The 72,089-nt window shown below is 31.3% G+C and overlaps 1 protein-coding gene, 1 long non-coding RNA gene and 2 pseudogenes across 2 annotated transcripts; 3 read left to right on the forward strand and 1 right to left on the reverse strand.

The window, feature by feature from the left end:
• The first annotated feature begins 995 nt into the window (after nucleotides 1–995).
• Nucleotides 996–2,657, forward strand: LOC124956169 (piggyBac transposable element-derived protein 4-like). Its single transcript, XM_047511639.1, has 4 exons — nucleotides 996–1,068; nucleotides 1,459–1,581; nucleotides 1,765–2,302; nucleotides 2,384–2,657. The coding sequence occupies exons 1-4, from the start codon at nucleotides 996–998 to the stop codon at nucleotides 2,655–2,657; spliced, it is 1,008 nt and encodes a 335-aa protein (XP_047367595.1).
• A 2,720-nt stretch (nucleotides 2,658–5,377) lies between these two features.
• On the forward strand, nucleotides 5,378–6,052 carry LOC124956170 (annotated as a pseudogene).
• Nucleotides 6,053–15,778: 9,726 nt separating this feature from the next.
• LOC124956171 lies at nucleotides 15,779–17,310 on the reverse strand (annotated as a pseudogene).
• Nucleotides 17,311–24,004: 6,694 nt separating this feature from the next.
• LOC124956044 lies at nucleotides 24,005–26,604 on the forward strand. The gene is made up of 4 exons (XR_007103067.1): nucleotides 24,005–24,157; nucleotides 25,077–25,165; nucleotides 26,259–26,355; nucleotides 26,441–26,604. It is a non-coding gene; the product is annotated as an uncharacterized LOC124956044 (long non-coding RNA).
• Nucleotides 26,605–72,089: the final 45,485 nt, after the last annotated feature.

Here is a 72,089-nt window from a genome sequence, read left to right on the forward strand (position 1 = left end):
AATCTATAACGCACACGGGCTTCTGCACTCTGCTTTCCTCCATATTTCGATGTTGTTGCAAAGTCTGCAGTGTGCATACTCGAAATCATATAAACTTCTCTTTTATCTACCCACTTCATCACCAACAAACTTTTTGAAAATCGAAAATATGCCTCCTTTTTTTAATTTTTCTTCAATCTTCGGCATTCCTTTCCGTCGTTTTTTCACGGTCCCGCATACATTAGTATAATTATTGTGTAATACGGTAAATAACGCGGGACTTGAATAAAAGTTATCAACGTATAGTGTATGTCCTTTCCCTATGTACGGTTTCAAGAGCGACAAAACTATTTCCCCAGATTTTCCAATTCCCGTGTTTTCAATTTATGTAATTGTTGACATTCCGGAATAAACTATGTCTTGTACATATCCCGTTTTACAATCGCAAAGCATATATGATTTGATACCAAAGCGGTTTCTTTTTGTCGGAATATATTGCTTGAAAGACAAGCGACCTTTATATAATAATAAACTTTCATCAATGCAAAGTTTTTGGAAAGGGTGAAATGTGTCCTTGAACGATTTTCGTAGCATATTAATTACATCTTTTATTTTACTTAGGCGATCCTCAGTGCGCCCAAGTTCATGTGAAAAATGTATCATCCGTAGCAACGAAAGATAACGGTCTCTAACTATTACCTCACCAAAAATATTACTTCATAAATATTTATCCCTACTCCAGTACTTTTGAATTGTTAATTTTTTGTTTCGTGACATTAATAATGATAAAGCAAAGAAGCAGTACATTTCGTCTACTGTCGTTTTTTGTTGGGTATTTACGTTATTATTAGTCTTCTGAGCTCAATAGTAATTTGTTTCAGATACAGTATATTCTACGAGCTCTTGCGTAATGAACAGCTCAAAGTAGTCTATAATTTTGTGGGATCTGCGTATTTTTTTTGTTATTTCCGACATCTGTGAGGAAAATTGATGGATTTTTGGTTTAAAATTATTGGATGTCCACGATATGTTGTAATAGGTGTCCTGAAGTTCATCGTCAATCAACCGTTTCTGACTCCGACGTGCTCAGTATGTTTCTCTGTCTTCTTTTGCATAGATGAAAATTATTTTCATTTTCCCGAATTGAATCATTTTCCGAATCGGTAATTCCGTTTTGAAACAAAATACTTTTTTTATTTCTTGTACACATTCTTAAACTGTTCCTAAATAAAATTTTAAACAATGCCTAACCTAAAATTTTTCATTCTTAAAAAAAGAATTATACCTTGAGCTGATCTATTCTTAATTCTTATAGAACACGATGTGTATTCGTAGAAAAATTAATATAATCCGATATATATTTTGGATGCGGTTTTGATGTAACACTAAAGAGTAGGTGTAGTATGTGATTAATCCAATATATCAATAAAACAGTTCAAAACGTTCTAACGATAACGAAGAATTTGTCATTCACCACAGATGGTACCTGTATACACATCATGTTGATGCCGGATATATCCAGCGCCGTACGCACAAGTCGCCGTACACACAGGTCGCCGTGTGGATCCCGGATATATCCGGCGTCGAAATGTCAGTCTGAGAGTATGAAAGTGACAGCAGCAGTGAAATAAGGTTTCCTAAAAAACGGCGTAGAGTGGATATATTTTTATCATTTGAGAAAGAGGAGGAGGAGATTGTTGGAGAATGACATGACCCGAGGGGCAATCAGTCTAAGATTGTACCATTTACACATCCTTCTGGGTTTGTAAGTGAAAACGCATATAGGATCAGATATACGCGTAGAAACCAGCTATCTATTATTTGTGCCGGATGAATTGTTCGAGAAAATTGCCGAACAAACAAACTTATATGCAGCAAAGCAATTAGAAGGTGGACACGTGCATCGTTTGACAATGTGGACAGAAACAAATAAGTCTGAAATGAAGAGATTTTTTGGACTAATTCTATGGATGGAATTAGTAAAACTATCAGCTATACACCAATATTGGTCCAATGATCCCTATTATATGCAAATGTTCCCGAAAAAAGTGATGTCAAGGAACAGATTTGAACTGTTACTAAGAATGCTACATTTTCTAGAGAACCAAAACAGTAATGGTTCCAATCGTTTATTCAAAATACAACCAATTATAGACACTATGGAAACTAATTATCAAAAATATTACAATCCATCCGAGGATATATGTAGTGATGAATCCTTGGTTCCCTTTCGTGGCCGCATTATATTCAGGCAATATTTGAAACAAAAGCGCCACAAATATGGAATCAAAATATTTAAATTGTACTGTGGATCGGGATATACGTATGTTCTCCGTGTATACGCAGGGAAAAATTTAGAAAGAGAAAACACTACGCTCACTAACATCGTAATGTCTCTTTGCAGAGATCTATTCTATAAGGGACACACGTTATACACTGATAACTGGTACACGAGCCTAGAATTAGCGGAAAAACTGATCCACAAAAACACCCATTTAGTGGGAACATTCCGTTCAAATAGACGAGGAAATTCGCAACAAGTTATATCAACAAAATTAAAACGAGGAAAAATCATAGCGAAAGAAAATAATCAAGTAATAACCATTTTGAAGTGGATGGATAAGAAGGACATCCTAGTTCTATCGACAAGGCACTCGTCAGAAATAGTGAATGTTTAATGCCGATCAGGAAACAAGTTCAAGCCACAAATTATTGTAGATTACAACAGAGGAAAGGCAGCTGTCGATTTATCCGACCAAATGAACTCCTACAACAATCCGTTACACAAATCCACAAAATGGCATAGAAAACTAGCCTTCGAACTATTATTGAATACTATGGTTGTAAATAGTTACATTCTATACAAAGATATTACGAAGTAGAAAATCAGCAGTACAGAATTCCGGAAGAAATTAGCAGTATATCTTACAAATTGTGAAAAAGAAGACATTCCATCGGACAATATTGCAAGAAGGTCTAAAAAATAACACCAACTCCAAAGAAAACCTGGAAATGTTTCTAAGTACGAAGATATTGTAAATCATGTTACGATAAAAATGTAACAATAGATAGTAAAGAAATTGCCAGGAAAGAAACTAAGTGAGTTGTGATATTTTGTAATACCTCTAAAGGAGAACCGTTTTTATGTTTATCGTGCTTCAATGAAATCCACTAATCTTGTAATGTGTCAAACTTAAGTAAATTGTGAATAAATTTTCTGCAATTCCATAAAACAATGTAAATTTTATATAGTTCTATATCATGTTATACGCTGTTAGCCAGCGGTGGTTGACGCGGCCTAAATGTAATTTCAGTGTCAGGCACTACTGGCTGACGCGGCCTAAACAGGAAGTCCAGTGTCAGCCACCGATGGCTGACGTGGCGCTCAACGTGTTAAACCAGACTGCTCTCCACTATAATCATCTGTATAATTTATAATAAATGGTTCAAAATTTATTATTGCTGTATTTACCATCGTCTTGCTTTTATATATTTATTAAGTTTTTCCATTAACAGAGTGTTATCGTCACTAAACTAAACTGTACATCGCTGTCACTGTTACTGATTTCACTATTACTAATAATTCCATCAAAATTGTCGACCCATAATTACTATACGCAAATCCAAATGAAAACTGATGAAATATATGCGAGAATCATCGAACAAAAGAACATTGCATTTCAAACATTGAAAAAGTGGTACTCGAAATATCTCGTCCAAAGCGTATGCCTAATAACATCGCATAGTCAAATATCTCGTTCAGAGCGTGTCATAAGAGACATTGAGTCGCGAGATTTCTCGTCTACGATTGTAAAGTGGTTATCGAAATTTTATTGCAGAAAACTAATAATAATAACAAATAGTATCAAGTTATTAATTAATGATTTTTAAGTTTTATGTAATAATTGTCGATATAGAAATTTGTTTAAAATGTTTGCAAATACATATATGCGAGAACACGACACACACACACACACACACACACACACATAGATAGACAGACAAAGAAATATAAAGAACTTTGTAGAATAGTTAAATAATACGAAGAATGAAAATTTTTGCGTACTTTCGATACCATTTGATTGAGATTATATACTGTAGCGAGCATATAAATAAGAAAAATGTTTTTACAAACTTAAACAATCTGTCCTTGCATAAAAAATAATAATACATATAAAATTTTCGGAATGTATACATTCTAAGCTACAATTTGATATAGAATACATCTAAAGTTGCTGTTTGACTTCTACGACGGTAAGTAGTGCGTAACAGCACATTTTTTTCGCGAAGCGAGCACATAAATAAAAAAATGTCTTATTACTATTAGTTGTAAGAAATACTTCGTACTGTGAATGTCTCCAATTCGTTCAAGTGGAAATAATTAATTTGCATTTGTTTATTTTTCATTTCCTGCTTTATAATTATGGATGAATAGCTCGTTGCACTTAACATGCGACGAAAAATTCTGCAATTGCATAAACAAAATTTAAAATTTTGTGACATTTCAAATCGTTTGGATATTCCTATTACTGCTTATCACCAAGTTTAGAAGCAAAAAGATGACAATGACTACTATTCTAACAAGGTGCAAGCCCTTAGACCAAGGAAAACAACGCCTCGCATTAATCGTTTAATTCATCGGCTCTCAGAAAAGTATCGTTTCAAAACTGCAGTCGAAATTCATTCTGACATTTTAGCATATACTACATGCAAAAATTAGTTCTCACACTGTACACTGTTTTCACATTGTTCGAATGAGTTTGGGTCAAAAGTATGTGTTACCCGTAAAAAACCACTTATAAGTTTAAAAAATCAGAAAAGAAGGTTACACTTCGTTAAAAAGTACATTGACTGGACACCAGAGCAATGGTACATAATCATTTTTGCTGATGAATAAAATTTTAATCAATTCGGTTGGGATGGGAAAACATGTTCGGCGAAAAATAGGCGAACAACTCAATGAAAGATGCCTATAACTAATCGTTAAAGGAATCGGTAATTCCGTAATGGTTTGAAACGGGATGACTATGAATAGTCATAGTCCAATTTGTCGAATAGAAACAATTATAAATCATATTGATTATTTCAACTGATAAGGCGTCGTATATTTTTATTCCCTCATAAAACACTTTTTGCGCAGTCTTTGTTTTACAATATTGTACAGCAATGTCTCCAGCTTGTCATGTGTATCTTCTTCCGTTTTCATTACCTACTATGGGTGTCCCATAAGTTTTTTCCGCGCCACGCTATGTATGACGTCGAGCCAGCTATGTTAGTAAATATGTAGGTTTATCTGTTGTCCGTTTATGGCATCAATTTCATTCGTTTCACAGCTCTTTCAAAATTTGTTTCGTCGGTGACAAAGTCTTTTTCGAAATCTTTTTCTACGTCGTTCAATATGGATAGCCAAAAGAAGCATTTGCGGCATGTTATGCTTCATTGCTTTAAAAAAGATAATAATGCAAAGGATACTGCAGACGAGATTTGCACCGTTTGTGGGAGTGGTACTATAACTATTAGAACCTTCCGCAATTGATTTAAGAAATTTAGAGCTGGCAATTTTGATTTGATAGATGAAGATCGCAGCGGCTGCCCAGCAACGACGGATATGGACTTCATCAAGAGTATGCTCGCTGAAAATCTGTGATATAGCGTACGCGAGATAATGGATGCCACTAACATTCCCAAGACAACGGTACATAATCATTTAATCAAAATAGGATATGTGAATCGGTATGAAGTTTGAGTTCCACGCCAATTGACGGAGATCGATCTTATGAACTGCATCTCTACGTGCGATTTGCTTCTTCAGCAACATGTAAAAAATCCTTTTTTAAAGAGGCTTGTCACTGGAGACGAGACTTGGATTATATATCAAAATGTGCATCGAAAACGCACTTGGTCTAAGAAAGATCGACCTTCAACTGTTGCGAAGCCTGGATTTCATCCGAAGAAAGTTCTTTTGTGCATTTGGTGGGACTGGAAAGTGTACTACAAGCTCCTTCCACAAGATGAAACGATCAATTCTGCAAAATATTGCAATCAACTCGATAAATTGAAAGCCAATAAATGAAACGGATAACTGAAAAACGGCCAAAATTGGTGAACCAACGAGGTGTTGTTTTTCATCACGACAACGCAAGATCGCATGTTGCGCTGGCCGTAAGGCAAAAACTCTTACAGTTTGATTGGGATGTTCTATCTCATCCTCCGTACTCCTCAAATCTTGCCCCATCCGATTATTACTTGTTTCTCTCGTTAAAAAATTATCTCCGTAATAAATGTCACAAATTCGAAAGCGAAATAAAAACGCACCTCGATGAATATTTTGCAAGTAAGTCTCAACTTTGGAAAGAGGTATAATGAGGCTTACTGAAAGACGGAAGAAGGTAATAGAGTAAAACGGTTCGTATATAACACAGTAAATCAAACTTAAACAACAAATATCGTCTATTGATTTCGCATAAGAAAAAAGGAAAAAACTTATGTGGCACCCTATATTTCTAATTTATTATTTAATTGTCTAGTTAATAAATTCCTTATTATCTTAAAAAAAATATATATATATATATTATATATATACATTATATATAAACTGCAACGTTTGCAACATATGTTCCACTTTGGTGTTGCATTCCAACACAACTCTCATTGCCAGATTTTGTGCTATTTGCAACTTATCCAATTGTGTCTCTTCCATATCCATTAGCAATGCTGCACAATATTCGAAATGCGGCGTTGTGATGGATTTATATATAGTACATCTTGCATATACTCTTATATAATTGCCTATTTGTAAAACTAATTTTCTTTTTAAATATATAATCACAATGATCCTTAAATCTAAGCTTACCATCTATAATGATGGTAAGCTTACTCCTAAATATTTTATTTTCTCTATATGTTCTATCTCGATTTCATCTATGAATTTCAAAATAGTGTTCCCTTTAAATTCTTTTCTTACACTCCTAACTATTATGTATTTTGTCTTTTCTGAGTTCATTTTTAATTTATTCACATTCTCCAACTATGTTAAACACCTTGTTTATTTCCAACTCTAATTGCATACTACTTTCTCTAGTGATATATATTAATATATCGTCCGTAAACATTTTTATATTACATCTTTCGGGGCATATTGTAATTATATCATTTATATACAGAATAAGCAATAAGGGTCCCAATACAAATCCTTATGTCACTTTGTGTTCAGTGATAATTCAGACAACTTATTGTAGAAACAAACCTGCTCTAAGATCTAAACCATTCTAGAACAATCCCTTTCATTCCTTATTGATACAGTTTTTCTATTAACCTTTTTCTGTACACTATTTTAAATGTTCGCTTAATATCTATAAAAACTACCATTTTACCCTCGCTAATTACTAATTTCCATTCGTTAATATCTGTTTATATTGCCGTTTTGCCGGAATATTGTTTTCTAAAATCTGATTGGTGTTCCGTTATATCTTTAAGTTCCAAATATCTTTCAACTTGTTTTTTAACACGTTGAGTGCCGCGTCAGTCACCGGTGACTGACACTGAACTTTCTGTATAGGCCGCATCAGTCACTGGTGATTGACAGTGTAAAATATGATATAAAACTAAAAAATTTATATCATTTTAAGTAATTACTGAACATTTATTTAAAATACATCATTTTTATTTATTACAGGATTATATTATTAATGCATTTTAATGGATTTTATTGAAACAGAGTAAACATAAAAACGGTTATCCTTCGCAGGTATCACAAAATGTGACAACTTGTTTAGTCATTTTTCTGACCATTGCTCTACCATATTGTGTCGCATTTTTGTCATAACATGATTTACAATATTTTCGCACTGCAGAGACTTCTCAAGGTTTTTTTTTCATGTTGGTGTCGGTGTTTTTTAGAAGCTGTTGCAATACTGCCAGATGGAGGTGTCTTCTTCTCGGCAACTTATAAGGTGTACTGCTAATGTTTTCTAGAATTCAGTAATACTGATATTCTTCTTCGTGATATCTTTATATAATATATAACTATTTAGAACTGTAGTTCTAATATACAATAACAGTTTAAATGCTAGCTTTCCGTACCATTTCAGGGACCTGCATAGTGGATTATTGTAGGCATTCGTTTGATCGGATAAGTCGACAGCTGCCTTTCCTCTATTATAGTGCTCGTTGTTTCCTCCTTGATTTGAACGGAATGTTCCTATTAAGTGAATATTTTTATTGATTAATTTTTCTGTTGATTCCAAGCTTGTATGCCAGTTCTCAGTGTATAGCGTGTGTCCCTTATCGAATAAATCTCTGCGAAGAGACATTACGATGTTAGTGGGCGTAGTGTTTTCTCTTTCTAAATTTTTCCCTGCGTATACACGAAGAGCATACGTATAACCGGATTCACAGTACAACTTAAATATTTTGATTCTATATTTATGGCTCTTTTGTTTTAAATATTGGCTAAATATAATGCGGCCATGAAACGGAGTCAAGGATTCATCAATATATATGTCCTTAGTTGGATTGTAGTATTTTCGAAAATTTACTTCTAAAGTGTCTATAACTGTTTGTATTTTGAACAAACGATTGAAACCATTACAGTTTCTGTATCTACAAAATGTAGCATCCTCAATAACAGTTCAAATCTGTTTCTGGACATAATTTTTTTCGGAAACGTTTGCATATACACAGGATCATTCGACCAATATAGATATATGGCTGGTAGTTTCACTAATCCCATTCATAGAATTAGCCAAAAAATCTCTTTATTTCACTTTTATTTGTCATTGACCACTTTGCCAAGCGCCGCGTGCATCCACCTTTTAACTGCTGTGATACAAATACGTTTGTTTGTTCGGCAATTTCCTTGAACAATTTATCCAGCACAAGTAATTCATAGCAGTAATTCAATAGAAGTAATTCATATAATCTTTATATATCTTTTCTTTTAATTGTATTGCAACACACCAACAATTCGTCATCAATCTTTTTTTCATTATTATTTCATATTCAACATCGTTTTTTATATATAAAATTATTCCCCCTGTATTTCTATTTTCTGAGTCACATCTAATCACACTAAAATGGCACATTCACCTCATTATCTTCAATTTCAACAATCAATCTAGTTTCAGATAGTGCTATAATTTCTCACTCTTTTGTTATTCTTTAGGCTTTATTACAATTATGTTTTCCTTCTTCTTCTCTTTTACTGTTTCAGAATAACTGCGCTGGGCTGACATTGCATTCCACATCTTTATTATTTCTTCTATTTCTGTCTTAAAGTCCTCCAATTCCTCTGTAACAATACTTGATTGATTTTTATTTCGTTTTTATTGATCATCTCCTCCTTAATTTTTCTGCAATCTATCTTAGTCTCCGTTCCAGTATCTTCTATATGTATTTCCTTTTTAATTGGCATTCTCCGTTCTTTATCTATTCCAACTTCTTCTATACTAATATTTTTTATAATAAATATTATATATATACCCGAACAACTGATAAATTCATTTACTAAATTGTAGACTTTACGAAGTTTATGGCAACTTTGATGGAAAAGTTTCTCACATGATATACAATTAATCAGCTATTATTTCTTTTTTCTTTTTTGCATTGTTTACATATATTCTTCCTGTTTCGCAAGAAATCCATTTCATTTAATCAATATTTATGACCTTATCAATTTAATCACCATAATTGCCGACACCAGCATCAGCGTCGCGCGATGAATCTGTAAGACAAATTTTCAAATTTTAAATACCCAACTAAAAATTTTGTTTATTCTGCACTAAACACTTATGTTTATCACTATAAAACATCCACAAAGCTTCTTCACCATTAGTTTTTTATACGTAATGCTTCTAAAAACTCAGATCAGTATTTTCCATTTAAAAATCACCTTAATTATGGAATATCTTTCTGCTTGTACTACACAACCGCTAACCATCATTAGAACGAAAGAAAGAAAGAGAGAGAGAGAGAGAGAGAGAGAGAGAAAACAAGAAAAAAGAGTATAAAAAAATTGAACAAGTTGAAAAAGGAAATAGAAAGAGAAAAAAGAATAAAAAAAGAAATAAAACAATTATAATTATAAATAAGTATAATGACGTACTAAATAATAAAATAAAATAAAATAAAGTAAAATATGGATAGAATAAAATAACAATATCAAAAAATAATTTGAATAACTGAATGATGAACATCAATTATGGAAATATACTTCTCTTTTTTATTACAATAATAAAAACTTATAAGTGTATCCAAAGTGCCATAAACCCCGATACATATACATATATATGTATATAAAGCCCAATATATATACATATATGTAGGTATTGTACAATATACGAGCATTGAACATTAAATAATAAATATTAAATATTAAATATAAAAGATAAAAAAATTCAAGAGAATGAGAGAGTCCATTATTTCTCTCTCTCCCCCCCTCCCCCCTTCCTCCCCCCTCCCCGTTATCGACAATAAGACAATTTCGTTATAAGTAATTCTTTCTGTTCTAACCACGATGATTTCGATCGTAACTAACCATTTTACACAAAAAAAAAATTATCACATAAAGTATTCATATAAGAGCAATTTACTTCCTACAGTTTACAAATATTTTCCTTTAAAAGTAATAAAATTTCTAAGGTAACTTAAAACTACGATAGAAGTAAACCAGTAAGGAACCAAGTAACCAAACAATTAAATAACCATATAACCAAGTAACTGAACAACCAAGATAACAAACAAGCAAGCAACCAAGCAAACAAGTGAGCGAACAAGCAAGCAGTAGTAAGCAGTCACGAAATTCAACCCATAATATTTCTCCCTTGTTCCAGCGTAATAGCAATAGTGTTAATAGATCTATCTTACAAGTGACCTTGTAGCTAAGATGAACGAGGAACACAAAATGTACGTGAATCTAAAGAAAAAGAAAGAAAGAAAGAATGAAAGAGAGAGAATGAGAAGGAAGCTAAAAGAGCTGCAAGGATTGTTCTGGCTGGTACGCAAGAGCCAAAGAAAATGCGGGACGTAATACCAAATTACACGATGCTGAACATGCCGCTAGTAGGAACTCAGAAACAATTAGTTTTCAAATGGTTGCACGTTAACACTGCATGCATGGAAAGAACAGAGATAATGAAAATAGTAAAAAATAAAAATGGCAAAAAAATTGCACCAAAGAATAGGAGTGCAATATTTTTATTTCAAACAAGGAATCTCATATAGTATATAACTACGTAAGATTTCATCAAAACTATTGATCAGGAAGAAGAAAAAGAAAAAGAAGAGAAAGGAAAGAGTTAATTGACAGTGACAATGACGATGGTGAGCAGTGGTGGTGGCTGTAGTCGAAAAAATGGCAACGCGTAGTGCAGGGCCTAGGAGACCAAACGCAAGAATTAGAAGACGCGCAAAGGAAATTACTTAATTTTGAATCTCAACAAACAAGCATTATGCGCACGCGAAGACGCGATGAGGCGCGAATCGGAACGAACGAAAATAGAAACGGATCCTCTCATCTTCATGACGCAGGAAATTCTTGTCATGAGGAACGAGACTCGCTCAAAATCCGATCAATATTCAATCAACGAAGCGTTAGAGATGATACCGCGTTTTGACGGGAAAAATATGCCTCTTATGTCATTCATCAAGGAATGCAAAAGAGCTCATCAAATGATACCGGTTTATCCAGAGTTGTTCACCAAAGCTGCTATCCGAAAAATACACGATACGTCGTAGCGCGCTATAGAAAAACTAGAATTTCGTAACATGAATACGCTATGTAATCGACTTCGACAAATGCTACGACAAATTTTCGACTACGACTAGGATCCGTACACTCGCAGGAGTTCTACAGCTTAGGAATATTCTAATACGCGAAAACGAACATATGATAGATTATATCGGTAGAGTAAGGGATCTACACGAAACATAGACTTAAAATCATTAAATGCGGAACAAATCAAAACAGATCATAAGAGAATCACTAGAGTTATTCCATCTACTGGGAGACAAACTCACCTATACCAATACGATAACGCATAAGATAGAAACGGTAGATTCGACGCCAGTCTCCGTTAGACAGTATCGATTCCCTCCCGTTCACAAAGAAGAAATAAACAAACAGATAAGCGAACTCTTAGGGAATGAAGTCATTCAGCACTCGACGTCACTCTACAATTCTCCTCTGTAGATCGTTCCAAAGAAAGCAGGCGCCGATGGAAAGAAACGATGGCGATTAGTAATCGACTACAGAATGTTAAATGAACAAACAGCCAAAGATAGCTATCCTTTACCCAACATCATGGAAATATTAGATCAGTTAGGAAGCGCAAAATACTTCAGCACGTTTGATTTGGAATCCGAATTCCATCAGATCGCAATGAGGTAAGGAAGATGCTCCGAAAACGGCTTTCTCGACTCCTTACGGTTATTATGAATTTACACGAATGCCTTTCGGTTTAAAGAACGCTCCTTCCATATTCCAAAGACTAATGAACTCAATTCTCACGGGACTGCAAGGAAATGAGCTCTTTGTTTACTTAGACGACATAGTTATGTACTCCAGCTCTTTATCAGAACACATTATTAAATATTGAAAATTATGCGATCGACTGAAAACCGCAGTATTAAAGCTACAACCCGAGAAGTGCAACTTTCTCAGGAAAGAAGTAACGTACTTAGGGCATATAAGTTCGGACGATGTGAAACCCGATTCAGGAAAGATAAGAGCAGTAAAAGAATTCCCTGTACCACGCTCAGCTAAGAACATTAAGTAGTTTTTTAATTGAAGATGATCTATTACGAGACCGTGTCAATAATAATGCCGTAGATAAATTCTGCTGTTAGTAAAAAGCAATCACTAAATAAATATTAGTTTGTACTTTTCTATAATGGTTTAAAAAAAAAATAGAGAATTAATTTAATAAAAATAATAAAAACAAGTTATCATTTAATCATTCAGTTAAATGTTATACATAATAAGTCAGAATAAATATAATAAACATTAATAAGGACATTAACAATAACAATAATGGCAATAATTAAATTAAGTTCATGATTTTTGTTAAGATAAAATGTTATGCAAACTAATTCTTTATGTTGTTTGAAATAAATAAATAAAGTTATGTTCCTTTATTAGAATAATTACTAGTTATGAGAATGAAACAAATTAAATCCACCCTTAGTTACGTCATTGAACGCTACGAAATTCGACGAATAAATTCCAAGAACGATTATTGTCGTAAATATTATTACCACTTTTATTCAGTAATTAACCACCTAACAAATTTTGCCAATAGTATGCTAATTAACTGCAATCATTGTCGTGAGATTATTATTTTTCATTATATTTTAAGATGATCATTGTCATAAGTATTTTAATGTTTTAAAATTATTTTATGTTCGATATATATCGAAAATATCGATTCCAAAAATTTTAAAAAATTGAAGTCACAAAGAATATATTATGATAAATAATGCTATAGTATTAAAAACACGTGTCGAACATATCATTTCATAAAATCCTAACAAATAAAACTGTGAAAAACCTATTATAATAAATCACGCCGTAACGTTCATGCTATTTATCGAATGTATCGATTTTGAAACTTTTACCGAAGTAAACCTATAGGAAACATATTATAATAAATTCCTGATATTTATAGAATATTCCTGATATATATAGAATAGTCAAATCCGAGAACTCTAACAAGTGAAGCTACAGGAAAGGTATTACAAGTCGCACCGTAACGACTTCGACGTATCTTCGATGTAATTTTTGCCAACAACATTATAAAAAAGCGTATAACAATACAAATTATGAATTTTTTAATGAATAAAACCTATAAAAAAGATAGTGCAATAAATCGCACTGTAGCGACTTCGATATATCGAACATCTTAATTCTAAGAACTGAGTGAGCGAAAAATGAGCAAGGGTATGAATCATACGCATGCTGCATGTTAGAATGTATCACGAAACGATACTTATCGTTTTGATTCTAAGAAGCATTAACAAGCATCAGTATACTTCTAAAAGACGCAACAAAATTGCTAATACGGGACAAGCCTATTAATTTTATTTAAAAATAAAATAATTCTTTGAAACACCAGATAATTGTGTTAGATTCAAAATAATACATTTTTTTTATAATAACAAACTATTAAATTCAAGCGTTATTGTTCTATTTTATAGTAGCACCAATGAACTAATTATTGATTTTATTATATTTTCATTTGGAATATTTCTATAGCGCAATATAAAAATGTATTCATGACTCTATTTCTTAGAAGCATGGGAATTCAATATAATTTTCAAGGATAATGCGAAACTCATTACTTTATTAGAAGATGCGTGCATAGACACACGTCCAGGAATGTAACTGCGTTGCGATTTTTTGCCCTTGGCAGAACGAGCGCACGAGCGAACTCGCGCTTGTAAAATATATGTCATGACACGCCCGTGCAAAGGAGTTAAACGCCTAAAGTTTATCGATATAAAAATTCGATCTCCGGAGCAGCGAAGCGGTAGAGTATCAAAAGAAGAGTATTAGTTAATAGATTTCGAGAGACATAGACAGGCAGTATTACAATTTCGTCAGTTTTTTCAATTCCTAATGTTGCGCCGTGAGGACGCAACTACGAGAGCGTTTTTAGATACACGTCTCGCACCTGACCAGCGATGATAGTTGATTTGCACGGAAAATATCCCCCGTCTCTTCCTTGTCATCTGAGCTATAGACATATTGGTTGCGATGAATAAGATCGACGGCACTAGGCTAGGATATCTTTGAAGGCCGTCAGCAAAATACCGCTCGCCGCATTCCCGCAAATTAATAAGAGAACGCGTGTTCTTTTAAAGGATCCCGTGAGATTCGCAAGGTAGATATCAAATATTGTGCGCGTTGAAGTTATCACCGTATATTTTAATGAAATAAGTTACAATTGTTTTTGTGTTTCGTGTAATGTGTAGTTCGTTGTACTGGCTGTTTCTGAATAAGACTTGAGAGCTTAGAAGTGGTAAGTCTGAAAGATGTAACTTGACTGACTTTTTTGGCGTATTTAGAACTATCCACGAAGACTGTAATGAGATTAGAAAAGGAAATAAAAATTGGTCGGGGATAGTTCATTGAAATGTTTAAACATAATTTATTCTAGTGCTCGTGTAGATTAGAGAATGTCAATCGATATTTCGAAGCTATAAGCCAGATAATCCTTGCCTTATCGCGCCTAGGTGTCTATTTTCACTATTTACTGGCCATGTGTTTTTTATCTATGCATTTTGTTATCTAATATCCAATAGGTTTCCAAGAGGGAATATTTCTAATGGTGATATATGATCCTTAAGAGAAAGTACCGTGAACAATGCCACATCTTCAAATAAATGAAATTAAATATTTAAAAATACAATAATTTAATACTTATAAATAATAAAAAAAATTATTATAATAATAGCATATTAATGTTTTTTCGCTACAGTCAAATTTTTTTGTTGTATTTCGAAATATGGATAACATAGCTATATCTTAGAAAATGTGAAATGTTTATGTAGAATAAAATCTAAACAAATTCTAAAAAATAAAAAAAATATAAAATTCTATCTTTATATGTAACAATAAAGTATTATAAAGTTATATCTTTATATATAACAATAATATTATATAAGATAAACTGTATCCGTAAACTTGACGACATCTATTTATAACTTCCGTGTCAATTTCTTCGTACAAAGCATAATTTATCTACAGATAGATATATCATTTCCATGGTTCTCCTATAAAAAATTTATTTAATGGAAAGGAACTTCAATTTGACTTCAGAATTGTTAAAATATAAATATTTATCAGCTTAGTAAAAGGGACATTTGCTATAGCTCGTTCATATGCTCTTACAACATCATGATATCCTTCAGATTCTACTAATCTCAGATAATCAAAGCATCATAGTTAGAAGGATTTTCCTTGCTCATATTGATATTTTTTTTTGGTAACTATTACATCTTCAATGCCTATTTAAAAACTTTATGAAATTCGTGTTATTTTTTTATAAATTTATGCAAATTAATATTAATACTTTAAACTTTTTAATTCATATTTCATATTAAATAAATCTTAATCTTTATAGTATGAATTACTTGCAAAATCACCATATTTCTTTTCGTATATGGTATATGCATTATATATTTATTTAGTTCTTTCTTTTGAAATATTGTTCAAAGCATACTTAGAAATTATTTTTGCTCTATAGTGGTATCAGAGAAATATTAAAATTATACTTATTATAACAGAGATACTGAATATATTGTTATCTTAAAATAATACTTCTTTCTGTCCTTCTTCAAATCTTGGGAATGCTGTAAATAGCTTTTCATTTAAACTCTCATTTCCGAAAAAGTTTATAACATCTTCATAAACTTTGCGTCCTCCATTTATTACAAAACTATATATCTCCCTATACAATTATATATCTCTATCTTACCCTTTGTATTTCTTTATATCGTAATTCAAATTTAATATATGTTTGCCATGCTTGTTAGTCAGATTCCCATTCTATCCATCGCTCAAAAACTTGATGTGTTTCTATAATAAATCTTTATAAAATCAAGTTACATAATAAAAAATAATCCCTAATTCTATAGCAAATCTTACCAGTAATATTTTCTAACATTTCTTCCATATATGTGTATTTGTATCAAAATTGATTTGTTCTAGATAAAATTGTGACATACTTTATTTACTTATTGCGCATTTCTATTTCAATATAATATAGCCATAATGTAATGTTTCTATGATCAACATCTAGCGCACGTTCATATACAGATTTAAAATAAATTGGACATATAAAACCTTGAAATATTTCTAATATAAGTAAGACTATAAAATGTACTATTTTTTCTATTTAAAGTACCTTGCTCTCTCTATTGTTTGACTTTCTTCCCATCGGGCATATTTCATCCGATTTGTTATAACCATATAATTCTTACATATATTATCGTCATAAATATATCATTTTTTATATTAATAATCAACCAATTTATGAGGATCTTATATTTTCTGCTTAGGTGGCTAAAAGGGAATACTTACAAGTGAATTGTTCTCTATGTAAAATTATAGATAGATTTAACATTATTGCATCAAGATTTTTTTCTTTGCTTCTCTTAATAGCTGTTTTGCTATGATTTAAATTTTCTCGGGTGTTTTGTTTTTCACCAAAAAAAAATTTTAATTATGATTAAATATTACAATTATAAGTTGTGTAATTTATAATTATAAAATAAAATATACTAATATAATCATTTTACCTTAGCCACTTTGGGCATTTTTTGTGATTTTTCCATGACGATGGTTAATCGTTATTCTAACCAACTTCGTCTACGCTCACGTGAAAACATTCTCGCAACTGGTTCGTTCTACGCCGTACATATCGCATATGATCTTTTAGCTATTAAATGCCATTATAATGGCTTTCGCATGTTATCTTTTTGAAAGGTACGCCACTATAGTAGCATTCGCGCAAGTCATTTTTTCGAAGGATAAGAAGTCGCTATAATTATATTCATGGATATCATATTAATTTATGGTGTACTTTTTGAATTCTTTACATAAAAATGTATAAGCAAATTATTCATGTACAGTCCTATTCCGATCTAATGTTCGATTTAATAATAAGAAATGTCATCTATAGTTTCCGCTCCGAAACTTTGCACATCAAATAACAATAGTAGTATTTTTATTTAGCTTTGTTCGATATACATTAGGTATAATCAGACTGTGACTTCCAGTAGTTACGGCAGTGACTTCTAGAAGAGTCCAAGAAAGAATAAATGATTTCTTTTGTGTTCTCGGCATCTTTGTCGTTTACTTTGTTTTCGGCGTCTTTGTCGTTTCTCACTTTATTTAGTTAGTTTCCCACGTGTTCGTTTGGTGGCGCCGAGGCGTATTAATTATGTGTATTGCTGGAGGATGCGTCACAGTCGCAACGAGACCGCCACAATTGCGATTACAGCGCCAAAGCATTGGGTAAATACAACGTCATAGTCGTTTTTATAAAATAAAATAAATTATAAATTGACCTTTGGTATTACCAATACTTAAACTATTAGTTGAATTTAACGTTTTAAGCCTGTTAACTACCTTTTGCACTAAGTGTGTGTGATCTCAGCGATAGGTATGGGCAAAATGAACTAGGAAACAAGCAACGGTATCTGTCCCCATCGTCCATCTATTGTATCAAGTAAGTTATTTCCTTCTCACGCGTACATAATAATTGGTTTCATTGGATTATAGTAAATTGTGTTAGTAAGTAAACTGTGAACTTACACTTTTCATGTTCTTATATGTATACCTTTCTTTGATGGGACCGTTTATCTCGCAGTGGTTCGTATTAGATACGATGTCATCGTATCTTTTTCAAATTATTTCATGATAGATACATAGAAAATAATAAATATAATTAACATATAAGAATTAGTATACAAATCTGCGATAAAAAATAAGAATTTATCGAATTTTTTCTAAAAAATAATTAATGAATACTTATATATTATATTATTTTTATGCAAATTAAAACATGATTTCATTTTCACACTATCTATCAGGTAGAACTCCCAACACTATTTTTTACGTGTTTTTCCTGTAAGATTAGTCCATTCTATTCTGCTTCAACTATCACTACTACTACTGATAATAATAACGATATAATGTAATATAATATAATATAATATAATATAATATAATATAATATAATATAATATAATATAATATAATATAATATAATGTAATTAAATATAATATAATAATACTAATAATACAGACTTTTAATGCCGTTCAATGACACCAAAGTAGTGTTGTGCGCAAAATAGCGGCCAATGGCCGGCGACACCAAAGTGGTGTGCGCGAAATAGCGGCCAACGCCTAGCGAAACCACAGTGGTGTGTGCATAGTATCGCTCAGTGGCCGGTGACAGCACTTTAGTATCTTTTGCATTCTGTTGGTGTTTAGTTAAGGTAACAATAAGTTACATACGTCAACAAGTTTTTTGTTTTTGTAAGTATTTGTGCGACAAGCCAAGTAATCCGAATTAGCACTGCCGGTGGCTAGTGCAACAACTAGCTGGATTCAAGAGGTAAAGAAAGATCTAGAAAGAAATAATATAAGTGAAGAAGAAACTATAGACAGAGAGATTTTTAGAAAGAGGATATTAAGAATGGAAGGATTCCAAGGAAGATTGAAAAAGAAACCTGGTGCGAAGTGGTCTGAGGACAGAAAGAAACAGCATAGTGAAAAGATGAAGGAATATTGGAGGGAACGGAAGAGAAAACAGCTAAGTGTGAAGAAGTGAAGTTGGCACGTGGTCCCTAGCAGGCCTCATCGAAAGAAGAAGAAGAATACTAATAATAATAATAATAAAAATAAACTTAAGTATTATTTATATACATCTAGATATTATATAATACATTTTATATTATAACAATAAAGACAATCAGTTTCGACTGATCGTGGTGAAGAAATAATATGGAAACAAATACATAACGACCATAAGATAGTAAGACAATGATAGCGGATGAAAACCTTTTCATGATATGTTGTTTTCTTCTCCACTGCGTTGTCGTCGCTGCGGCGGCAATTATAAACAGCTTTATATTTTTATACATATATGGAGATATTTCGGCATCTGCTTATTCTAAAATCAATCTGGTGAAATGTTCCTGGAGTAGCTGGTAACTCATTGTAAAAACAACTTAGAGTTACTAAACGGTCTTATTAAAAATTGCTTAGAGTGCAAAGGGTTAGTCGTATCTATCGTTGGGTAGTCATGCGTTGAAATTATCAAGGACACGATTTGTTGAGAGTTCGCGCATAAAATCACCACATAAAATGATGCTTTTTACTCCTTTTGTTACCATAAATTATCATTAGCATATGTGTCATGTATATAATATATTTTTGTATTTTTGTATATAATATATTTTTCTATTTTTTCTTATTACTATTCTTATTATTATATAATTATATTACATATTATTATTATAGTAATAGTAGTACTAATAGCAATAATATAAAGGGAACTCCTACAGAGGGAACCGTAACAAAATAGCACTGGGAAAAAAATCTCGTAATGTGGAAACGAACTCGTGTTTTGATCTTTTTTAAAAATAAAATATAATATATATGTTCACTATAATATATATACTTCTTACGCATGTCATCCAACAAAATTATACTGCTGTGTCCTATTTAGCAGAGATCACCGTCAGACATTCAACCATCAGTGGAGGAAATAAATATAAGAGATTGAATAGCAACACTGTACTAAATTATAAAATGAAGAGAAAAAGAGTAAATTAATTCATTATTTTCGTTTATATTGATACAATAAAAAAATAATTGGAATCATTTCTAGCCTCGAAGCTAACATTTCTTTAATTATCAATCTGGATGCTTGTCAATGTGTTATACATTGCTTATAGAATGTTTGTCTTTTTAATCTATAAAATCTATAAGGAATTATAAATTTTTCCAAAATTTAACAATATTTTAGAAACTCGAATATTACTCGAAAGCTTATTAAAATGACGGATTGAATTACCATAGCTTCTCTGTGAAACACATTTCTTTGCGTTTGAAAATATTTAGAAAATTTGATCATCGGCTATTCACGCACACAGACGAGCTACTTCACGGATATAAACATATTACATTCAATCGTGTATATAATGATCAGTAGAAGGGATACAAGTTTCTCTTCCGCCGCAAATTTCTAGTACTAAACTTTTTCATCGCGAAAAATATCGAAAATATCATTTACTTCATCAACAGAAGTAATTTTTGACCAATTTTAATGAAGGAAGTCTTATTTTAAACATGAATCTACTATAATTCTTCAACGAATTTTTGGAAAATCTTTTGATTTGTTTATAAACTATTCTTGAAAAAATACTATTTTTAACACGATTTTTTTTTTAATAAAATAAAGCTTTTTTAAAAATTCAGAAAAATTAAGTCCTAGATTAATCCTTCGTCTTTAAAATGCAACCTTATTCATCGGTCAAGATTTACGCTTGTTCTCATGGTAGATCATTATAAAACCATGTTTAATGAACATGCTTAAAGTAAAAAAATGTATATCTATTTTATTAAAAATGCTTTTTTATGAAAAGAGAAATATTTTTATACAAAATATCTATTAATAACCGTAAAAATCTGTAAGTTAGATTCAAATACATGTCAATTAATAGTAAATGTAGATTATGTTAATATATTTGGCAAAAGAAACTAGGCATTGTTATTTATAGCATATGTAAAATCACACTAGGATAGATTAACTTACAATTAAAATGTTCACTCTCCTTGTCTAGTCAAAAGCGATGTGTATATTTATTTGTTAAATAATACTTTTGAAACAAAATAAAGAGTTGAAAATTGTATATTATTATATGTTTTATATTATTGGTTACATTTGTTGTAGATGATGGTCATACCTTAATAAACAATAAACACAAATTTATGAGTGTTTTAAATGAAATTAAAAAATTTAAATACAAATACCAGTAATTCTGAAGACAATAAGTGTATTACATACATTTTATTACAAAACATAAAATATTACTACTCTTTGTTTTTATATCACTATCATCATATATTATCATAAACAAAGTTGTTAAGTTAAGCTGTTATGGAAAATCTCAGTTGCATGAAAGTTATAAACAATTGCTTTTTATTAATCATCTAGAAAGTAGAGTTTTGTCTGAGCTGGAAAGATTAGGTTTTGGACTTCAAAGTTTACATATCATATGTTCCACATATTTCATATATGTGTTCTAAGATTGTAGATCATTATTATCATTACTATAATTTTTATTTATTATAAATAAAAACATAATAAAATGTAAATATGATATATAAGTTACAAATTTATGTTCGTTATCATGAAAAAACGTGAGCTTTCCCAACAGATGGGTGTGTCTTTGGACCAGATATCCTATGATTCTAATATAAGTATGTAAATGTTTAAAACATATTCCATTGCATAGAGTAATCTAATTAGTACTTTTATATAAATATTTAATATTGTTTTGAAATATCATCATGAATTTCACTTAAAATAAATTAGATTTTTGTTACTTTGCGACTTATGCTACTGTTGTCTGTAAAGTTTCAAATTTTCTATAAGGAAATGTTAAAAGATATAAAATTGCAAGGTCAATACTTTGGCCCTTATATCAAAACCAGAAAAGTCGTTTCATTGGTAAGAAAAGAAAAACAATTTCTTCCATAGCCGCATATTTTCTTATTAACCTATATCCTTCCCTTTTTTAAATACAATCTTTTTTCCATTTTTAATTTAATGCCACGTTCAGAATCATTAATTTTTCCGTATTAATGATGAATATTTTATAAAATTATATATCAATTTCATATATTAGTGCGCTGCGAATTCTTATACTGTCGTATTTTTATACTTTGAAAATTACGTTCTTGAAGATGTTTTGATAATATATAATCATAGGATAACTCTTTAACAATTTGTTACATAAAATGACAAATTAACTTTGTGTTCTTTAACAGAAAAATATATATAAATAAATAATCCTGTAAAAATGCAGAATTTTTGAAGATGTATGTATATAGAGTGATTGATGAATAAAAACTTCATAATTTGACAATAAAAATATCTCATCTATGAAATTACATAAGAAAACTACAAAATAATCAGAATGATTGAAATAACACGAAATATAATTATAAAATATTAAAATGTTTTTGATGTGTCAATTGTTAAGACAATATGGACAAATGACAAAATATTTCACATTTTCTATGTATTAACCAAGGGTGGTATTGCGAGTTAATAGATTTAAGATTTAATAGTTAAAAATTCTACCCGATTAATCGTAATTTTTTAAATTTATGCAGGATATTTCAAAAGCGTAATACTGAAAATAAAATAAGATATAAAGTTTTTTACGAAGTTTCAAATATTGCTCTATGTACAGATCACATACATTACAAGCAAAAGAAGTGAAATGCGCTATGTTTGCAGGCTATGTGGAGTTTCGTTTTATTTACTAAATATCATATTTTAAAAAGATTTTAGTACGCACAATTTATATCAAAAACGCGTATAATTTTAAAATATTTGTTGAAAACAAATATTAATATGATGATGTTAGAGATTTAAAAATTTTTTATGCGAAAAAAGATGGTTAGTAATAAGATGTCTGATCCGTAATATGTTAAAATGATTTAATATTATGACATATTGTGTTTTCAATTTCTGATGAACAAATTATAGTATAAAGTGTAATTGAAAATTTTAAACATTTTATTGTTACAAATATTTCTATAATACCATTTAGAATAGAATAAAATAGTTAGCTAGTGTATAATATTAATTCTTCATTCATTCATATAGTTAATGTTTTATAGTATTAGATAGCATCACGTAGAGTTTATGTGAGAATATGTATTTTATTTTCTCCTTCGATTGCCGATAAATGATGCTTTACCGATTTCTTTCTCCTTTAAGTTCATCTTTCACCTTCACCGTAGATTGTAAATAAAAATTTTTATTTTCTCACAACGTTCAAAAAAATTGGTCTATTCGATCTTGAGTTGCCTTTGTATCATTTCTTGTTGACAAGTCTAAATTTTTTCTTACACTTGTGTACATGTACGTATATAAGTGTGTGTGTGTGTGTGTATAGAATGATACATATACATTTTCATATATTAGGTGGACCGGAAAGTAATGTCGTTTCTGCGCATGTCGATATTTGATAGTGATTAAAAATCAAAACTTGTTAATAATTTATTTGTTTGAATTTAATTTAAGAAAGTGACATTACTTTCCGATCTCCCTAATATATATAATAAAGAGCATGTAAATCGACCGAATAGAACACGCGCGCCTGCGTGTACGTGCAGACATGCGTGCGACACGTGATGTTGGTGCGCATGTGCGGCCAATCAGTTGGGGTCTTTGGATTTTCTCATCTTCTGTTTATGCTTATTTCAGTTCTGAAAGTCCAAAATAAGTGTAGGCAATGCGGTCGTCAGTTACTATTAGTTGTAAGGGCGAAGAAGATGGTGGAAGAAAAAAGAAGTAATTTCTTGATGTAATCTTGAATAAAGAACAAGTGTTTCATTTTTTGTTTTTTTTTTTTTCATACATAGTAAAAGCAAGTAAGTATATATGTATAAAAATACTGGTCTAAGAAAGTAGATTAGTTATTTTTTTTGGGTAGAACATATAAATTTATTAAAACTTTCTTTTTGCATATTTTTTGCTATTAATTTTCTGCAACGTTATATAACTTTAAAATTATATTTATCGCTCATCTGTATTTTGAAAATTTCATTTATATGTATATGAATGATAAATAAATTTCATTTATTTTATCAGTAAAAAAGAAATTTATATGTAAAGATTTTCACACGTTTAATAAATATATATTATACTTAGTATATACATAATAATATAATTGTATATATATATATATATATATATATATATATATATATATATTAATTATATATAGATAATAATATAGTTGTAGAAGTAATATTATAACTTTCACTTACATAATTCTGTTTGTATATACGAAAAAGATATTAACTTGTAGAGGATGAAATTAAAGAAAAAGGGTCACAGTAAAAAAATTAAATGTCGAACAAATGCATTGTGTATAATAAAGGTTTTGTGTAAATGTCTTTATTCTATCTGATTATTTTTTTAGAGAGACACCGTTATTTATTAGTATATTATTAGTTCTTCACGAAAAGCATCACTTTCATTTAGAAACCGATTAAACATTTCTGATGGTACTTAACTTTCTGATTATACCGAATTCTATTTTATTTCAATTATATAATATTTTAACTATTATATAAGTTTATATTTTATACAATTTAACTATATTATACTATTATAACTATATTATTAAACCCTTACAGATAACAATGAATAATAGAGATAAATATTGTTTTTTCAGAATATTTATACGAAATATTCAAATTTATTACATAGATAAATTTACTTATTATTCGATTTATTATTTGCTTGTACATTAGTATAAAAAATATAAAAGGCGGTGTTCCATAGATAGGTCTTCGTCATTCTTGTTGCCGGTTTCGCTGAGATCAGTTGGGATCAGCATGTGGTGACGAAGTTTTATCATCTCGTAATTATAGGTAATAAAAATTTTTTTTTCTAAGTTACTAATTCGTCCAATGTACATAATCGATCACCAAATATGAGATATTTACAACATAGTGTTCGCAAATCAAGAAAATGTTGCATTTCTGAAATGTTGGCGAAAATAAAATTACTGTCTACATATGTCCACCGCCGTGCTATTGCGTCATATTTTTTCTCGAATTTCTGGCCTTTATTTTCGTGATATGTTTGCTGCTCTTGTTTTAAAATAACTTAGTCCGTACTCTTTTCAACGAGTCGAATAGAAATAAACGGAACATTCGCTTGTTAAATACATGATAGATGCGAAGGACATCAGCTATTGGCTTTCAAATTACTGTTGATAATTAATTGGAAAATTCAGTAGCGAAAATGGGTCTTTATTAGCTAATTTCGAATCTTGGGTTTATAAAATGGATAATGGATTACTGACAGATTGTTGAAGTGGAGTCTGAAAATTGTAAATACGGTTCTGTTCCGATCACGTATGTTTATTTCTACTGATGACTCGTTGAAAGGAATATAATAATTTATTACTTATTAATCCTATTATATGTTATACTCAACTTTTATCTAAATCGTATATATTCGTGTACATACATATAAACTTAATATATCGTATATGTAATATATATATACATGTGTCTACATTTCTGATAGATACTATACATGAATACTAATACTATATATGTGCGTACATATATCTCACGTATACGTTGTATGTATGACTCGTCATGAATAAATATATCATTTATTTATTACAGATACGCACATATATTATGTAGAATTCTCAAAATTAAGGTATTTCTTTGTCTCATCAGCGAGCGAGTGACCTATTTCGTCGGGAATTGTTAATATCAAGCACATGGTATAATACATAAATAAGACATCGAATGCAACCTTATTTATAATATAAATTAAGGATAAATATATGTAAATAGATCGGAAGAAAATGTTAGGATTTGAAAAAAAAGAAAGGACATTCTTGTGTTGTTGTCAAAAGAGTATTATATTATTGTTTATGTTATAATACATACTACATATACTGCCTGCTATATATTATATGTAACATACATACATATTTTACAGATATAATACATACAATTCTACGAGTCGACGAAGTTGGAAATACAAAGCACAGTGAAAGTCATGTGTTATATTTTGCTGTTTTTCTTATGTAATCGAGGTAAGCTATGTGTGCTGTTAAAAACAAGGTCAAATATGTTTTGATGTATGAGGGCACGTTAAATAAATCTTCTATTACGTCCTAGGAAATGATATCAGTAATTGTTCTCGGAAATTTGTTTTCGTGAACAAACTTACGAGAGATTTGTAGCAGGGATGGTGATCTCTCTTTCTCAGAATGATATGATACCTACTCGCAATAACATTCTCGGCTATTCTTCTGTTGTTTAAGTATTTGCGTGTCAATTATTCCAGCGAAAATTTAACTATATTTTATTTTAGAATAATTAATAATTATCATAATTATTAATAATTATGCTATATATTTTTATTATAAAATAATTAGTATCGTGAACATTATTAATATTTTTTACATAATATTGTGATTCATAGGTGCTATTATTTTTTAATTCTTTTTGTTATCGTTACAATGTTTTTGTTTATTTCATTGTTACTTTTTGTTAGTAAGAATTTAAGTAATCTTTTATTTTTTGACTTTATACTTTTAACAATTTTTTTGTATTGTACAATGATATTGATATTGTTTTTATTTTTAGATTATGATTGCAGTTGTTCGTGCAGCCATAGATGAATCGATCTTTGGTTCGATAAAATAAAGAAAGAATTGTTGTTAATGTTTTTCGGTTAATTTAAATTTGTTTGCGTTTTATAAAAACTTTTAGGAATATCTGTATGGATAATTTGAGTTCAAAGCAGTCATAGAATCAATATTTGTTCGTATAAAATTTTCTTTTTCTTTTTTTCTACAATCAGATATACTGTAGATACTTATATATAAAACAAGCAGTAGATATTCGCGAATTAAATTCATTGTTTGCCTCTTAATTATTAAATAATTATTGCGCATTTGAGTCAGTGCATCATGGAAGATGATCAAGGACCTATTACACTTCTGTAGAAGAATATTGGTAAATAAATGTTTAAATTTAATAGCTAATATAATTCTACATTTTCTTTTATTACGATAAATTTAATAAAAATTGTGTTTAATCCTTTTTCAGATTTGCATTGTCATTAAGTCAATGTATTACAAATTCAGTCTAATTAATTTTCCATCTACGTCGATTTATTTCATTTTGGACTTATTACGGAACAGCTTACATAAATTTTCAACGGGGCGAGTGTTTTGGAGCTACTGTGAATCTTAAGCAGTAAGTGAACAAATTTACGTTCCTCCAGTATATATTATGTCGAGGATGAAATATTCGGCTTGACATGAGTTACTAGTTGTAATTTTTTCTATTAATTGTTGACGAATAGCTATTAATAATTAACTTTTTGGATTTACTCTTGAATGGTACAGTTTTAATTGTTTTTTTATTGGCCATAGTCTAGTTTCATTAGCTTAGGATAGTATTTTCTTGTTTTATTAATGAGTCATTTAATTAATACGAGTCATGCAACAACTCTTTGCAGTGTGATTTAAGTGCGATTGATTGTCACAATTGGTGACGAAGGCGCTTACACGTTGGCTTCTGCAGCTTTTTGACTATGCGTGCTTGAACATGTGCCAATTATGTGAATGTTAACGAAATTAATTATTATAAAAACCATAAAATCTGATTAATTTGAATAAATATGTTTTTGCACATGCATTTAAACGTTATATTATAATCAAACATTATAACACAAAAAGTAAGCCTTTCGAGATCTTCTTTAGATGCAATAATCGAGAACAATTCATCCAGTAAAATGAAATAATTTTTGGCCTAGAAGTACTAGTAACATTCTACTTCAATTTGTGAAGATATGCTTATTTTTAATTTCTAACGTTTAGAAAAAATTAATAATTGTCTGATATCTTTCAATGCAGTATGGTGTATCTAGCACAATTTGGCATCTTTTGTATTTCCATGTTGTTTCAATGCATTTGTTATATTTTTCACTAATTTTATAAGCTCTTATTTATTTTTTGATATTGTTAAATTGTTTTTTATTGTCTTGTTTTTTTTTTATTGTTTTTTTATATACTTTGAAAAATGAGCCCAATGTTGCATATATAATTTTTGTGATGTTTATTGCTATTCGAGAAGTTATTCTGAATCGTTTTTCGTAATCCACTAATTTTGCAGTTTTTAATAATAATTCTATAATATTTATTCTATATTCAGTGTAACTTTGTTTTTTTTCTATATTAATTGTTTCGTATAGTATATATCTATTAAAAAGTGCCTTGTCGAATGTATATAAGAAAAATTTTCTATATATTTTCATATATTATCTCATAATACGAAAAGAAATTAGCGATTAATTTCAATCTTGCTTTTATTATATTGAGTGACATACTTTGGTTTCAAAATACGATTGAATTGAATTTATTCTTGCCTACAATCAGTTATTTCTGCTGTTTTGTACTTTGTAGTACATGTAGAAATGGCATAAACGTTTCATTTATTTTTTTATTTCAGTTATATTTTCCCGTTTTTAATTTTGTACCGACAAAATTTCGGTATATTGGTTTTATTAGAAAGCATAATTCCAGTGGCATGTGTTTTATTTTTAATTATTGTTAAAAACAGTTTAGGCAACGCATATTAATTTTCAACATATAAAATAATTTATTGAAAATTGATTGTGACAATTCCATAATTTTTAGGTGCGCTATTATTAAAATTTATTTTGTCATTACCTATATATATCTTAAAATGATAGCAATAACTTGACGCTGATTCATATCATTTATAAATTATTATGCCAAATCTTTGTAGGTTGGATTATATTGTTTATATGGAATAAGTCGCTTAAATTGCATTAATGATTTATTAATGGTAACATCCATGTGTAAACATTTTTGCATTTATGAATAAACAAATTTATTATAACTTTTATTTTATGTAATTAGTCTATATTGTCAACGGTATCATTATTTGTTAAATTGAAAAATCTAGTAATTTGTAAAAATCTTATGAATGGTATAATCTTCCCGAATATTGGCTATTTTATAATGACTCTTTCAGAGCAGTCATTTGAATTTTTATTTTTACTTTTTCTTCGATCTTAATTATTATTATATATAATATAATTTTATTTCATCACAATTTACAGGAACTTCAGTCGCGGTACAATTTTGCTTATTTTGCTTAAAATCAAAAATGAAAAATTAATTTTTATCAAATCTATCTATTGATATATTGCACTAAAGCATTTCAAACATAAATGTAGCTGATCAATACAATCTGGGATTTATATAGCTTTTTATCTGAACTTTAGCACTCTTTGTTCTAAAACTTGCAAAATTGTTTTGTTAACATTGTAAAATTTTCGCACCGGGTATGCTAGTTCTACCTTCTTTTACATTTCATGGTTTACTCTTCTTCGGATAGATATACTTGATGGCCCTAATGTTCCGACATCATGGCACTGTGAGAGTTAAATTGACAGTTCCATTCTAGAGTCAGAGATCTTTATTTTTCTTTTTTCGATGTCAGTTTATATAATAATAGCGCATTTGTAACTGATGTATTTAATAATGATTCGATTTCATGTACCACATGAGGGTTTTTCTGTGTAGTGTAGAATATCCTATCATCTGATTGGACAAATCTAAAGCACATTTTCCTATATTGTAATCCAAAACTACTGTTAGTTTTTCAAGCGTGTAATTATTTTTGCATACAGTTACTGTTTCCGCCAAATACTTTGTGGAAATTATTAAAATATCTCGTCTGTTTTTCCATTTAAGACTATAATCCCTTTCCTATTTTGCATTAAAATAATTTAAATAGTTTAATATCGTATTACTGACGCTTCTGTTTTAAAAATTATTTGAAAATTATGCAATTCTCTTCAATGGTACTAATGATTTATTAATACATACATCAACTACTTCATCAAGATTGTAATATTTACAAAAATTTTGATTCAGTACATCCCCAAGTCTGCTTATCTTATATAGCCTTCTGGTTATGTTTAATTTTGTTTGCTATCTGGTTATTAATTTTATGGCAAAAATCTCGATATAACCCCAGATCTTTGATTTATTACTTTTTCCTTGACTCAAATCCATTGATCTGATGATTGATGACTAGTATCTTCTTTATTATCAGTAGACTCTGCACGTTTATGTACGATAAATATGTAAGTAGCATATGATATTTATCCACGAAATTATATGCAAATATGTGCGAAAAATATGCAAATATACACGAAATATTTGGTATGTTAAGTATTAACAATATATTTTGCAATTACTGTGATATATTATATTTCGAATTACATTACAAGCGTCTTTCCCATAATCGATGGTGTTAATTGGGGACTTTCATCTATAAAAATTAACGTATATGCGAAGAATGACCGTTCCAAATCAGGATATAATTGGTGCATACTTTAATTTACTCCAACATTCTGGTTCTTCCTTCGACCCGACAACGAAAATATTATTCAAAATTTTTGAGACTTCTTGCTTTCTTTTTGATTTTTTGGCCTCAAATACCAGGTATATTGCACAGACCATTAATATAATTTAAATATATTTCTGTTGAATTGGTTGGCGGTGAACTTATTGTTTCTAACTTTTCCATTTTGGTCGGTAAAAAGCCAAAATAAGTTTTCATAATGATTAAATCTTGTGCGAGTTTTTTTTATTAGACCATATCTGTTGCAATTTTAATTACTGTAACATTTATTATATTAAAATTTTCAACTACTATTAACATAAAAAATAGAATAAATACTTATGTATATACAAAAAAGTTTTTCTTCCCAAATGATTGCATATTACTTATATTTCTTATTTTATTAAAATGTTCGATATAAAATAGTGCAGTTTCAATCTACGTATCCCATTTAAATTAAAATAGGTTTTAATGGCAAAAGAATATTTTGTAATGTTTTCTTATATACTTCAATATGAAGTGATGCTTTCAAAAATACTTTTTCACAGATTTTTACCAAAAGTTTTAAAATTTTGTTATATTATGTCACGGATCATGCCTCGAACGAAAAAAAAACAATAAATAATAAATTAGGATAATTAATAAAAGAAAGAAAAAGTACGATGTTCACTTCACTGATTGATCAACAGATTTTTAGAGAAGTTCGTATAAAGTTATTATTTGCCCATGAAGCTATTTTAACAAAGTTATTTTTATTCTCTTGTAGCACGCACAATATTCGTGTGTCTCTTTACCTTTGATTCGAGGCTTGGATTCGATTGTAAGACAATTTGATGTCGTATGAGACTGACTTTATGATCCTATTATTATAAATTGAATTCGGATTTAAATTGTATTAATTGTATTACAAGTACTAAAACTGTATGTCTTATTACAAGAATTATTTACTTTCCAGAATATTAATATATTAATAAGTGGAAAACAGAGTCGCACTTCCTCATCTATACTGGGTAAACTTTGCACTACATATTTAATTTGTATCATGTTAGCATAAAATAATTTCAATTTCTTCCCTGTTTTGGCTATGTATGGTGTACTCCATTCGTTGTAAGTAGAACTTTTTCTTCACTACCATATGATAACAAAATTCTTAAGGTTAAATTTTCAAAGTGAGATATATTTTCATAATTTATTTTTCCTATTATTTTATGTTAGAACACAATAAGTGCAGTTTTGTCGTTTCTTTCTCACAAAGTTATTCTACTATTAAATTTGCTATGTATTGCTCTGCTGCATTGGTCGTTTCGTCTACAGAAATTCATATGTTATATTCTCCTATATCTTCCCTAATGATCTGAGTACTCAAATTATAGCAATCATCTAAGTAATTTTTGCGTAATACATATTCGTTCGGAAGCGAATGATCTATATATTTTGCAAGAAAATTTTTCCGTGTATGATTATTTAAATAACTTCACGGTATATTACAAGCAATTATTACTTGCATTAAATCTTTGTAAAATTCATTGTTCCTTAATTTGATGGTTAGTGCTCACTTTTTCTTTCACGTGGATTACCTCGTTCTTTAACATTTCTTTTATGTTTAAATGTATTTATATGTTGCACTAACTATGTTTTTCTTTCACATTTAACACTTTTACCATAGATTTCATAATAAATACTTTTTTTATTATTTTCATGAATAACTTTCCATTAATGATATTCTATATATATTAGTTTTTATTATATTATATTCTATTTATATTAGTTTTCATTTCAGGCCCTGAAATAGGATATGAATATAGGATATGAATATATTGGGTTGGCAATTAAGTGATTGCGGAAAGTCCATCTATCGACAAAATCTGCAATCACTTAGTTGCCAACCCAATATAAGTGGAATTTTATTTGATATAATCTTTCTATTGCTTCTTATCATTATCAGTTTCTAATCTTTACTATATAATTTAACATAATATAATATATTATATAATACATATTTTAATATTTATATATAATAATATATATAATATATAACCCACATAGCACTTAATAAGCATTATATTAAATTAAATTAAATTAAATTAAATTAAATTAAATTAAATTAAATTATTAAATCAAATTGAACTGATTAATTCAAAATCATATTTTCATTTCCGCTATCATGTTAGTGCTCCGACTAACTTACATCTGCACTATTTCGTTAAAATAAATTATATCACCTCCACATTAAGATCAAGTGTTTTGGCTTTCTCATTCTTTATTGCACCCTGCACATCTTTTCATAACTTAGCACACATTTGTCCGCTTTCTTCCATATCTACTTGTTTTAATATCTCTCTTTTTCTTAATTATTCCTTTTAACCACTTTATTGCTTCTTACGTCCCTTCAGCAATGAGAAGTTCTGCTATCTCTAACTCCATTCTATTCACCATTTCGCACTCATTTACCCAGTATTCAATAGAATCTTCCTGTTTACTACAGAACTTGCAGCATTTCTCTTCTTCAGCTCCCCACAATTTATTGGCTCCTTCCAACGAACCGCATTTTGCTTTTGCAATTATTGCATAATCCTCATCGTCATCTGTTTCTTCTTCATTAATTTCTTTAAATCTTTGAATGTATTTTAGTTTCTTAATGATATTCTACTATATCAAGCTTTTGGCTTTTCTTAAATATTCAAAAACAGTTATTAAGTTTACACAATTTTCAATAGTATAAATTAATCTGATTTCACCAATCAAATTTGAGACGTCAACTGAATTTGTAATTCAATATCCAAGTGAGTGATTTAAAGTCATGAAAATATATTTCATTGTGGTTTATATTTAGTACATATTATGCGTTATCCCTCTCTGAAAATATTATTATGATTGTTATGTAGATTGAATTTATAGATAGATGATACATTAAAATATAACAAATATAAACAAACTTTCATTCTCATGTATAAAAATTTAATCTTTGTAAAAAAAACCAGTAAATATAAAAACAGCATTGTAATAAAATTCTTTTCTTTTTCAATACCACAGTTTTACAAATCAATAGTTGCTCTACTAAGCACTTTCCTCGCGTATATTTTTCATATTGAGAACAGATTCCCGTTGTACACAACAAAGAGTAACAAATAAAGCCTTGATCAAGTTAGGGAAAGAGGAAAGGATTATAGTACTTAAATTGTAACACTTTGAGTTGTAACCAGAATAAGTGATATGAGTTAGTTAGTCCATATCTTATAGGTAGAATTATAAAAAATATCCTTCATATATTGTATGAATCTGCACCTAGTTTTAGTTGGAAACAGTTGTTTTTTAACTGTAAGATTCATTGCCAGTTTCTAACTATTTTAGCTATTTTCAATAAATTTATTCCATACTTCAGAAAACAAAGAATATTTAACAATTTGTAGACGTTGGTTTTGAATACTTTTTTCATCGAATAAATTAAAAAATTTGTATAAAACAATTCTTGGTTGTCGTGTTTGAAAAAAATGTAGTCTCCTATTTCTTATTCCACAAATATGAAATGTTCAAATTTTTTTCTTCATATACTCTACATGCTTACAAAATAACAAGAAATGTATCTAATTTTGCTGGAGGTAGGTTCCATGTAATTCCTAACACTCGATTTGCTTCTAGTTCTGTACATTTTCGCATGAGTTCAATAATAATTATCAAGGCAAATATAGTTCTTACTTGATCCTTTATAATGTTTTTTTTTTGTGTATACCGTTGGATTTGGTAATGGCCGTCCAAATTTTGAACTTGAACCCTTTTGTATTTCTTCTTATACAATTTCATCAATAGCAACTTCAATGTCCTGGTCATTTCCTTCAGTCTCATTTTCAGAACTTGACGGAAATCCTCTTCCCTTTTATCTTATGTTTGTTCAAAATGTTCCTTTCTTCATCCTCATTATTTAAGCGTTTATTATCAGTTTCGAATAAATTATATCCAATTAGAATTTGTAATTTTAAATTTTAGAAAATTTCCCTTCATCGTTTTCTAAACACCCCTCATTTATATCGTTTATCTCTTTCACTGGTATCTTCTTTACTGAACGTCTTGTCATGTTTAGGAGTAAATATTAGAAATATTAGTAAATATTAGAACAATACAGTAAAATAAAATGTAAATTAACTATTAAGTTTTGTTCATCTTCTCTTTCCTTATTATTTTCACACTGTAATGCTCTGTTTGGAACTCTCAAAATTAGACTGTTTTTTGATGTAGCAATATGTACGATAATAATATTCGAGGATAATTTTAATGATTTTGGTTAGAGAAATCTCATATGCCTAATTTATTGTCGTTTTTACAAATGGTCATTTAATTGATTACGGTTAATATGACAAGGTACATATTTTTCTCAGAATAAACAGAATAAAAGCAAGCGTAAATATTAATAAAATTATTAACTGGATATTATAGAAATCATAATTTTATTAATATAGGAATTATAATTATAAATCAAATAGAGAAAAAAATAACAGTGAATGCAGAATTTGTATTCAAAATCCAAATCCGGTCATTTGAGAAACTGTTGTACGGTTAGTGTTAAAAACATTTAGACGATCATTATCTGTAATACTAACATTTACTATTCTACTATTTGCGATTATGTCAGCACACTTTTCCTTACTCTTATTTCTTTATAAAAAGATTACATCAGGCTTTTTCTGAAATATATTTAAACAAGGACAGTAAAGAATAACAATACGATTAACATTTTGCGTCGGAAGATGGTATGGAAGTGCACTTGTGAAAATTAAATCATTGTTCTCAATCGTATTTCTCATGTTCGGCTTTTAAAGATCGATTCAAATATTTCAGTTCAATCTTAGTTCTATTTCCGTTCCGTCTCCGCTCTGTTATTTCAGTACGTAACGCAGTTTCACCACTCAGTTCTGTTTCAGTTACATACATGTATTTATACATCAATAATATATTATATAATATACTATCCAATATAATAGATTCCATTCTATGGATATCAACAACGTAAAAAATAACCATAGGTTTTTTCTTTGTAATATATAAATATATAAATTTATTCATTCTGTTTTCTCCACTTGTTGACGGAAAATAACTTTTAAAATCTTTATCAACTTTACGTATGCAAATATTACTTTTCGTTTTATAAAAGTGACATTTTTGGTATTATTTTAATAAAATTTTGTTTTGTGATCAGTTAGCCATAATTTTTTTTGTGAAATATTAAATATGTTAGAAAATAAACAATATTTTCGTCAAATTTGTTTTTTCTATTTTCGAAAAGGCAAAAACCCGTGGTAAATTCGTGAGGAAATTAATACTTTATATGGAGCCATAGAATGCTGTAAATGATTCAACATACAAAAAGTGGTTTTGAATATTTAGAGAGTAAATTTGGGTGTAAAAATATTTTACAAAATACGTTAAGCCTAAGTTATCCCAACCAAATTTTATTACCTTACGATTTAAGTTCTAATAGCATATTGGCATACACAACAACAAAATCAGTCACACATCGAGCTTTTTCACGATTAGGCTGAGCGTTCGAAGTTGTGCAAATTGTGCATGTCTCTTGATATATAAATGTATGTGTAAGATACAACTAATTTTATTTTGCAAGATGTTTGATAAATAATTACTACCAATTGATCATTGAACAAGAAATATTTATTATCTTGAAGTGAATAATAAATTAATACAAGTTTTTATTACAATTTTTAAATATACACATTTTAAATTATGAGCGTCTTGTTAAAATGTACAAAAATTTAATAATCTTTTATCGTGTGGTATCTTTTGAAGCATATTGGTACATGTAATGCAATTTTACATTTTGTGCACTCTTACATTGTTAGAGTTATCTTATACGATATTGTAGGTTAATGAGTTAAAATGACTTCTAAATGAAGGGTAATATTTGCGTGTGTGTAGATGATAATGGTGCAAAACTGATATGTTTTAAAATCCTACTTTGTGTACTTCGACAGCGTCAAATGAGATGCATGAGACAATTGAAAATCGTCCTTGTCCATAGACAAAAGACGTTAATAGAATTCAGCCCAAAAATATTGTTGATAAGCATCGTTGACATAGTAAACAGCGTTATCTATCAATAATAACTTTCTCTCACTTGTCCGTTTTTAAGTATTCGTTATTCCACAGCTGGAATAAAAATCATTTAAAATTATTCAATAAAAATGTTATAAATCATCTAAGCACTTTTCTTGAACATATATATAATAGAACATATATATAATAGGCATAGTACTTAAATGTACATCTTTTGAAACGTCGAGGTTTATTACTCATTCCAATTAATAAAGCGGGAAGCTTGTCACAGGACAAGAACCGTGATTCGACCTCTATGACCCGGTGTTAATCATTCATATTGATATATACCTTTTGCGAAAATGATTTCCATAACAAGCTAGTTTCATCTGCATTATATACATTTTCCAACAGATAATTTTCTTTCCTTAGATATTCTATAAACTCTTTTTTAAAGCTGCAGATTTATTCGATGAAAGTTTTTGTCTGACACATAGTCTACAAATATCGTAACGTGATTTGAAATTAGCTTACCAACCCGATGATGCTTTGAAATTACAATCTTCATTCAATTTTCGATTGTACTATATAGTTTTTTCGTATACGATAGGACAAGATATCCTTTGCCTCTTTTTTGACAGAACCATTGATACATAGCCATGTCAAGAATTTTATTGTTAACAGACTTCATATTTTTTCGCGTGCACTGCAATCAATTCTCACTATAATTTAGAATTTCACACTTTCGTCTTAATGTCACAAACTGTTGATTTTCCAATTCCACAAGACGCTGCTTTTCAGCTATTATTTTACCACTATTTAACCGACTTAATATTTCACGTTACATTTGAATTGATAAAACGGTATGATTACATTTCGACATACAGGTTTAGAAAGTAAAGATCAATTGACAATGATATGTTAATATATGTTAATGTCGCTAATCGCCACATATCCTCAATATTTATCCGGCTAATCGATGTTCGGAAATCGAGGTTCTACTGTTTTATTTGTTTTGATGTGAATAATTGATTCGAACAGACTCTTAAATGATGTTGGTGAATATTCTATCATCTATGTGATATAATGTAAATAATGATTTGGACAAAGCCTCGGAATTTAGTGGTAGAATTTCAAATTGATAATTCGAAATTCAGCCGAATCAATTATAATTCAGTGATGTATCGATAGATAATCTTTTTCTAGAGAAGCAGTGTAAGAAATTGTATTATTTTCATTCGGTCTTTTATTTATTGATAGTTTTACCAACTTATTTGATTTTTGTATTGTCTTACTTTTTCCTATATTACTGTTGCTTTTTAATAGTAGTTGTTTGAATTTGGGAATTTTTAATAAAGCTCTCACATCAACACTTATTCTGTTTGATATACTTTCACGACTAAACATTTTTGATACATTTAAAAGAATTACACTTAATGTGTATTAGAAACATTTACTTATAATCCTTCAACTAAGTCATGTAAATAATTTTGATTATTCTGGTAAATTACTATTATATTATCTTTTAATTAATTTTCATCTATACGATTTTCTTTTATTTCATAATTTAGAATAATTTCTTAAAAAAATTAAATATTTAGCAACAAATCCATGGGAAAAAATTATATACTTACATTGAACTACATCATCACCGTATTCCTATTTTAATCCTGTTGTGTACCTAAAATATCTTTGTAAATAGTTGTAAAATTAATATCTTTAGTTAGCTGATTCAACTTATCCTCACATATAATTTATGTTCCCGACATTTCTGCTATTTTCTTTCCTTTATGTTTTCGTATTAATTTTTTAATATTTTAAGATCTGTAAATTCTATAAAAAGATCGTGTCGAAATCTTTGGTAAATTTTATCCATCCATCAGTTTTTGGTTATTTTCACTTATTCAAGCAAAGAAAAGTATTTTGTTCCTTTTGGCAGCGAAAAGGATGTTTTAGTAGACCGTCGTAAAAAGAAGTACGGTTTGCTTTTAGTCGCGAAAAGTATCATGCCTTCCTTTTAGCTGCGGAAACTATTACATTAAACAGGTGGTATTCTAGTGCAAAAACGAAAAGGTTTATATTTTTTTTTTTTACCTGAAATAAACTCTTTAATGAAATAAGTGAAACTTAATCAATTAATGTCGTCATGCACATAGAGTATTCATTTATGAGGATACGAGTAGTAAAAGTCGAAACATTAACAATAGCATGTGACAATCTTTGTATCATACTAGAATTATATATCTTTTGTTATTTCTCTTAATAAATAATTATTACAATAAAAAATGATGTTTATTGTCAATTACGGATCACAAATGTAAACAAACGATTAATCTATTTAGATAATAATATTACTAAATTATACAATCGAATAAATTTTCTTGGGGTAAAATTTTTAAGAACCATTGACGATAAATTTTTTTTTTTAATAATAGTTGATTTTTAGTATCGTAGGCATTTTATATATATTTCATAATATTTTGCTTTAAAACGTACTGTCTTAAGATTTGAATTTTTATATTATTTCCATTAAAATCATATTTAATGCTAATTGAATTCCTATTTGATCGCATACTTATTTCTCTGAAATAAAAGAATTGAAATTATTTAAACAAAAGGTCAATTAAATTCTTTCGAAAAATTTTTAAAGTTAAGTATATTTGCCTACAACTTTTCTTTAATAATGTATGAATTATGAACTTTCCATTTTCTCATGTGTATGCACTATTCATCTTGGGTATATACGGATTTGTTTTTATAATGCTATTAGATACGGGCATGCATGGAATCATCATCATTCTACGTATGTATCTCCGAAAACTTAGAAAAATAATGTTAAAATAATTAAAAATTATACTTTCTCTTTTATGCGTTTTTGATTTTAAAATTAAAATGTACTTATGAGTTATAGTAATGTTGGAATCTACAACAGTTTTAATAAACATAATAGTCCATTTTGTTATTGTTCGATCTGCTGTAACTATTAACACTAGAACTACCAACAGTTATTATATACCTATTTCTACCAAACCGGTTATTTTGACCGGTCTGATATTTAGTTGGCAAAATATAAAAATTCAAAGAAAAGTTTTAAAGAAAATAAAATTTATTTTATTCTAATGTTGCAAGTACATGATATATGCATCTATTTACATAAAAGGTAGTACTATTATTTGTTTTTTATTTAGGTTTAGTTATTATTTGGATCACCACAATTATTGCATAAAGAAATTTTTATCAATGTACATTTACCACAAACATGTTTTTTACAGCCAGCACATATATTCATAGTTTTATTTTCATTATAAAAACCTATTTGGCAAGTTTTTCATATATTAGAACTCTCGGGGCTCTTCAAGAGGTCATTCAAATTTTCCAATTCAGATGGATCTTTATAGTCTGTGCTAAGCTTTTCTGCTAATTGAAACAAAAAATTTTTCCTCGATATATTTTCACCAATTGTTTCGTTTTATAAAACCCAGGCATTTATTGTCGCTAAGTCGAGAATGTTAAAAAATACTTGAAGAGGTCATCTTCGAGATCCTGACTTCACACTATACTTTCTGGCCATCTGATCCGTCATGTCTATCCCGAATTTGGTTTTATTATAAAATATTATGGTTTCAGGCAGTTTTTTATTGTTTTTTTCAATGTTTACTGAATTATGTTTCGTACTCAGTAGAAGTACTTTTTTCGTTACCTTACTTTTATATACTGTTAAAGTGCAATTATCTGTTTTATAAATTTCAGATGAAAATCGAGGTAAATTATTTTTTTTGTTTGGCCAGTTTCGGCAATTTTCTTTTATTTGTACGAATTGTTCTAACCAAAGTAGTTCGTTTTCCCAATAATTTTGATGCCAGTGATTTGCTAGTAAAAAAATTATCAGTGGTTACATTTCTTCCACCACCGGTAAATGGTTCAATTAATATCAGGACGACAAATTCACTCAGAGGAATTGATGACTATCTTGTTTCGTCCTTTCCCAAATACGGGAACCCATTTATTATAAATTAACTTTGGAGATCAGATGCCAACCAAAATTTTATTCCGAACTTATCGGGTTTGTTTGGCATATACTGCGATATATATTCGGCATATACTTGTCTTCTCTTATATATGTTCTCTACAATTTTAGGTATTTTCGGACGTCTCGGTATTTTTAGGGTAAAGTTTCTGGATAAAAATATTCTAAATATATTTTCCCTTATTATAATAAAAATATTCACAATTTACTTACATTTCAAGCTACGATAACTATAAATTGAAAGAAATATATATAATTGTCCACAATACTGAAAGTATTTCAACCGTATACAAGTACTACCAATAAAGAAATGACTGAAGTGTAGGTATTTCAACTGTATACAACAATTACTAATAAGAAAATAAAAAAGTATCACAAAACATTAAGAAATTCCGAGAATTAGGGAAAATCCAGTGATTTCAAAGCAGTAATTTTGCCGGGAATTTCCATTGGCTGGCGCCATAGTGGTGGATTGCCGTATTAGAAACATTAAAAATACCGACCGGTCAAAATGACCGGTAAACTAAAAGTCATAACATTATTATAAAATATTAAATAAAATTTCAAAACATAATTTTGTGAACAATTAATACAATTGGTCATTTTGACCGGTCGGTAGTTCTAGTATTAAAGATGCTCCATCACGAAAATTACCTATAAGTTGTTCCAGCAAAAGCACGATTTGTGTGTAATTGGAAGTTTCTTGTAGCATTCCCCCACTTGCCTTATTTTTTCTTCGGTTAATATACATTTAATTAAGTGTATTACTTCGGCTGCGGGAATGGCCATATATCCAGGTTTCTTCATTATCGTATAGGCCATTTCATCTGATGCGAGGATACTAGAGAAAGTGCAATTTTCAAGACTTGTTCCAGGATGCACTTTTGTCTCATGATGTCTATATATAGAGTGGTTGGTTGCGTTTTGATGTCTAAAGTCATCACGTAGATGAATTTAGAATTTACATATGCGAATATGTCTCGGTTTTCCACAGAGGTTTTTGTTTTATTCTTGAAAATTCTACCAGAAGATGTTTCTAGTATAAATAGCTTTGGGTGCTCTGTGCGTGGCAGAGTATACCTGCACAGTGAGAAACCATTAGTGCGTGTGAGCGCAAAAGTGACATCTTGCGTCGTAATTGTGTATAGTATGGAACCCTTACTATACTCGGCGGGTATCAATTTTACCGCTGGCCCTTCATACAATACATCGTAATTATTAAAACCGCAACTATTTGTAGATAATGTGGACCAATAGCTTTCATTACCGTCCGCATCGAGACAGTACTCTTCGTTTAGTGTGCAGATAGTTCCTGAATTAAGATGTATTTGATTATTTCTGATTAGGGCGTAATAATCGCGCATAGTAATCTTTACTGTTTCTTGGACTACTATGTCATCCCAAGTGCTATTAGGATCGCTGTATTGAGATATTTTGCATGTGCCATCGGTAGAAATAGAGCCACTTAATGTGAAACTCCTTGTATCGGTATGTTTTTCTTTAATCCGGAGATAAACGTGTTGTAACCCAAAAGAAGACTTCCTGTTGCGTGCATCTGCTGACATAGTTGTTGAGTGAGTGATTGCAAATACTTCCTACGCCCATTCTGGACAGCCGAGACGTGTGAATGCATTCCACATTGATAAATTGTTCAATCTATTTCGATTCGACATTGTTAGATTCTTGCTGTATCGTAATCCGAAGCTTGCAAGAGTTGTACATATATCGAATTGTCCTTTGGTTGCAGGTCCGGTACTTCACATTCAGCCATATCCATGAGGGAGAACGTTGAGATATTTAACGAACTGCCGGCACAGTCTTACACTATTAATGCGTTTACGGTACTTGTAAAGGTAAGAGCTATTATAAGCTTCATTGTGCTTACTAGTAAGAGGTTTGAGCGTCGACGAGTGGATGATGCTCAGAGCTAGGCCTGCGCTGCTTATGTCTAAGATTTAACGGCAAACGTAATGGTAGGGATCTTCCTTGGCGATCGTCGTCATGGAATGGAGAGCGACTCTTGCTCCATGCTGCGCTTGCCAATACCATAGATTGGTGATGTAGATTTCCATGACGTCGATTTATCGGCATTTCATCTTGATTTATCGACTTTTAGTCGATTAGCGTGCACTATCCGAGTGTCTGTTGGAGTGCGTATCTTTACATTGCATTTATTCATTACAGTTATAATTTCGTGTAGTCCTATGTATTTGTCGTCAAATTTTCCTTTATTCGTACCTTTAAGAAAGAACACGCGGTTGCCTACCTCAAAATTAACAATTTTCTGTTTTCTGTCGTAATAGATTTTCGATTTGTATTTGCATTAATTAAATTTTTGTCGAGCTGCTTCTTGGAATTTATTTATTTGTTCGTTTAATTCTCCCAAGTAATGTGCATATGTTTAGTTTTGGAGATCATTATAGGTTGATTCGTTCGGGGTTCTTGCTAATCTCCCGAAAACTAATTCGTAATGTGTTCCCTCGTGCACGCTAGTGTTATATGAGAATGTTGCTATATTTAACCAATGATTCCAATCACTGTTGTCTTGAATATAATGTTTTAAGAATTCGGTCAGTATATGATGTGATCTTTTCATTGATCCATTCAATTGCGGATGATACGCCCTAGTTTGGTATTGATTGATTCCAAATTTCTTTGCGATTGCCTTCATGAGTTCTGACAAGAAATTAGTGCCCTGGTCGGTTAGAATACCTTTCGGTGAATCAAATCTACATATTATATTCTTTATGAGAGCGTCTGCGACTTCCTCCGAAGAAGCTTGTTGTTAAAGTATCGCGACTGAATATTTTGTTAGTAAATCCTGGATAGTGAGTATATAATTATGCCCTAATTTCGTTGTGGGTATCGGGCCCACGATGTCCATAGAAATTTTATCGAATGCCATTCCGAGTGTGTCTATGATTGTCGTCGGCTGATACGTTTTTAATCTAACGAGCTTCTTCGTTTGGCAGCTGCGACAGTTTTGTATAAACTCCTGGATGTCGTGCTTTAATTTCGGCCAGTAGTACTTTTGTTGGACTCTAGCGTGTGTTTTTGATACACCTTTATGACCTCCAATGGGAGTTGTTCCATTACTATGGATTATCTCAATTCGTTCGATCTCTTTCGGTATCACTATTTCGTGTTTTAATATAATTATTTTCGTTTGTCTTCCTGAAAAGATTGAACGGATCTTTCGTCTTACGTCGGCTCAGGGTATGTCAGCCACTGGTCTTCTACCTATCCCTATTGTGTTCAGTTGTAATCCGATGGCTGCGTCAAGTAGAGAATAAAGAGCTTCGTCTAACGTTTCGATCTGAATAGAGAAGGATATTTTTTCTTTGACGGGTAGTGCTATAAAATAACTTCTGTCATTTTTTCTCGTAACCTTTACCCTGCCGAGAATTACATTGGTCATGGCGGGTAACTGTGGTCAGCTAATTCTTTTGCCCCATTGTCGACGGGTGTTCCGTTCATCGTGACAAAATACGCGATGTTTCCGTTATGCATTCTAATTCGGTCTTTTATTTCTATGATTTTGCTATCTATGTGTTCGAACGTTTCTTCATCGTTGCTTGTTTCGTTTTCGTGGATTGTTGACGTTTCGTTATTATTTCTGTCTTTGTCTCGAGTTACATTGGTCATGTCGTATTAGTCATGTCGTAGTGAAGATTTTCTGAAACGTTTCGTTTTGCGTTACCGAAGAGTCAATGCTTCGTTTTTCGTAGGACTCTTGAAAAGTTAATCGTTTATTTCTTGGTTCATAAAGATCTTCGTCACTCGAGCTGGTCCCTGCTATTGGAAAGACTTGTTTATATGAATCTATAGGGCTTTGATATAAGGCATTGGCGTTTACGTTTGTTTTCGCCTGCTTTGTAAATAATTTATAATCGTACTTTGCTAGTTAAAGTCGCCATTGGATCAATCTTGAAATTGGATCTTTTATTGAGTTCAGCGAAACCAAGGGTTTATGGTCTGTGACCAAACTAAATTGATTACCGTATAAATACGGCCGAAAATGATTGACTGCGTATATTATGACGAGTAATTCCTTCTCTATTGTTAAATAATTTTTCTCGACCTGATTTAATAAACGCGATGTGTAAGTGACGGGCAGATTTTGCCCGATTTCTTCCTGACTCGAAATTCCGTCTATGGCAAATTTTGAAACGTTAGTTACTAGGAATGGTTTGGAAAAGTCAGGATATTGAAGGAGAGGTTCCTTACATAAGAGATCCCTTAATGGTTAAATGCGCGGTCGTGACTCTCTTCCTATTTAAATGAAACGTCTTTCTTTAGCAGATTCGTCAGAGATCGGTTAATAGCTGAAAAGTTAAGAATAAAACGTCTGTAGTATCCCGTTAGCCGTAGGAATTGCTTAATATTCTTTACCGTTCGGGGAGTCGGAAATTCCTTTACTGCACTGATTTTTCCCGGGTCAGGTTTCACTCCTGAGGCGCTTATTATATTTTCCAGATAAACGACTTTTTTTCGGAGAAAGTTGCACTTATCTGGTTGTAACTTGAATCCTGCCTCTCTTAACCTATTTGAAAGTTTTTTAAATTTATTGACATGTTCGTTGAAGGAGCTCGAATATATAACTATATCGTCCAAATAAATAAACAGTTCGCTTGCCTGTAATCCGGAAAGAACGGAATTCATCAGCCTTTGAAACGTTCGTCGTTTGTTTTTTAAATCAAAGGCCATGCAAGTAAATTCGTAGTGCCCGTATGGTGTTGAAAATACTGTTTTCTTTGCGTCGTCTTTATACATTTCGATTTGATGAAAACCCAAAGTTAAGTCAATAGTGCTGAAATATTTAGCGCTACCCAGCTGATTTAGAATTTCGGTTATATTGGGTAGAGGATAACTGTCCTAATTGTTTTTTCGTTAACCATGCGGTAGTCAATGATAAGCCTCCACCTTTTGTTTCCGTTCCATTCTGCCTTTTTTGGTACGATCCATAAAGGAGAATTATAGGGTGACACCGATGGTCGTATCACCTCATTCTTTATTAGCTTGTTTATTTGTTTGTTAATTTCTTCTTTGTGGATCGGCAGGAATCGATATACCGGTGTTGTGTCTAGCATGTTGTGTAAGCGTGTTTATGTCGCACGGATACCGGTGTTGTGCCTAGCATGTTTAACAGATCGCGTATGTGTTAATTTATTGCCTGGTAAGTAGAATAGGTCTAAAGCGTTTTTAATCATTTCTTTCGCTACTCCTTTTTCTTCTTTATTCAACGTTTCTAAATTTATGTACACTAGTATTTGTTTGAAACGATTTTCATCTATTTTAGAGATCGTTCTGCAGGGTCGTTCAAAGTGAGAAAGTTTTGTACGCAGAGAAGAGAGATCAGAAGATATTTCTCGGTTTAGATTTTCTGAGTGTTCTTTCACGTTATGCCTGCATGGGTCTTCGTAAGAAGCACTGTCCATGTTGTCGGAAGCGTGTGAGTCACGCCCTAAGGTGGAGTCATTCGTTTCGTTGACCATTTGTGTTTGAAACGTTTATTTTCAATAGATCGCATGTTCTGGCTGCGATTGTTTTTTCTTCTGGCGCAATAAATGGAATCTTTACGTTTTTCCACATCTTACGCTTTTATTTAAAAAATTAATTTCTACAGATTCGTTGAGGAAATCGGTCCCGAGAATGTCACTATGAGGAATCGGTAAGGAGTTGGGTAGGAGATAAAATTCCACCGAATATCCAAACAGGTCAATAGTGCAAGAGTTATAGGTCAAAATAATCTCGTCGGTAATTCCATTTAATTTTATTTTTTTGATTCGTCGATGAGGATTTCATCGTCGGCTTTGTAGATTTTTAATACATTTGGTTCTGAGTCTATATCGATTAAAAATGTTTCTTTTTTTAGATCTTTGAAGATTATTTTCACCGTTGGTGTTTCCGGGCTATTCTCTAGTTTAATTGTGCGGATGTGTACAGGATTTCCGTAATTACGATTTTCACTGGACGCGTTTGTGTGGTGCTTCCCCTGATCGCGCCTAGTCCCGGGGAGGACATTGCGTTTCCCGAATTTCTTTCGTGCCACATCTTTTTCCGGCATTCTTCGATTGTGTGACCCAGATTTTGGCAATATTTGCATTCGTTCCTCGGAGCATAGGAATTAGGCATGCGGTGTTGTTCGTCGGGTTGCGCGGAAGGCGGAGGACGATCCCTACGCGAGTATTCGTGCTGTCCGTTCTGTCTTTCTCATTTTGTTTTATAGCACTCCTCTTTCACATGACCGATCTTGTTGCAGTGCGCACAAAATTTTGGTGTCGGCTTGAAATTTATCCTCTCGCGACTGTTTATCCGTAATCTCCATTGTACTACTGTTTAATGGTCTATTCCTAAGAAATTTGGTTTATTTATATATTTGATGACGTAGCTGGTCCTGCTTGATCATCAAATAATGTTCCTGTGCTTTCTTGTATGCGTCGAATATGTCTCTACACGTAGTTGGTTTGATCTCTATCCTGTAATCTCGCGAAAGACCTTCGCAGAAACTTACCAGTGTGAATTCCTCTATCTCGTTAATTTTTTTTTCCAATAACTCGTTAGCTTTAAGAATCTCTTCCTCGTAAATTGCCTGCTGTAAATATTTAACTTTACTTATGTATTGCAAGATGTGCTTGTCGGGTCCCATGCAGATGTTATTTAATTCGGCCATATACTGTTGTAAGATACGATTTCGACCGAAACTCCTACGTAGCAAGTTGCATAGATCGTCTAGTGTAAATATTTCCCGATCTTCTACGACGATGTAAGTTAAACCACTGAGATTATTTATAATGAGGCGAATTACCGTTGCCTCGCTATTTGGCGGTGTTAATTCACGAGCGCGTTTGCATGCTCGAATAAAATTATTTATCGTTACATTTCGTTTATCGTAGTTCAAAACAGCGCCCACGGCTACGCGTATTGATAAATCACGTGCTTCTCGTGAGCTGCTCTGCGTATCGTCTACCTGTTGCTGTGCGGTTACTATTTCCCGCAATAAAGATTCGAATGAGGTGAAATCCGGTTTAATCCTTTGAGTGCTGAATACTCGTGGCCTATGGAGTCCGTACGGACGGCGCGCGGCTGGCGCTGACAATTGCCGGGGATTGAATACTTTATCGCGCAGTGTGGATCTCGTTGACGGTTTATGACACATTATAATATAGTATACAATATAGTATATTATAATATAGTATACAATTACTATTCCGTTGTCTATTCCACATTGAATGAAAACATTTTTATTTTCAATATGTACTGTTTATTCACCTGCTAGAATTTGAAATCCCAGTAATTTGATAATTATAATGTATTTGGATATTCAAAATCAGAAAATTAAACAAATTATAAGAAGGATTATATATAATTATGGAAAGGCTTCAAATATATATATTTTAAGAAATTAACATTTAATACATTGATATTTTAAGAGAAAACAATAGGAAAATTAATAATTGATTTGCTTATGATAAATCTCAAAACAAGTATCATCTCATAATCCGACGTTGCATTTTTTACATTCATATAGTGTATCCTTCCTTCTTTGCTGTCTTCTACAGACAACACATTTCCTTCTTGTCGATTTTCTCTCTGCATTTCAAATTTTTGAAGGGAAATGTCTTTCAGTCAAACGAAATGGTAGGTTTTCTACGCTTCTTTTGCCACCGCCCGCTTGTTTTCTATTTTGAAGGCATTTTTACAGAAGTTGTTTGATTAGTGACAGATGAAAATCGTTATATTGTAGTTTTTTACCAGTCACACATTGATACAGGACATACGCATTATATAATGAGATGTCTTCTAAATGGAAAAAAATACTTCTTATACCACTTTAGACATTTTCTGCATGAATTAATTGCACTTAGAACCATGTCAACATGGTCTACAGAGCCCATTTTGATATTGTAATCTGCAACACATTCTGGTTTTAACTTGGGCGATCCTGTAAGATAATTTTCTTGATCAGATTCTATCATTTTCGGTTCGTGAGCACTTGATAACATCCATACATCTTTTCTGTCTCGCCACTTCAATGCCAATAAATTATCTGTGCATCTGTAGTCAAATTGCCCTTTTTTCAATTTTCCCTCGATATGGGGCATATCTCTACTGTTTTTCCGTACTAACCTAAACGCATTAGTTTTATGTTTATGAAGTACATTATACAAATGCGGCCTTTTCAATGTATGGATGTAAAAGTGTCATAACAACATCTGCTGATTGGCCAATGGTTGTAGAATTATGTACAATATCTGTATTTTTTCCGGTATATACTATATAATCTAATATATAGTTTGTTGTGCAGTCGCACAGGATAAATGATTTGATACCAAATCTACTTCTTTGGGACGGAATAAATTGTTTAAAATAACACCGACTTTTGAATAACATAAGGCTTTCGTCAATGCACAAATCTTTGTACGGGTAATATGACTATTAGAAAGAGTTCTTCAGAGTATCAATTATAGGTCGTATTTTTATCAATAAATCATCACTTTGTACATTATTATCATTAAAATGCAACATTTGTAATAATATCATGTATCTGTCTCGCGCCATAGTTCTTCGAAAAATATTAGTTTTTAACATGTCATCGGTCGACCAATACTCTTTTAGAGACATTTTTTTCACTCGCGATTTCACTATTTTTGTTGTTCCGTCCATCTATAATTTAACATTATTTTGAGGTAGCATTTCTAGAATCTTATATCGAACCTTTATATCGAACTCCAAATTTTGATGGAGATCGATATTTTGAACAAACCTCGTCTTCTTTTAATGTTTGAGGATTTATCTTACGGTCATAATATTTTGACATCATTTTTTGACATTTCTTTGGTTCTCCTAAGATTCCGTCGCGCTAACTCTTGCATATAATTAATCTTATTAACTAACTTGATATAGAGATGTTTGGTCCATGCTTTCTTCTAAGAATGGATCTGACATCGGTATCCGAGTTATCCTCTCGAAAACAAATTAATTAGGTAAGAAGCGTGTTTTTTCGTGAATGCTGGTATTATAAGAGAACAATCTAGCCATTCGTCCCATTTTTCTCTCTATTTGTAAATTGTTTAAAATATTTCATCAATACGTGTTGTGATCTCCTGATCGACCCGTTAGATTGCGGATAAAATGCTGTTGTTTTATATAGCTTAATTCGTAACTTCCTCGCTATCACTTTTATCAATGAACTTAGGAAGTTGTTGGTTTGATCCGTAAGAATATAGCGCGATGCCTCGAATTTGTGTATTAACCCTTTCAACAATTTTTGGTTTATAATGGCAAGAAAACTACAATTCGCATTTAAATGTATGGCATCACTGAGCGACAGAAAAACAAATATGATTGCCATAACCTCTATCACAACTGAGGACAAAAAAAAATATGTGTTGCCAGAAAATGAAAAATTTGCAAGTAATCACAGCGGACTAACAAAAACAGAAAGCTATAGGAGAATGGGAAAAAGCCTCAATCAAAGAGGAGAAAAAAGAATATGAATTAAATGCATATAGGAAATGGACAATACGTATTTTGATGAAGATAACAATATAATGTTTAATGATCTATATCTAGAAGAAATAGTGGAAACAAACATAGTAGAACTCACACAGAAGAAAGAATACCAAATAAATTTAAAATGTATATCAGAAAAATTCATGATCGAAAAATTTGGATATAGACACTCAAATGCAGAACAATGGTTGGAAATATTTGAAAAAGAATGTCAAATATTCGAAATTAAAGAAGATAACACGAAAATTGAGATTTAAAGATTATTCCTTGATAGGGCATGTTTAGACTGTTACTCAGCAGCACTAACAGCGTTGACAAGGGAGGCTAATTGGAACGAATGGAAACAGAAATTCTTGAAATCATTTTCAGACAAGGGATGGAGTACAAGTATATACACTATATCCTACAGATATAAAGAAGATTCACTAATGGAGTACGCTATGAGGAAAAAAAAACTATTACTGGACATAGACAACAATATCAGTACAAAGACTCTGATGATGTTTATAGCAGCAGGATTACCAGAATTTATAAGAGATAAAATAGATAGAGAAAATTGTCAAAGCCCAACAGAATTACTACAAGAAATAAAAAAATGTGAAAATCTAGTAAGTAAGAACAGTTTTACAAAAAAGAAAGAGGAAAGACAAGATAATAAGAAGAAATTTGAAGAAAAGAAACCGTATAAGAATTGTGAAAAACTAAACAAAGGTATTAGATATCATTCAGAGGACTCCTGTTGGTTCAAAAAGGAAAGTAGAAAGGAAACCAGAATAAATGGAAGCAATTCGATGATAGAAGTGAACCTATGCAAGGAACAAAAAAAACGAATAACCACATCATTGATCAAAGTAAAGATAAGTATTAGAAGAGAAGTTAGAGGTAAACGGAACATATGACCTAGGTTCCCAAGTCTCTCTAATAAATTCGAGACTAGTCAAAATAAAAAAAAGAGACAGAAGATAAAAATAAAATATTTTTAAAGACGGTCAATGGTGTGATTCAAATGTATATCAAAGCATATTAAACATTGTAATCTATAATGGAACATAATTATTTAAATTACTATTAAAAATACTGAAGCATCAAACCTTGTATAATAATGTTACTAACCTTTCCTATTACAATTATAAATAAATAGCATTTTCTTTGCATGTCACAAAAAAAATATGTAATGTACATTACGTTGCTTAAAAACTATCGCTTATTAAATTATTTTTTAGAATCAGTTTCATATATAACAACAACGAAAAATATTACATCTTATAAAAATGTAAAACAAATCAACTGTTACAATCACTTTCCCAGCACATAAAAAAATGTTTAAAATCGGTAATAAGTTAATTAATATTTCGAATGATAAGAAGTGCACAGTTTGAAAGGATATTATTATACATATTTTTTTCATGAGTCCTCATAGATAATTATATTAAAAGTATAATTGATACCCCTAATTTATGCAAAAAAACAAGTTTATGCATAATAAATCAGATCTTATTTATACAACTTTAGTTTTCCCAATTATGTTATATAGAATTACCCTTAGAATTACAGTCTTACTAAATAATTTTTGGCTCAGAGAAGTTTCTCACTTTAGCTCCGTTAACGAGCAACAAGAAATTAGCGATTTTAATGACAAAACTTCCTCAAAAATTTACTATGCTATTTCATAAAGTCTAGAAGAGTCTTACTTTTGCTTTGAACACTTCACATTGTATTGTGTCTAAAAAATTTAGTTTATCAGGATGCACCAAGCATTGATACATACTTACACATCTATGTAGATACAAACATAATTCCAATTTTTTTTTCATAATTATTATTCTTCTTTCTATAGTGGCCCTGCATTTATTGCACTTTTATAATCGCGTCAGGGTATTTCAAATATAACCTATATACTTACTATATAAGTACCTATATAATTACCTATATACAGATTTACTACGGGCCACTATAGTGGCCTTCCATAAGATGCCACTGAGGTACTACGGGCCAATATAGTGGCCCTCCATAAGATGTTATTGAAGGCATTTACGACATCGCGTAGCGTGCAGTGATATTGCGGCGCTCCGTTCAGCGGAGAACCCGCCCGTAGCGAAAGGTTTAAATGAGTAATCATTGCGCTCGAAATATCTATAGGGGTGGTTTACAGAGCGGTACAGCGATAGAGTGCTTCCTATATTGGATCCTATATTGTGAGCTGATCCTATATTGATAAAATATATCTACACTCACTACATCCATCGCCACCTTGTCAAACGCAGCTCCGTACGTGTCAATGAGTATCATAAACTGTTTACCCTTGATCACGACTAACTTTTTTAACTGGCAATCTAGACACAGTGTTGAATGAAAATTTGGATTTGCGCCTTCATTTGCTCCCCATGATATCTCTGCCGCTCTATTAAATGTTTTCGTAAAACCTATATGACCGCCCAACTCCAACGAATGGTTTTCGCGTATCAAATTCTCTCTCTCATGCTCCTCAAATATCCTTACTATATTTTTGCACATGCATATCATCCAAGTCTCCTGGTCGAATAACTCTCCCACCCTCTGTTGAATGTATGGCCAGTTGTCAATCACAGTTGTTTGTGATATACTGACCGATTGGAACACACAGCTCCCGCATTAACGACAAAAGTGATTCTGGGATAGAATTTAGTATATATATAGAATTTAGTATATAGTAACCAAATATGTTATATTTACTTTTTACACTAAATATAAAAAGTTTCCATTACTTCATAGGAATATTGACATATTCTTTCGCAAATTCTAATTATTTCTTTCTATTAACTTCATCTATGAAATATTTTGTACAGGCTACTCTCCCATGGTATTAAGCAACTCGTAAAATATTACGCACTGTACTATTGCACACATTAACCTGTGCACTCGAGAACTTTGTCACTTAGGCGAACTAGCAATTTGAGAAGATTTTGGCTATATTAGGCAAATGTTTTATAAGTACTTTCAAATGATTTATACTCAAACAAACGTATACAAATAATAAAATTTTATTTATATGCTTTACAAAACTTTAAATATTATATTCTTTTGTTTTTATATCAAATTTTATAAAACAATCCCCGAGATGTATCCTCGGTTTGTTAGGGCACATATTACATATACAATAATTCGAAGTTTCAGATCTACAGCCTGTCTTAATTCAGTCAGAGCAGATCTTACAGTCCCTTTTCACTCCTTTCAGAACAACGTGGATCTCTCTATTTGGTCAGGATTCATTAATGCTTGACGTCGACGCTCGATCACGAGACTGGCGATAATTTTCTCTTCATTAATGAACAACTATTCTTAGATTGCGTTAATGAGTAAGTGGTCTTTCCTTTCTTTTCTTTTTCTCAAGTTATAGAGTAAACGAATTAATCAATCAAACTTCCAAGCCCAAAAAAATGTTTACGATTTTTTTTTTAACACGGGTTTTCAGAGAAAACAATATGTTGAAGCTCATTGATCTGCTCGATCAACGCCACTCATATATTTTATATAATTTACTATAGTATTAGGTTTCTTGATGTTAACTTACATACTACTTCGTTAAACCCTTTTTACGGAAGTCATTCCTAGTTGTTAATCCCTAGTTGTCAATCAAGTAATGGTTCTTTTATCTTCTCACGCTGAAAGTATAGGTGGTACCTCTTTAATAAGGTACCATGGAAGGTACCATTATTGGTCATGTATTGAATACATCTATACCGTGCTTTCATTGGAAACAATTGTTCATCTATAGAAAGATATTGTCTCGCTTTATTACAGTTTTGTCTCCTCTCGATATACTTGTGCCAGATATCAAGGCGAGTTTTTCGGTTTGTAGGAGTTGGTTTCTATTGATGAACCGAATAAACCTTATGATTTATGTAGTTATTTCGACTCATAGTTGTCGAGAAAAATTTTAGATTCCATTTATTGTTCTATGAATATGATATGTCTTTAGCGTCATGTGCGCCGCGTGTATACAGAAGTCCAATAAATGCATATAATATTGCAATAGATTAATCCCATGTTGCTTTCAACACTCGAAATGCTTCTAATTCCATGCATTTAAAATGCCAACACTTTGCTCTAATATTTCATTTAGTGTAGCCTGTCGGTCCTGATGTTTTTCTGAAAATATAAATCCCCTATTAGACTTTTATGTCATTTTCCGAACAATCTTCGTCGATGTTATATATTTCGTCGAATAAATTGATATTCTTCGATTGTCTAGACATTTTTAGGATGAATATACAAATAATAAAGTAAAAACTAAAATATAAAAATATAAACCGAACTGGTGGAAGGCAAAAAATGGATACATAAATAGAAAAAAGTTCAAATATTAATCCTATTACAAAATTTTGTTGAAACCAGCATTTATAACACGCAATTCACTCTGTTATACACTCTGTAGACGTAATAGACTCTGTGGAATTTTAATGATAGGATCACAAGATGGTACTGTCGCACAAAGATGGCTAGGTACTTTTTCGAATTGCGTACTTTTTTACATAGTGGATAAGATAATATAGAAGACAAAGACAGTAGACTTTTAAAATAATTCTAGAAATGCATTTCCAGAAAATTTCGTTGTAAATAACATGAACTGTGCAAGTGATCAAATGACCACTCGTGATAGGTCAGTCAGGCTATGAATTTTTTTCAGAAAGTGAAAAAAATGTTGCGAATATTGAAAAATGGGTTGTACATATATTAACACTTTCGCTACGAGCGTCGGTTATAGACGACATCCGCACGACGATGTGTGTGTACGAGCGTTGGCTATAGACGACGTCAGCGTGATACCGCTTGACCATCAGCCGCGCGATATTCTTGTTTTTAGGCATACTGCACATCGATGTGCATCGATGCTCCGTTCAGTGGCGCTACTTCGACGGCACGGTGGCCTGATCAGCGGTGTCACTCCGACGGAGCATACTGCCGTAGCGAAAGGGTTAATATAGGAAAAGTCATGAAGTTAAATGGCGATACAATAACGTTGTATACAGGAAATCTTAGACGAAATTAAAAAAACGGTCATTTTACAGCACGTAGTAGGTTTAGTGTTAAGGAACAAACGAACGATAGCTCCATAGCAGAGCCAACGAAGTAATAAGAGTTAAAGTAAGCATTATTCCAATATAAAAGCCATAAATTTTTCATGTGTTACATCTACTACGAATGCTTAAATGATTTTTAGATAACTGTTTTTCACTTATCTTCTTTTTTGCATATTCTTTAGTCTTTTATTATTTTATCCATCAATATATATGATATTGTTTTATCCATCAATATCGTGAAATATAATTTTATAAAATCCAACGATTCTTTTATGCCCTGAAATACTTGTGGTCCTGCGGTTCACGGAAAAGTTTTAAAAGAAAAGTTAAATGGTAAATCGTCTTTTTCTGCTATATCCTCTCATCAGTCAGTTTTGAGTTCTCTATTTGTTCTGCATAGTTGGGATATGGCATTACGTTTCTTTAGGTTTTTTACGTTTCTTACAAATTCATTTTCACTTTCACTATTCTCACTATAATTTGCATACTATCTTCAATCAGTTTTATTTTCAATTATAAGTAACCCTCGTATAACGCTGATGTTCTATTTCATAGAAATTTTGTGTCATATAAATCATATTAAGTGAGACTCGGATATAATAAAAAAAATCATTGCAAATCCTTTTCAAATTGTTTACAGTTCTTTTCAAATTATATACTTTATATATTTTTTTAAATTATAACACAGAGATAACAAAGAAAAATACATTTTTATTTAATTAAAGTAATTCGTAAACCTAAGATAACAAACAAACTATGAAGTAAATTATAGTACATATATAAAATTGTAAAAGTTACGAACAGATTACGATATTTAAACATTTCATCGATTTTCTTATGGCAACATAGGAAAGATTAAAAACTAATGCATATAAGTATTTTTAAAAATATATAAAGTAACAAGTTAACATTTTTTAATTCCAAGCGTTATATCCAAACCGTATTGTTTAAGTACCGCCTTATACGAGGATTACTTATACTTTATAATGAAAACAGTTTCGTTTTAACTACGCAGTTAGTGTTACTAAAATGTAGGTATGAGTTCTTGCAAACGCAATGCCATTAGCAGAAATATTTAAAAAAAAAAATTCTGTTGATAATTTCTACGAGTGCATATTTTAACTATGGCAAATATTTTTAATTTCTTTTTCTTATGGCCTGCATTGCAAGCTATTCAATAATTATGTACTAGAAAGGACTATAGTTTCTATTTTTTAATGTCTTGTTTGCTTTGTAATGTTTTCTATGCTCATAAGCAGTTAACTGCCCATTCAGAGAATACTCAAAACTTATTATTAATAGATAATTGTTTTCATTCGTAAAATTTATTATATATTAGTAAAAGAATTTGAAATTTATCTTCTGTGTAACTAACAAACATTTTATCTGCTGATGGTTTTTTATAACAATGACATTAATTATTTTCAATGTGATAGTGTCATTTAATACAAAAGGATGATCTACTGTAACAAAATGAACACTTGTGAAAAATACAGATATAGTATATCATGCAACTTGCGCGATATGTTCCAATATACAATATTGAATTTAGCACTAGCTCTTTATCCGAATTTTCTTTTCAGTATTAATATTTTTCATCTTACAAACGCATAAACTGTTACAGTGAAACTCTAATTTGACGATCAATTGATCATTATTTACCGTCAAAAATTATTTCTAAGAATTTACCCGATCATAGAAAGTTTCTATTATTATTTGCAACAACATTTGACTTATTTGAATAGCCAGCTTCACTCGCAATATTCAAAAAAATCTTTATTACTAGTAGTTTGTAATCAGAAACAATTACACAGTAAGTGTAAAGTCGTATAATAACCTAAATGATTTTGACCCTATGCGATCGGTACCACCATAGCGGTGACGTTTCAGCTTTGTTCTAGAAATCGATGTATCTGCTATGATGGAATAATCTTTGTTTTGTGTGCACGTCTATTATTTTAAGATGTGGATATTGCGAAAGAAATTTGTTATGTCTTGGTTTATCGAGGAACTGTTACCATTCACTAACAGTCTTCAATAGTACACATTCTGATTCTCGAAAATAGATGAATTTAGCGCTGATTTTCAAGATAATAAGAGTAATGATGATTGCTTAGAATTTGAAATATATGATGAAAATGTGAATAATTCAAATATACATGATTCTATACTTGATTATGAAAGTGACACTAGTGATAGTTCCATAATATCTACGAAGAAACGGAATTTTGCTTTTCCATATACGTTTATGTCCACAGAAAAGTTCAATTCAAAGGAATAATGAACGGTGAATAATTGTATATTCGTCATTGAATACGTAGAAATATCAACACGAAATGGTTTTCGCATTTTTACAAGCTAAGCAGTCAATTATATTTGATGGAGGTTTCTTTAATTTCTTATAAGTAAATCCTAAGAAATCTTACATAATTTGAATATTATAACATTTTCCATAATTGCGATAAAAGTATGATATGCATTCTGAAAAAATAATAAAAATGTAAAAAACCGAATCTGTGAAATGTCTACGATATTATATATCTGTGTAATGGATTTGGTGATACTTCATTATTGTAAATTGTTCAGCGAAGATTTTAATTTAAAGTTAACAATGGCAATAAGTAAATATAATTAGTATTATCAATTATTGGGAGACTGTATAAATAAATAGGGATACACAAAAGTCGATTGGTTTTTGCAATAATGTAATTTGTTAATGATTTCGGGAACAACATTATTTTATCTACGAGAATTGAGAAAAACGAAGATTATAATCATCTATAACGTTCTTATTTGGACAAAACCAATCGATTTGAGCGCATTTACTTGCAATCAAATATTTAAGAAGTTTACTAAAAAATCTGCTCAATTTTCAAATAATCGTTAATAAAACTGCATATTTATAATTGAAACTTCATATTTAAAATATAATAAAATGCTTCTTCTTCTTCTTCTTCTTCTCCTCCTCCTATTCCTCCTCCTCCTTCTCCTCCTCCTCCTGCTTCTTCTTCTTCTTCTTCTTCTCCTCCTTCTTCTCCTCCTTCTCCTCCTTCTCCTCCTTCTTCTCCTTCTTCTCCTTCTTCTCCTTCTTCTCCTTCTTCTCCTTCTTCTTCTACTTCTTCTTCTTCTTCTTCTTCTTCTTCTTCTTCTTCTTCTTCTTCTTCTTCTTCTTCTTCGATGAGGCCTGCTAGGGACCACGTGCCAACTTCACTTCTTCACAATTAGCTGTTTTCTCTTCCGTTCCCTCCAATATTCCTTCATCTTTTCACTATGCTGTTTCATTCTGTCCTCAGACCACTTCGCACCAGGTTTCTTTTTCAATCTTCCTTGGAATCCTTCCATTCTTAATACCCTCTTTCTAAAAATCTCTCTTTCTATAGTTTCTTCTTCACTTATATTATTTTTTTCTAGATCTTTCTTTACCTCTTGAATCCAGCTAGTTGTTGCCTTTTTCTCCTAAAGTTACATGAGTATCCTTTTTATTAATCTGGAATCATTCATTCTGTAAATATGGCCAAAAAATTGCAGTCTTGTTTTCCTTATCGTTTCTGTTATGCCTTCTATGTTCCTGTATATTTCATCATTAGATATTAATTTCCATACTTTTGTTGTTTTCACTGGACCTAAAATTTTCCTCATGATTCTCCATTCTAATACTTCTAGTTCATTTAATCTATAATTTAGTACCAAGCATTCACTCGCGTATAAGCATTCCGGTTTCACTATTGTAGCGTAGTGCCTTATTTTAAGATTTTTAGATAAACACTTTTTGTTGTAAAAATTCTTAGTGATACCATACGCTATTTCCATCTTGCGTAATCCTTCTTCTACTGCAGATTTTTCTAAATCATTTTCTTGAATTATTTCTTCCATGTATTTGAATTTCTTTACTTTTTCCACTGGACCAATATCTGTAGTTAAAAATTTTTGAGCGTTCTTGATGTTAGTAATAAATTTACTTTTTTCTACGGAGATTTTCAAACTTGCTTTGTTAGCTATTTCTTCCAAGAGATTGATTTGCGTTGTTGCACTTTTTAGGTTTTCTGACACTATAGCAAAATCGTCTGCAAATGCTAGGCAACTTATTTCAATGCTTTTACTTTTTCTCCCCAAAGTTACTGGCGAAATATTTTGTTCTTATAGCTTTATCTTCCAAATTCTGATAATTTTTTTCAAAAACACAGTTGAACAGAAGAGGTGATAAACCATCACCTTTCCTTACACCTGTATTTGTCTTAATAGGTTTAGATATCTCACCCATAAATTTTATTTTTGAAATCGTATCAGTGAGTGTTTCACGTATTAAGTTTGCCAATTTATTTTTAACTCCAAATTCACGTATTGTTTTATCTATGGTTTCTCTATCAATCGAGTCAATGGCTTTTTTAAAATCTATAAAAGTTACAACTATGTCCTTTAAATTCATTATCCTATGGCGAATTATGGATTTTAAGTTAAAAATTTGTTCTGAACAAGATCTACCTCTTCGAAATCCAGCTTGATACTCGCCCAGTTGCTTGTCAAGTGTTGTTTCTATTCTATTCAGCAATATTTTTGAGATTACCTTGTATGCAATTTGCAGAAAAGGGATGCCTCTATAATTATCAACGTTCTGTTTTTCCTCTTTTTTATGTAATGGGTGAATTAGAGCTACTTTCCACTTTTCTGGAAACCTTTCTGTTCTCCAAATATCTTCAAAGATTAACTTCAGCTCTTCAATGATTTTTGATTGAGACTATTTCAAAAGTTCAGCTGTTGTAGGCTTCTCCACTAGCTTTATTATATTTTAGATTGTTAATTGCTTCCTTAATTTCTTCAGCATTGGGTGATATATCTTCTTCCAGATTTTCAATTGTTTCAGAGAATTCCAATTTATGTTTTGATTCAGGGCAGTTTAAAAGTTGATCAAAGTGTTTCGCAAGTATTTCGCATTTTTCCCGCATTGCTTAGGCCAAGTTTACCATTTTCATCTTTGAAGTATATGCTAGGTGCTTGATACCCCTTTAATTGACTCTTAAAAGTCTGATAGAAATTTCGTGAATTATTTTTAACGAAGTTGTTTTGCATGTCGATAAGTTGTGATTTTTCGAAAGATCTTTAAACTCCCCTTATTATTCTAGCAGTGTCTTTCCTTTGTTGTTTGAATTGATCATGGTGTTCAATCTTCCCCGAGCATTTCCACTTTTTCCTTTGTTTTGTTCTATATTGTAATGCATTTTCACATATTTGGTTCCGTCAAGGTGTTTTTCTATTTTTGGCTAGTCCAAATGTTTTCTTGGCTGCGTTCGTTATTTTTTTAGATAAATCTTGCCACTTCCCATGATGAGTTACTTTTATTTCTTCCTGAAATGTTTCCAAAGTTTCTTGTGTAATTTGGAGTCTATTTGTATTGTACTTATGTATTTTTTCCCCTCTTCTGTGATCTCTGTTGGGTAAGAATTTGAGTTTGATTTTAGACAAATAGTGATCAGAGTCAAATTCTCTGCTTCTTACTACCTTGACATTCATAATTTCCGTCATGTTTCTTTTGAATATAACTACATGATCTATTTGAAATTCACCTAGCATTGGATTTGGAGAAATCCATGTTTTAGCTCTTTTTGGCAATTTCCTGAAGAAAGTCGACATTAACTTCATTTGAAAGTTTTTATAAATAGTAATCAATCTCATTCCATTTCTATTTGTTTTTTGGTATGCAGCATATTCTCCCACTATTGGTCTATGAATTCTCTCTCTTCCTATTTGGGCATTGAAATCTTCAAATAATATCACTACATTTGATTTTGGAATTTTAGACATTTCATCGTTCAGGAGGTCCCAGAATTCCACTATTTTATTTGGGTTCTTCTTGTTATCTTTATTTATTGGTGCATAACAATTAATAAAAGTGTATAATTTATTTTTGCATTTCATTGTCAAAAGAGACATCCTTTCTGAGCGGGATTTAAATTCAGTTACACAGTTTAATAATCTTTTATGGATATAAAAGGCTCGCCTTTTATAAATCGCCTTTTATAAGGCTTGCCTTTAAAGATTCTATAATCTTTTGTTTCTGTCACATTTTTATCCAAAAATCTTGTCTCCTGTACTGCTAAAATTTGTATATCGTTTCTATCCAGAAGTAGTTCTAATTCCTTTTGTTTACCAACCTTCAGCAAAGAATATACATTTAAAGTAAAAAATTTCCCGCAAAAATTTCTTATTAAAATTAAGTCCGGAAGGGTTCTAAGGATGCTCCGACTCATCCTTATTGCAGATGTTGGGACTCCCCAAAACCCTAGGTCCCGATGCATTGCATAACGCAATGATGGATTTCTCTTCTGAGCTGCCACCTGGGGTAATGCTTTCTTTCAGCGACTTTTCCATTTTGCAATTGAAATTGTGTGTTACAATAGTAGGAATAAAATTCCGAAGTAATATCAGATTGTTAGTCTGAAATAATTTGATTTCGTGTTGAATTTCGTTTGACTCCACTAGGTTCTTCCGCCTCCAGAGTCGTGGAGAAATAAGATCTTTGAAGTATCCGTATATTATATTAAAATTATTTTAGTTTTTTTTCCGAATTTTTAATGTTTAAATAAATGTACTATTGTTTAAATAATACTTTACTCTATCCGACGTACACTAAAGATTGTTTAAATAATTAAAAATTTATCGAAAATTTTAATTTATAAGTAATATGTTTTGACATAATTTGATAAGAAAATATATTTTATGACAAATTTAATTCTGTAAAATATATTTCCACTAAAAGAATAAAGCATTATAAAAAATGCAGTATAGAACAAAGCACATAAATTTGTTTAATTGTTATATATATATATATGTATATATATGTTATATATATGTTATATATATATTGTAATATATATATATATATATATATATATATATATATATATATATATAATAATTAATAATTATATAAAATGGTTGACTTTTTTAAAGCAAGAGATGTATAAAAACGACGACTTGTTCTGATAATTACTGCAGAACGTCACTACTCTTCTAGTTTTTTGTCTTGACATGACTTGATTTTTAAGACGTTCATGTCGTTCAAAGACATGGCCGTTTCTAAGCCAATGTTTGCATCGCGTAAATGTTAGTCTGTTCTATTTTGTCTTGGAATATTTCTTCGGTAACAAGTAGTAAGTAAAAATCTTCTTTCCACAAATAATCTGATAATGTTATTCCAGGTGTACCCATGAATGATATAAGTGAAGTTTATGGCGCGCGGTAACATTGCTTGTTTCATCGGATGATAATACAATATAAATCTACCCAAGCATTTTATACTAAATGGGAGTTCTATTTCATTGAAAATAGAATTGGAACTATCTGCGTCTTGTACTTTCATATTGCATATCATTAGGAATAAAAATTGAAAGTTGAATCACTCGATCAAATAAAAAATTAAAAGATGAAAGAATAAAGTAATGAAAGTTAACAATTGAAACTTGTTTTCGAACAGAAACAAATGAAAAACCAAAAATATTATCTCCATATGTTTACCTACTTACTCTCTTTTTTATTAAATATTTTATTTCCTTCGTTTTTTCTTAACAAATTCGAATATAGCAAGTTTTTTTTACTATTCGATAAGTTTCGAACTGACTGAATTTTACAATCGAACTGATTGCAGAACCGCCAGGTTGTGATAATTATTCTAAACAAGCTTATAGATTAATGATGTAATGAAATATTGTGTGATAATATACCAATCTTTAGTCAAAAAATCAAATGGCCTGAACGACAAGTCGGGCAAAAACGGCTTGCCACGGAACATGTTAATAAGAGGAATCATTAAGAGCAAAAAGTTTAACGAACTTGAATGTGTCGTGTTAAGTGAATACTTCATTGAGGTTTACAACTGCAAAGTCATTCATGAATTGCTTCACGGTAGCTGTTTCTTCCCTCGAATAATCTATGTAGTTATGAATCACATATTTTTCAAACAAAATTTCGATCCTCTAAGATTCGCGGAGAATACGCAGCGTTAGCTAAATATGATTATTCAGCCGTATGCTCGAACTTGCGCAAAATGTATACTTCTTATGTATATTTTAGCGCAACAAAAGGAATTGTGAAATAATAAACAACGTTTCGGCGCAACTAGTGTTTTTAAGCAATTTTGGCCGTAATCATGATAAATTCGTTAGTAAACAAAAATAATTTATTATTTCAAAGCGGATAATGAATCAATAACGATTTTTTGTTTTTTTGGACAATAATATCCCAAAAAACATTGTCAAACATCAGATTAAAAAAATCCAACTCTCTATCATTTTTACCTAACTAGTCTAAAATTGCTGTTCTTATGCCAGGAGTTTGCATATTTTCCCAGATTTTGGCTCGTTATTTTTTTCTTCCCAAAACTATAGTTCCGATAATTGTTGATAAATGCTATCTTTTTTGTTGGAGTCATCTTCAATGATTAATTTTTGTGAACGTTTTCTTACAGGAAACACAATATTACTGTCCTCACTATCATTATCAAAATGATCAACCACAATCCGTAATAATAACACACTTCTCTTCACTATCATTAGATTTGTTTTTGCTAACATGATGGGTATAAGGGATGTGTTATTTCTTTTAGAGAATATATATTTGGAAACGTCTTATCGCAATGAAGCTTTAAACTTAACTAAAGTAAGAAATTATGAAGAGCAGTTGAACCACCTGTTGAACAGATTTGTTTTCGTTTGCCCCAAAAATACACCACGAGCAATGTTTGACTTGTTTACATTTGATCCGAACGCACCACAGCAACAAAGTATTACGACTATGACTCCTCCGTACTGCTAATAACGCAAATTCTTCACCACGAGTCTGACTTGTGATTTTCGCTTATGACATAAATTCCACGAGTCTGACTCGTGGTTGTAAGGCAAAGAGTAGCATGACAGACTGAAATACTGATGGTACATTCATTATTGTCCCAAGGGACGAGATGCACCACCGATGGTACACATACAAATATCTCATCGGACAGGCTGAGTCACTAGTGGTACGTGAACTATGAGCCTGAATATCTGTCTATAAAATGATGGTTGCTATTCATTTATCAATAATTTTCTTTAAATTTCAAAATGCTTATTTGACAACTGCTCTATTGTTTATGTATGTAATATGCATTTACTATTACTGTACCGCAAAATAGCTGTACTACAACCTTTTTATATCATTTTACTGTCTTTCCTTGTACAATTATAATGACATTTGATTTGACAAATTAATGCCTTTTTTGCATTAACAAAAACGATATTAGGGTTTTCTTTGAATAGTACACACTTACCATTTTTCGAAAGACAACTTCGCAAGTTGATAAAATGGAAACTGTTCTTTTATCAATCCACTTGACGAATTTTATGTCTAAACTATTTTTAACGGCCATAATTTCACCACGTTTTTGCTTTTTCTTTTCTTCTGCTGACAAAAATTTTTAGTGTTGCTGCACTGTGTCGCAAAAATACGTTTGTTTTCGTAAAAGTGATTGTGCTAAAGGAATACTGGAATAATAGTTGCCTGTATACGAAGTTCGATGCTCAAATACTAAGCCATTCATCAGTGTTTTAATAACATCATATGAATTTCCATTTGTTGAGGCGGTTGAGTTTTTTCCGGTATATATATCTAAGTCATAAGTATAATCATTTGGTAAAAACAACTTATATAATTTTATGTCACATTTATAACGTTTCCTTTTGATACATTGGCGGAAATGCAAGCGGCCATAAAATCATGTTCTCATTATTACATTATTACAGTTTTCCCAGGTTTTTACTGTATTCTTGAAATTATAAAGAATTTCTTCCATGATGTCTCTAATTTTGTTTAAAGGATTCTCGATTCTACATGTTGTATTATCAGAGAAATGTAAATACTTCAAAATAGCCAAGAAACGATCGCGCTTCATGACACTCTTTTTACTGGCATTACTGTACATATTATTTTCGAACAAATATAATGTAATGTCTGGCATCTGCATAATTAATAATATACCAATAAAATTCATCATTTAGCTTATTGTAGCAGATACCCAATAGCTCTTTTTTTTTTGTTTTTTTAGCAATGCCACCTTGGCATATTTATTAGTTTGTTTAACTAGAAGTCAAATTATGCTACCGGTTATAAATAATTTATACATCTTCAACGGATCATCGCAATTAATATTTTTTGTTAGAAGCACCCTGTCTTGCCCACGCTCATGTTTTATTATTTCTTTTCCTGTTTCTGTTCTCTGAATCGGCTGCCATTTTCCCTCTTGGAATGTTATATACTTACACAAATGTAAATTCGAAAGTCCAATGCATGTATTGTCAATATTAGATTTATTTTCTAATTTACTCTCATCTAAAATGTAGCAGATAGGTCGTAGCTTTTTTCTTCGATAATATGTAACAGATTCATCTGACAAATCATCGAATTTGAGATCTTCATGGATATTTATTTTAACTGAAATTCGATTTGGATTATAATACATATATAATGTTATATTACTTCAAAAATACTTCAACTAAATATTGAGATATGTATAGAGCACTACCTCGAAACAATAATAATTATGTAAATTATTATAGCAAAATATTTATATTAGGTTGGTGCGAATGAAATGTCGGATTCTTAAGTGAATATATTAAACTGCATATCTTCTTCCAAAAGCTGTTTATTTAATCAAAATATGCTCCATTTGCTTCAATACACTTTTGCCAACGAGATTTTAATGCATAGATGCCTGTCTTGAAGAAATTCTGATCTTTAGAATCAATGAACTCTGATATGACATTTTTCAGATTGTCTTCATTTTCGTACTGTTTATCCCGTAAAAACAGTTCTAAATGTTTAAATAAATGAAAGTCGGTTGGCGAAAGATCCGGTGAATAGGGTGGGTGCTGCAAAATTTCATATTTTAATTCATTTAATTTCGCAATTGTTTTGTATGATATATGCGGCCAAGCGTTGTCGTGAAGTATTGGGCCATGCCAATTAACAAGTGATGGGCGTATAATTTTCAATTTTTCATGCATTTCTCCAATGTACTGGCAATACTTTTCGGCTGTAATTGTCATTCCAGTTCGAAGGAATGAGTAGTGTATTATTCCAGTCACATTCCACCAAACTGTGATTAAAATTTTCCGTGGATGAAGTGATGGCTGTGGAGTATGAGTACAAGCCTAATCCCTATCAAGCCACCGAGCATACCTTTTCTTATTGTCGTAAAGAACCCATTTTTCATCACAAGTAATGATCCGATCGAAAAATGGATCTCGATTAATTCGGGTTAGCAATGATGAGCATACGTTCAAGCGATCCAGCTTATTTCGCTCGGTTAGTTCGTGCGGTATCCACTTAGCCATTTTTTTCACCTTGCCAATTTCAGAAAGATGTCACAATATTGTTGTATGGTCAACTTCCATTCTGGCAACAAGTTCCCATGAAGAAACAGTTGGGTTCTTATCCACCAATATTTTCAGAGCATCATTTTTCACAGACTTTTCGGGTCTTCCACGCGGTTCATTTTGCAGGGAAAAATCACCAGACCGAAATTTTTCAAACCAACGCTACACTATTCGATCGTTCACAGCATTCTCCCCAAACGCCTGGTTTATATTGCGTGCAGCTTTTGCAGTATTATTACCAAGTTTATACTCATATAAGAAAATTACACGAATATCGCTTGAATTCATATCGGTGCAAAATTCAAAGCAAATAACAAAAAGGAACACTTTTGAGAAAATCGTCTTTGCTAAAATATGACTCTGGCAATGGACAGTACGACTAGAAACCAGGTTATCTCAAAAACAAAAGCATAACAAGAATAGGGAGACAAGCGTTCACATTTAAAGAAAATCCGACATTTCATACGCACCAACCTAATAATATGTTATACTACTTATATGAATAACAATAGTCAGATCTAGCTCTAACAGAAACAACAATGTATGTTTTTATTTTGATTGTTTTATGTTCACAAAAAATGGACAATGTTAAATCAAATAACATATAATTTATTTCAAATCAGCGCCGCCTCACGACGAAAACAGTAAATTTAGGCCTTATACGACATAAACCTCGTTTAAATATATAATGGAAACGAGGCATTACTTTATTACTGATAAGACACTATTTGATAATTTGTCGTTATCATTGCTGTCGTATTTGAATTGCATTATTCGAACGATTTACATTAGAGTACGAAATTAATTAGATTGGTTTCTGAAATAAATTATTTTTATTTAATTTATTATGAATATAAAAACTGAGGATTCCATCAAACGTTTTGACATTTATATGTAAATAAATTCAATATGTGGAGTTGATCAATTTAACTTGTGAACAGGTATTATACTATTCGCCTTATCCTTAAAAATTGAGTATTCAGTTTCTGAATACGTGTCATTTAAAATGGAAATTGTTTATTTTTAAATTGAAACAAGTAAATAGGTTCTTGAGCAGCAGGTAAATCAGCATTGTCAATTTGGATATTTTTAGCTAACTTCGAAATTTATTTATGTAGGAAAGCACATTCTGATACAAATTTAACAATTATATCGTTATATAATAACTGACCAAAGTAATTTCAAACAAAATATTTAAAAATGCTTTGTTGATTGCTATTCTACTACCAGATGTCTTCGAAAACTATCTTATGAAGGAATTCGGATATATATTCCGATATATATATATATTCGTCTGTAGCAGCAGAAGAAATTATTTACATATTCAAGTTCCCCTCTCACACTCGTTGAAGTAATCGTGACAAAAACAGCAGAATGCTACTTTGAAGAAACTAAATTTTTTTTAACATCTTAAATTCATACTGTGCTAAATCAAGCTACTTAAGTAACGTAACGCAACCCATCATTGTTATCTTTAAGTTATATTAATAAAATTCTTATTACAAATCCATACCTCTGAAATACATAGAATCGTTACTATTTACTATAATAAAACTGATAACATAACCAACAATATAACCCTTTAATATTTATCGATAGCTCTATATATTGTTATTAACCGGCCTAGAGAAGTAAACTTGTAACTAGAAGGCTATTTATAGGTCTTTAGAAATTGTGACTAATAACCACAGTTTGTTATTACAAACGGTTGTCGTTTATCTTCTAAAGGAACTCAATCTGAGAGAACGTGACTCGCGGACGTTCCGGAATATTTGTATATTTTCTAAAGAAAGCTTGTAAAGCTACTAATTGTACATAAGTTGTTCTATATTTTTCAAACATGTTGTTCTACAATATATACAAGAAAAGCTAAATGAATTGAGAAGCCACATAATGTTTTCTGCCGAGAAACCTGCAATGTTAAACACAATAGCGTAAGGATCAATCAAAATCAGTTTCATAAGAAATGTAAATTTCCAATTTACTAGATGAAATTACACTGAAATATATCACTACTAACACACGGGATAAAGATTATGTTACGTCCCACGCAGTACAGGCCTCAAAAAAATATATAAGTTATTGAACTTACCTGAGATGCTCCTTCTCTTGTGAAATTTGTGTCCTTTTTGGCAGTTACTTACTATATGCAGTTCTTGGCACGGATCGGACACCAATACGAACTGTTTTCCGTTCAAACGATCTCCTTCATAATGTCGATCGGTGTTAGACGATATGGAATTGCTTGGGTGAGCTTCGCTCAGAGATCGGATGGCGATAGTCGACTCGGATAGTAATTCTTCTTCTCGACCGTGATGGGTATGAGACGATAAAAGGTACACCTTTGTATTGGTCAGTAGTTTCCGTTGGAACAATTTCCAAATCTTTGTGGTAACGAACCGAATCGTAAAGTGACACGAGTATTTAGCGTAAATGGTACTTTCTACTTCCCCGTCATGTTCTCCGCATAAATGAAGCTAGGATTCAAGAAAAAGATACATTAACTCGTGCGATTCGTACGAACCACCTAGTTAGTTAATTGGATATGATGGACGTTATCCACTTTATTCGTGCGATTCGTACGCACCACCTAATAAAAGAATAACTTAAGGTTGAGGATTCACGCCTTATGGAAAGATAGCGTTTATTAGCTTTGAACTTGTCGACTGCGCGACAGAAAGTTCTTGAGACTTGCGAGAATAAGTAATGTAACTTGAAAGTAGATTAGAACGTCGCGTGGTTTTGTTGGAAAAGCAACCAGGGTTATTTAAGGCATACTGAGTTTAACTTAACAATATTTATTTATTAATACTTTACAAAAACTGTCGAGAATAACCTTGTAAAAATAACCGAGAATAATCGTTGGAAAAAAAATACAACTGAGATGCGTTGTGCCGCCGCTTATATACCCGGCTGAACTGCGGTAGGCGGCTCGAGGTGACTTTGTTGCCGTTAATGATGGGAATGATGCCGTTGTGTGCCTTGGTCGGAGCGCAGCATCCGTTGATGATGGGAGGGAAATTTCCAGGTGTTTGGAAAATTCCATTTCGTGTCATTTGTTTCTTATCCCGCTGGTTTCCTTCTTCACTTTCTCTTTTCAACATTTCCTTTTCTACCCTTTTACTCTTCCTATTTTAAGTTCGTATTATACACCTCATATAATTTTTGACGATTGTAAAACTACAAATGTCTTAAGCGCTAAGGCGTATTTGTTACTTACTTACTATCGTGCGTTTTATAATAAAATTAGTTTGTATTATTAATGACTCTCTTTACGTCGGCCTCGAATGATTTACAATAATATTATTAATGACTTATTTTTAGAAGACCAAGATTTTTATAGGTGGATAACAGGTTTTTAAATCTAAGTATGAAAGAGGTATTGGATGTAACACTTTTCTCTTTATTTGAAAATGTGCGTAAATATACGTACATTTTAACATTTATCTTTATTTAAGTATGTGTTTAATTCGAAAAATGTGCTTGTTCGATCGGGTATGTCAGCAGCGGGTTCTCCCTTTTCCTCGTGGAGGGCAATAGTCTCGGATGCCATTTCTGTGGATGATTCATCTTGTTCCACTCTTTTGAAGAGGTGATGGAGAAGGTGTGTTACTGAACTCCATAGGGCTACATTATGAAATGTAGGCTCCATCCATAATATTGTGTAATGCGTGCCCATGGATGAGAGTGTTGAGATGAACTTGACTAATCGAAGAGCCATAAAAATGGCTAAGATTCCGACGCTTGCTGATCCGAAGGTTACGAAGGCTCCCCAGAGTCGTTGTGCCGTACTTGATGCAATCTTACTTAATGATTCTTCATCCATTAGATTATATAAAGAGATTTTGCCTGAAAGTATATGTCTCCCACTAGCTCCTCTAGCAAGAATGTCGATAATGGCGGGTTTTTGACGGGGTTTTGAAAGATGGTTTCATGAAGTGTGAGCTGAGCCTCGTATTTAGATCCTCGTTTGAGTAAATACTGCTTATTCCTAGGTGTTCAGAATCGATGTACCTCCACTGTGGCTTCGTTAGAGGTTGAATTACTGGGGGAGGTATTAATTCAACCAGTTTCGGAGTCCACTATACCTGGTTCCATGTAGATTATATATGTTGGGCAATAATTCATTATAATTTTTTGGGAAAGCTTCTTTCAGGATGATATGTGTTTTAGGTGCTAGGAAATATGAGTTGTTCCGATAAGTGATCGATAATTCCTTATAGCATTCCTTAGTCTGCCTGATCTTTACTTCCACATGAATACATTTTACGTAACATAATATATATTACTTCTGCCACGATGACTGCCATGTATCCTGGCTGCTTCATCAAGGCATAAGCCATTTCGTCGGGTGCTATTGTTACTAAAGAAAAAGCATTCTTGAGAACCTCTAAGCCACACTTTTGTCGTGTAATGTCGACGAGGTTAGTTGTGTCTTAAGATGTCTTTCTACATATATAAATTTCGAATTCACATAGGCGAAAATATCTACGGAAGTTCTAATCTTTCCTTTAAATGTTCTTCCAGGTGATGTTTCTATGATAAATAGCTTAGGGTGTTCTGTTTTGATAATAGAGTATCTGCATAAAACAAACTCGCTGGTTTTTGTTAGAGCAAACGTAACGTCTTTTGTTGTCACTGTATAAAGTATGGGTACTTGAAATGATTCGGCAGGGGTTAGTTTCATTGCTGGCCCCTCGTAAAGAACGTCATATTCATGGAAACCACAGTTGTCGGTCGGGACGTTCGACCAGTAACTTTCGCCTTCATCTGAGTCGAGACAGACTTCCTCGTCCAATGCGCATACGGTTCTAAATTTTAGATGGATTTGATTGGCCTTTGTCTTGACAGTGGCGAAGTAGTCTCGTAGTGTGATCCTAACGGAAGCTTGTACTGCTACATCCCATATTCCATATTCCATAGAGGTCGCTATATTGGGAATCTTTACAAATACCATCTGTCGTGCCGCTCAAGGCTTCTTGTATTGCTGTTTTTCTTTAAGCCTAGAGGAAAAATGCCCGTAGAGTGCAGTTATTGGCACAATTGATGGGTCAATGTGAATAGGTATACCCGTCGTCCATTGTGAATGATGGACGCGTGTGAGTGCATGCCGCAATGAAATATCGCGCGATCTCTCCCCACGCAACATTGTAAGACCTTTACGGAGTGGTAATCGGCAATCTGTAATACCTGTACGTAGACTCTGTTATTAATTGGCTGGAGATTCGGGATCTCACAGTCGGCTATATCTAAGAGGAAATACGAGATAATGTTCAGGTATAGGCACAATGGGTTCCTACTAGTGCTACAGCTGTTTTTACTAAGATTAG

The sequence above is a fragment of the Vespa velutina genome, chromosome 20, assembly GCF_912470025.1.
Source record: "Vespa velutina chromosome 20, iVesVel2.1, whole genome shotgun sequence".
In the NCBI taxonomy this organism is placed as follows: Eukaryota; Metazoa; Arthropoda; class Insecta; order Hymenoptera; family Vespidae; genus Vespa; species Vespa velutina.

Bases quoted from the DNA above. Each gene is read 5' to 3' on its own strand.
- LOC124956169 (XM_047511639.1), top strand. From the start codon at position 996: ATGTCCACGATATGTTGTAATAGGTGTCCTGAAGTTCATCGTCAATCA. The intron at 1,069-1,458 runs GTATGTTTCTCT...CATTCACCACAG, and splicing joins TTCTGACTCCGACGTGCTCA to ATGGTACCTGTATACACATC. The intron at 2,303-2,383 runs GTATGTTCTCCG...GTCTCTTTGCAG, and splicing joins TACTGTGGATCGGGATATAC to AGATCTATTCTATAAGGGAC.